This window comes from Somniosus microcephalus, chromosome 9, assembly GCF_052327205.1.
Source record: "Somniosus microcephalus isolate GS21.2 chromosome 9, FLI_Smic_1.0, whole genome shotgun sequence".
NCBI classification, from domain to species: Eukaryota; Metazoa; Chordata; class Chondrichthyes; order Squaliformes; family Somniosidae; genus Somniosus; species Somniosus microcephalus.
In genome coordinates this window covers 171,770,319-171,842,407 of record NC_140995.1, presented here as the reverse complement: position 1 = coordinate 171,842,407, position 72,089 = coordinate 171,770,319, and the positions used below count along the sequence as shown (strand labels likewise).

The following is a 72,089-nucleotide window of genomic DNA, read 5'->3' as shown; positions in this document are numbered from 1 at the left end:
TTGGGTGGAGCTAAAAAATAGCAAGGGGCAGGAAACATTGGTGGGAGTTGTTTATAGGCCCCCAAACAGTAGTTGGAATGTAGGGCAGCGTATAAATCAGGAAATTAGAGGCGCATGTAACAAGGGTAATACAGTAATCATGGGGGACCTTAATCTACATATAGACTGGGCAAACCAAATTTGCAGTAATAGTGTGGAGGATGAATTCATGGAATGTATACAAGATAGTTTTCTAGATCAGTGTGTTGAGGAACCAACTAGGGAACAGGCTATTTTAGATCTAGTATTGTGCAATGAGAAAGGGTTAATTAATAACCTTGTAGTAAAGGGGCCCTTAGGGAAGAGTGACCATAATATGATGGAATTTTATATTAATTTGAAAGTGATTTAGTTAAATCCGAAACTAGGGTCTTAAATCTAAACAAAGCAAACTACGTAGGTATGAGGGGCGAGTTGGCTGAAATAGATTGGGGAACTACATTAAAAGGTATGATGGTAGACAAGCAATGGCTAGCATTTAAAAATGAATACATAATTTACAACAAATATACATTCTTTTAAGGCACAAAAACCCCACAGTGGTCCAACCGTGGCTAACAAGAGAAGGTAAAGATAGTATTAGATCAAAGGAAGAGGCTTATAATGTTGCCAAAAAGAGCAGTAAGCCTAAGGATTGGAAGGATTTTAGAATTCAGCAAAGAAGGACCAAGAAATTGATAAAGAAAGGGAAAATAGAATATGAGATTAATTAGCGAGAGACATAAAAACAGACTGTAAAAGCTTCTATAGGTATGTAAAAATGAAAAGATTAGCAAAAGTAAATGTGGGTCCCTTACAGGCTGAGACAGGAGAAATTATAATGGGGAATAAGGAAATGGCAGAGAAATTAAACAAATACTTTGGCCTTGATTTTCCAAGCCCCAAGGAGGCGGGTTTGGAGGTGGGAGTGGTGGGAAAATTGCAGAATCGGGGGGCAGGAACCAATCCTGCCCCCAACCCGCCTCCATGCCAATGTCCCAGGAGGCGGGTATCCAACCTGTGCTGGGAGCCGCCTCCCCGAGGTGGGAAGGGGATTAGAGCCAATTAACTGCCTGTTAACAGGTAGTTAACAGGCAGTTTTTTGCCTAATCCCTATTTTTAGCCCTGAAGTGTGGGCTTCCCGAAGGCTCCAAACCACACCAAGTTAGCGAGGCGGACCGTCGGTCTGCAGGGGTTGGAGGGATTGAGATGTCCGTTGTGCAGGTGAATGATGGGTGCATGTGTGCAGAAGTAAGTGTGTGAGGTAAGTGTAAAGTGTTTTAATAAGTTTTACTTACCTTTACTTTCTTCTGCAGGCTTCCTTCCTTCAGTTCTCGGGAGTCCCTCAGCTCACCGGCACAGAAAGCAGAATGGCCGCTGAGCTGTCAAAAGCTGCAGCCTCTGCTTTCTGGTCTGGAGAGCTCTCTAACTGAGTTTGAGTAGAAGGACTCAAGTTAGAAGACAGATTGTCAGTGTTTGACAGCTTCACAGAGCTGCCAAACGCTGATTTTTCATCTGTCAAAAGCTCTTGACAGATGAAATGTCAATCGCTGACGTCACCAGTAACCAGGTGTCCTTTAACTGGCCTGCTGAGCCTGCTGGACGGGCTTAACAAGGTCAATCAAAGGAAAATAGCGTGGGTTGGCCACAAGTCGATGGAAGCGGGACTACAGCCCAATAAGTAGGAGTCCTGCCTCCAAAAGCTCCCCATTGACAAAATCGAGCCCTTTGTGTCTGTCTTCATGGAAGAAGATGCAAAAAACCTCCTGGAAATAGTGGAGAACCAAGGGTCTAGCATGGATTGAGGATTGGTTAATGGAGAGAAAACAGAGTAGGAATAAACTGATCCTCAGCTACTCACAATCTATATCAATGATTTGGATGAGGCAACCAAATGTAATATATCCAAGTTTGCTGATGATACCAAGCTGGGTGGGAATGTAAGTTGTGAGGAGGATGCAAAGAGGCTTCAAGGGGATATAGACAGGCTAAGTGAATGGGCAAGAACATGGCAAATGGAATATAATGTGGAGAAATGTGAAGTTATCCACTTTTGTAGGAAACATATAAAAGCAGAGTATTTTTTAAATGATGAGAGATTGGGAAATGTTGGTGTTCAGAGGGACCTGGGTGTCCTTGTACATGAATCACTGAAAGTTAACATGCAGGTACAGCAAGCAATTAGGAAAGCAAATGGTATGTTGGACTTTATTACAAGAGGATTTGGGCTAAAAGTTGAGTAGCGCCCCATTTACTTCGCCGGGGCGATGCGCCCCCATGCCAGATCTTGAGTGGTTGTGCCCCAAGAGGGAAGTGGGGTGCTACTGGAAGTGCCCCACATCCCTCTTGGGGCGTTGCACATCCATATCGCTGCATTACGTGCGGCAGTGCCAGCTGGGCCCCCGGGGATCGGGAGTGCCGGCAAAAGAACCCGGCCCTCGAAGAGAAGTGCTGGGCTCTTGGAACGCAGCTGGCACTCCGTGGTGGCGGGGGGGGGGCTTTCAAGAGGTCGGAGACGGGAGTGCAGGCAGCTGCTGGCAGGCACTGGCAGGCGGCCAGCAACAAAAATAGCCGCCCCGCACTTCGCCTTTAAATTGCGCCTCCCCGGCCGCAGATAGCCTCCCCTGACCCCGTTGGACATAGTGTTTGGCGGTAAGTCAGGGGGCGCTGCCGAAGATCGCAGCCGGGGCGCAAGCGGGGTGCTGTGCACGGCGATGATGTCATCGCCGGTGGCGCAGCACCGCAGCACCGAAGGGCGTTACTGGTTCGCGCCGCTGCTAACCTCCCGCTGAATTTCGCAGGAGGCATGGGCGGCGCCGCGCCCGGGCGCTAGTTGCTTTGCAATGGGGGGATTGTCTTATGAGGAGAGATTGAGTAGACTGGGCCTATATTCTCTGGAGTTTAGAAGAATGAGCGGTGATCTCATTGAAACATGCAAAATACTTACAGGGCTTGACGGGGTAGATGCAGGGAGGATGTTTCCCCTGGCTGGGGAGTCTGGAACCAGGGGTCACAGTCTCAGAATAAGGTGTCGGCCATTTAGGACTGAGATGAGGAGAAATGTCTTCACTCAGAGGGAGGTGAATCTTTGGAATTCTCTACCCTAGAGGGCTGTGGAGGCTCAGTCGTTGAGTATATTCAAGACATAGATCGATAGATTTTTGGATATTAAGGGAATCAAGGAAGTCGGGATAGTGCAGGAAAGTGGAGATGAGTTAGAAGATCAGCCATGATCTTATTGAATGGCGGAGCAGGCTCGAGGGGCCGAAAGGCCTACTCCTGCTTTTATTTCTGATGTTCTTTATGTTCTGTAATGACTGAATTTTCCAGGGTGGTAGCGGGCGAGACCGGCGGCGAGTCAGGTGGGAAAATTGTTATTTTTGACAGCGGGTCGGGAACCCGCTGTCATCTTGCTCCCATGCGCCTTTCCCCCAGGTGCCTCTGTTATCGTGGAGCCGACCCAACCGGCAGTGGCGGGAGACCCAACTGAGATCATTATCATGTAGTTGACAGGCACTTAAGTGCCATTTTACCCCCTACTTTTTAAATTTCTCTGCATGGCCATGGGATTCACGCAGCTCGGGAATCACGTCTGTCAACCTGAGGCGTGAGTTCCGTGGCCGTTGCTTCAGCTGATTGTAGTGATCAATAACATGTCATTCTGTGGTGGACACTAGGTGGAGCAGTAGAGCTGTGTAGAGCTGTATGTATAAGACTACACTACCCAGCTGTATATATATTAAGACTACATTACCCATGAGGCTAGGCTACCCACAAGGCAGCAGTCAAGATGGAAGCCTCTACAAGATGCTGTACAAGTCCACATGTGCTCAATAAAAGTAGCTAGCAAAAGCTAGCTGTGTTCATAATAAGAATGTCTATTTATTAATGAACATAACATGGTACCAGGGTGGTGATGATCTGCTGAAAATTGTGAAAAGCGACATGGAGAATTTGAAGCCACCAGAGCGTTTGAATCTTGAGGGAAATGTCGACTACAACTGGCGGATTTTTAAACAACAATTCGAACTCTACATTGCAGCCATCAGATTCGGTACAAAGCCAGACGCAAGGAAGATAGCGTTGCTGCTTACGGTTGCAGGCCCACAGGCGATAGAGGTATTTAATACATTTGTATTTAATCCAGCGGAGAACAGAGAAAAATTAGAAGATGTGCTAAAAAAATTTGATGCACATTGCTCTCCCAAAAAGAATGAGACGTATGAAAGATACATCTTCCGTTCTCAGACACAGCAACAAAATGAGACTTTTGATAGCTTTATAATTGATCTGAAACTGAAAGCACAGACATGTAATTTCTCTGAGCTCAAAGCATCCATGATTCGTGACCAGATTGTGTTTGGTATTCATGATAAAAAAGACAGGGAACGTCTGTTGAGAGAAACCGAACTAACATTGGAAAATGCTGTGACAATATGCAAAGCCAGTGAGCTAGCTCAAAAGCATGCGAAGACTTTCAGTGAAATCAATAATGATGCGATTGTAGTAAGTGCTGCTGTCGGTGCTGTGTCCTACAAGGGGAAGAAACGTGGGCAGAACAGAAATGAAAAGCAATCGGAGGATGAAATTTTCAATTGTAAACGCTGTGGTTACAAACACCAGTTAAGACAATGCCCAGCATTTGGAAAAATGTGCACAAAGTGTAATGGAAAGAATCACTTTGCCAAACAATGCTTTTCAAAAGTAAAAACAACAAAAGGGCAACAAGTTAATGTGATTGAGGACACTGATTTAAGTGAGACATTTTTTGTAGGAATGGTGTCATGTGACGATATCAAAAAAGATACAGAAAATGTGCAGCCCTCAGAAATAGACAATGCTGAACATAGAGTTAATGCAGTAAAAGAGGACAAATGGATGATCCCACTGCAGATAAATGGAGCATTAGTTACATTGAAACTGGACACTGGGGCAAAAGCAAACTTAATCAGTATGAGTGACATAAAAAATATGAAAGAAAAGCCCAAAATACAGAAAAAGTCAGTACTACTGAAGAGCTATAATGGACAGAAAATAGATGGCTTAGGTGTATGCAGACTTAAAGTGACAGTCAAAGACAAAGTGCATCATCTCATGTTTTCTGTTGTGGCTGAAAGACTTGATTCGATACTAGGTGATAAAGCTTGTGAAGACTTAGAACTGGTCAAGAGAGTCTACTGTATAAACTGTGCCATAAGCAGACCAGATGACTCAGGTGATGAAGCAGAGAGCCCATCAAGGATGAAAAGGCCAAAGGGTATCCATGTCTTCAAAAAGCCTAGTTTCTCCAAGAAGAAAGAAAAAGACTTTAAGGTCAAAGAAAAACACAAAGGAAAAACACAAGGAGAAAAAGTCCAAAGATATAACCGCAGCAGATGTTGTTAAGCAGTGGAAAGAGAAAAAGAAAAAGAAGAAGCCTGCACCAGAGCAGGAAGCAGTTCTGGTGGATACTCCTTCTTCCCTCAGGCCAATCTTTGGTGTTCCATTAGCCGAGGCTGCTGAGAGGACTATGCTGTATGATGGGATCCAGCTGCCAGCAGTTTTTCGAGAGTGCATTGACTACATTGAGAGTTATGGCATGAAGAGTGAAGGAAACACTGAAACCCTCTCCAAGCAAAGATCGCAAGGAGACCTCGATCTATACAAGAGCAGATTGATGACAATGCCGCAACTGCATCTTGTCATTCACCGCCAGAACAATCTCATGAAGACACATCAGACTTACCCGTGCTGAGAAGATCCACACGTGAAGTAAAAAAAAGCCTGATAGACTTAATCTTTGAGTACAATGTAAAGCTTTGAAAATGTGTTGACTGTTTTGAAAATGTTTATGTTTATAGAGCACTAACAAAAGTGTTACTGATATTATCTTTATTGTTTTCTTGAAAGTTGATTGATATTGATTTTGTTAAACTTCAAAGAAAGGAGGATGTAGTGATCAATAACATGTCATTCTGTGGTGGACACTAGGTGGAGCAGTAGAGCTGTGTAGAGCTGTATGTATAAGACTACACTGCCCAGCTGTATATATATTAAGACTACATTACCCATGAGGCTAGGCTACCCACAAGGCAGCAGTCAAGATGGAAGCCTCTACAAGATGCTGTACAAGTCCACATGTGCTCAATAAAAGTAGCTAGCAAAAGCTAGCTGTGTTCATAATAAGAATGTCTATTTATTAATGAACATAACACTGATTACTTGACAACATGGAAAACAAACCAAAATAAAAACATGTTGATTACATCAGCTAATAGATTGATGGAGATTCTGTACTACTTGAAAAAGAAATTCCTGAAAGGATGTAAGTGCTACCCTGGATGGTGAGGGAAATACATTTTTCACTGGCCATTCTCAGCTGTTGCCTTCCAACTCAACAGTAATTGAGGTGAATTGATCTGCACTATAAAAAATGACATATACCATTTCAATAAATTTTTGTGTTGTTTCTGGTCAGGTTTTTCTCACAGTATATTGTGATTGTCCAGTTACACATTAAATCAAATCATCAAACTTAACAATTTAATTCTCATCCCACATTCCACTGGTTCAATTTGCTTTCAGTCCCTGAATATGACTAATTTAATTTTTCAGTCTGAGACTTCAGGGTGAATTTCTGCAGAGGTTCTCTCACTTGTCCATTGCTAACTTCAACGGAAGAACTGCAGAAATCCCAGAAACACATTGTAAGCACCACTTACACTGTTTGTCAGGGATTCCGCAACTCTTCCACTGAACTTGTATAAGATTGTAAATCTACCCCTTTACAATTACATTTAAAATCTGCTTAATTTTATATATTACATAGAAACACACATCTTTTATTTGTACCAGTTACTAATACAAAAGTCTATAGATTTGTGACTAAAGTACCAATAACTTACCAATTAATGCACTTTTTAAATTATGTTCTTGATCATATTTGCAGATGGTGTCATGTTACTTAATAGTAATGTTATGTAAATATTTCTTTGTCACTCATATATAACTTTTACTATATTATTGTAGAGTAAAGATTCAATGCCCACTATTTTAGATTAAACTTAAAATCTAATGTGGCCATGGTCCCTTTAAGGATCCCGGCTGAAAACGTGTCATGAATGACGTCACCAGACCTGCTCCATCTCATTGGACCGGGTTACGCGCTGGGCGGGCTTAATAGACTCCATTAAGGTAAGTTCAATTTCTGTAGCGGGATGGAGTCAGCAGTGGGGTTGCGACACGCCATGGACACCGCCCGCACTGCTCCCGCCCAGGTAGGCAAAATTCCGACCTAAACAACAGTGTTCTGCCTCACAATATCATTTAGTGCCTTGTCCAAGCTGCTACATGTAATTTTTTTTTTCAGGCTGTATTCAAGGATTTCCTTAGTTAGCAGGGCAGTTATTTGTGATGTGAGGGTTTGACACACCAGGGAATATATTGGACCATGTGAAGAATAAGCAACAAGGCTGATCTCAATCTAAAGCAGATAAGCTACCGGAAAAAAAAGAGATGCTCAAGCTTTACTCCTGCTCCTATTTCTTATGTTATGTTCTTTACAGCTTTGAAGGAAAGTAGTTAAAGGAGGACCTGATAAAGGTACATAAATGATTAAATGGTATAGATAAGTTAACTTAGAATATTACTTCAAAGTAAGCCAGGAAACGAGACCAAAAGACATAAATTTAAATGAATGAAAAGTCATTTTAAAAGTGACATTAGGAATAACTTCACTAATCAAAGTTGTTTAGAGTAGTCTACCAGGTAGAGTAGTAAATGCAAAACCATTAGGACCATGCAACATGCTATAGCGGGAGAGCTAGAGAACCAGAGAACAGAGCTTTGTTGGGCTAAAGAATCTTCTCGACCTTGATGTTTCTTATGATCATTTGTAACTATTTACAATTCTCGCTGTTCAATGGAATGTCACTAGTACAAAATTATGAGTTCCTTTGTTTATTTTAGTCTGAAATTTTAAGGCCCAGAAATTAGGTTCGGGGGCTTGCCGCGCGTGCAAGCCCCCGATGTGCATTTACCCGGCGCGCCGACAGCTGAAGCCTGGGCCTGCTTGGAATTCCTGTCACTGGCCCGGTTCAGCTGTCGGCGCGCTGTGCTTGCCTGATCCTGCGGCGTAGTTAGTTCGATGTGCCAGCTGGGATCAGGTGAGCACTGTGCAGCCAATCAGGGGAAGGGAAACTTCATTCATGAGTTTGATAGTAAGAACTGTCAAACTCATGAAAACTACAGGCACCCAAAACACTACTTAAACTTTAAATAAAATTTAAAAAAACATCCCACTAATTAAATGAACCATAAATAACTTTTAAAACTATTTTAAACAATTAATCAAATTCTTGAAAAAAATAATTTTTTAAGAAATCGGGTCTAAAAATAAACTTACCTTACTGTAAAGTCCTTAAAAACAATAAAGCTGTGGAAAAAATGTTATAATTTTAAATAATAGACCACTTACCTTAAAGAATCAAGTCCTTACGTCTCCTTTTTTCATTTCTAAAAAGTTGAGGCCCTTACACACGGGCAAACCTGTCAAAAAGAAGGAAGTTCAACGCATGCGTGCAGAGTCCTGCGCGCACGCGTTGGACCTCTGAACCCCTTGGAGTAAATGCCGGTTTCCCGCGCATGCGCTGTGCATGCTGAAATCCGGCACTTCCAACGGGCCCACGCGTGAGTACCCCGTCCGTACTCACGTGTTGGGACCGGAATTACTGGCCCTAAGTAGATTTCTTCCACATCGCCACAATCTACAAATTAAAGCTGCTTACTCTGGTTTAGGTAATAAGTATTTTATTCAATGCCATGTTAAGGCTTTGCATTGATAAAGAATTCAAACCATATCCATTTGTTGGATGGTCAGTTCCCAGTTATTTTGAATTGGATCTTCCCAAATGTCCTGATTGATGTAGTCTGGATATCCAGGTGCTAAGAACTGTGTTGGTGCTTGAAACATTCTTGCTTCCCGACCTTGGAATTTTTCTTTGTTTTGGCAGCAGAGTTGACATTGGCAATAATCTGTGGCCACCCATTGTAACCTGATGTTCTCCTCTTGCTGGTCTATAGATAACAAGGAGCCAGGTTCTACCATCATCTGCGCGTACTCAGAGCAAATAAACTGAGGCTGTTCAAGGTACTGACAGACTATAACGGTATCTAGAGGAATAGAGTTGTGATCAAAGTCTTTGGGTCTGAATCTGCCTGGAGATTCAATGTTGACGTATTTTTTACAATATGTCTGTGCTACATACCTGTTTTGTAATAGCAAGGTGCTGGGATATTTTGAGAGTTCTGTGAATTCCCATTTGTTAATATTTGTTTGTTCAATAATTTGAGGTAAAAACACAACACCTTCTTCCTCTTTTCTATTCCAGGTTGTCAACACTGCAGGCAGATGTGGCCTAGGGACACAGACATACTTATATTTAAAGTATAAGTAAATGGAAAGTGTAACCAGAGCTAAAGTCCCTCCTGCTGCACAGATAATTACTGATTGGATTATTCTTGTACTTGGCTCTGTGGATTAAAACACAGTTAAATTAACAGTGGGTTAATGTGTGTTGAATATCATGAAAGTATCTCTATTAGAGCAGTGAAACATCCACCGCACTGTGCAGCTCACCTGCCAGGGTCACACACTGCTCCTTGCCTGGGTCACCAATCTTATCGTTGAATGGAACCTTTGTTTGAACCGAAACACAGTAGGTTGTTCCAAGGCTCAGGTGCTGGATCTCAAATGTTTTATTTTTTGTGATATAAGTCCTCTGGTCCTCCAAACCAATCTGGTAGTTAGGTAAAGAATTAATGAAAAATAATCCAAATACACATTCTATGAATGGAGTAGAGAATAAAACAAGAAAAATATCCTTACCTGATCATGTGCTTTGACTGACACTGTTATGATATATTTTACTTCAGAATATATTTCTTTCACTGATCGCAGGCTACCATTTTTCTTTTTTAAGGCTGTGTGTGGAGCAATCAATTTAACCAGGACTGACTCTTCCAAGGGGATTACCTCTGTCTCTGGAGGCCCAATGAGAGCTGCATCAAAAATAAGAATTAATTCTGTTGTTGTAAGATTGATTTGTGCTGTGGGCTGGTCAATGTGAATACCACAAACTTAAAAATAATCCTTCCATTTAATTATAACCCTCAATTAATATTTGGTCCTATCGAGTATTCAAATACACTCAGTGTACAGATGCAACTCTTAATGGAACACTACTTAGCCTGTTATTTGATACACAATTACACATGTAGAGAATCTGATGGCCTACATCCTAGGGTTCTAAAAGAAGTGGCTGCAGAGATAGTGGATGCATTGGTGGTGATCTTCCAAAATTTCCTAGATTCTAGAACGGTCCCAGCGGATTGGAAGGTCGCAAAAGTAACCCCACTATTCAAGAAAGGAGGGAGAGAGAAAACAGGGAACTACAGGCCAGTTAGCCTGACATCAGTCATCAGGAAAATGCTGGAATCCATTAACAAGGAAGTGTTAACAGGTTGGGAACCCGCCACAAACCCGCCTCCATGTAAGTTTCCAAAGTGTCGGGTTAACTGCTTGTTAAGTGCTTGTTAACTACTATTTTGACAGCCTTTTTCTATTTTCCCACATTTTCAATTGGTTTCACATCGTTCAGAGATCATGTCAGGTAAATATGTTGGGTGTTCCAACAAGCTGAATAGTTCACAGCTGCAACTGCAGTATAAAAGCTAACCTCTCATCTGTTCACTTTCAAATGTCAGAAGTTGTTGATTTCAGGTTTTAGAAGACACATTTGATCTGTATTTAAGTTTTAAGTGTGTGTTGTAAACTCTATATGCACTGTCACCTCCTTGGAATAACCTCTCTCCCCATTGACTGACTGCTTCTACCATCTCATCCTCAACTGCCATATATAACAGCAGAATGGGAACGATTTATACCCTCTCATTGTGGTCCTCTGAATCTGAGGGAGATCAGCCACAGCAGCAGAACCAGGCAAAGCAGCAGCAAGAGCGCCAACCTTCTCCTCAACCACCTGATGCTGCACAGGGCAGAGGCCATCAGCACAGGGCTGCACCGCACCCCAGGAGATACCCCCAGCACAGCGTTTACAGGCAGAGGATGAGTTTCCTCAACATGACTGAGCAGCAGTACCAAAGGAGGCTGAGACTTTCGCGAGAGGTAGTCGCGGACATCTGCACAATGCTCAATCAAGCCCTGCAGCCCAGAGGAGCGGGTGGACATGCCTTACCAGTGGCTGTCAAAGACACCACCGCCCTCAACTTCTTTGCGTCAGGGTCCTTCCAGGGATCAGCAGCAGACATTAGCGGCATCTCCCAGTCTGCCGCCCACAGATACATCACGCAGGTCACCGATGCCCTCTTTGCCAAGTCCGCCAATTACATCCACTTTTCCACTGCTGAAGCAAGTGTTACCGAGCAGGCACTAGGCTTTGTCAATCTGGCTGGCTTCCCATGGGTGCAGGGTGTCATCGATTGCACACATGAGGACCAAAGTGAGATTATTCAAGGGCACCGATGCTGCTGGAATAGATGGCAGGTGAGGTTGAGATGACAGAAGTAATCTGTCAATGTTGAGATAGGTTGTTCTAAGGAGGTGACAGTGGATAGAGAGATTACTCCAAACACTTCAAAAGTGCATAAAGCTCAAAAGTAGGTTCCAAATCATTAATGCTCCAGCTTCTAATATTGGGAAATAAACAGCTGTGAAATGGTAGGTTTTATACCACTTTTGCAGCTTTCACCTATTCACAGCAATCCACAGTCATTGAGAACCCAACACACTTACCTGACGCGATAGCCGCTCTCCAGGAACCTCGTTGAAAACCTGGTAAAATGGTAAGTACATGGGAAAATGGTTCTTACCTACCTTTTAATAAGCTTTTAACTATCTAAATTGGCTGACCCGCCGCTTGGTGTCGGGCCTGTTCAGGGATGACAGACCAGGCACTTGGGAAACTGACAAGGAGGTGGGTTTACAGCGGGATATCGACCTGCTGTCAATCTTTGTGATTTTGACAGCGGACCTGCCTCCAAACCCGCCCTCTGAGCGCTGGTAAAATTCCGGCCATTGTTTTGAAATCAGTTCAGCGCTGCAGATTGAAACTTGGTTTGAGGGCAGTTAGGCCGGATGGATGATAACCTCATTAGGCCACGCAGCATGTGACACAACGTTAGCCAATCAGCAGCAATGCAGCATACTCCACTGCTGACCAGACAACCGAGTTGAAACTTATCCTCTCCTGTTTTTACACAAGATTTGTAAAATGTTATTCTACATCCCAGAGAAGCATACAACAACATCATCAACATTTATTAATAAAGTAATGGAAGATTCCTTCTGACAGCGATGCAAATTCTTACCCAATTTTCTGCCCCTACCCACTGGAGTACTGTTGTGAAATCAAATAGACAGAAGAAATTCTGTCTGAATGCGCTGATTGAGTTGAGTACTAAAACAAAGAATTCTCAATGATAAGATCCTCTATTCATGTTTGATAGCCCATTACACCAAAGAATGGTATTGGGATAAAATGTTACATTATATTCAATTTACATTACATTAGTGAGAAAAATACTTACTGTCTGTCATTGGACAAAATATCTCACTTAGTGTCCAGTTTGAGAATCTGTTAAATGAAAATGCTTTTACTGTTGCAAAAAATTTTTCAAGAAGTGGATTTGTCTCTTGTGTAAGGTCACAGAAAGTTTCCTTGATGCCCCAACATTCTGTTTTGTTTGACCACTGCTTTCCATATCTGCAATAAAGGAATCAGCATCTATTATTCCGTCATCATTGACACCATGCGTAATTATACTGAAAATCATTAAAGCAAAGATCATCAAAGCCAATTGTTGCAGTTCTCCACCATAAAATCTTAACTATTTTACATACTGTCGGTGTTGCACAAAGTACGTGGTGAAGTTGTCTGTCCCATTTCCTGGGTTCCAGTGAAGAACACTTTGGAAGTTCTGGGAGATGAATTTTACATCTTGTGGTTCTTTTGATTCTTTCAGAGCTGCAATGAAGAGAGAGAATTTACAATCTCTATTTTAGATCAACATCAACAATTGCAGAACATGGCTTTTCAATTGTCTCGTGTCTTTCACATGATCAGTGGTAGTAGTTGAGGGATGAATATTGGCCAGGACAAATAAATGGAAAAGTAGACTTACGTTGTTGTGAGGGAAAGAGAGTTTAATCTAAAGATAATAATACTTGAATATTAATTGCAACAAACACCACAAAATGCTCCATTTTGAATCTGAAAATAAAATTCTGCCCCCATTCAAAAGAAGTGTCTTTAATAAGGACACCAGTAGCATGTGTGGTGTTTACTGCTCATGTGTGTCCTATACCAACATGAGTGTAAGTATGTTGAAAATAGCAATTAAAGGAAGTTAAAGATTTCAGAACATAAGAACATAAGAAATATCAGCAGGAGTAGGCCATTTGGCCCTTCGAGCCTGCTCCGCCATTCAATAAGATCATGGCTGATCTTCTATCTAATCTCCACTTTCCTGCACTATTCCCATATCCCTTGATTCCCTTAATATCCAAAAATCTATCGATCTCTGTCTTGAATATACTCAACAACTGAGCCTCCACAGCCCTCTGGAATAGAGAATTCCAAAGATTCACCACCCTCTGAGTGAAGAAATTTCTCCTCATCTCAGTCTTAAATGGCCGACCCCTTATTCTGAGACTGTGACCCCTGGTTCTAGACTCCCCAGCCAGGAGAAATAAACAGCTTCCTATTATTGCACTGCACTGTCGGAGGTGACGTCGTTCGGATGAGATGTTAAACCGAGGCCCGATCTGCCCTCTGAGGTGGATGTAAAAGATCCCATGGAACTATTTTGAAGAAGAGCAGGGGAGTGCTCCCCTGTAATCTGGCCAATATTTATCACGCAACCAACATCACTAAAATAAAATCATTATCTGGTCATTATCTCACTGCTTTTTGTGGGACGTTGCTGTGTGTAAATTGGCTGCCACGTTTTCTACATTACAACACTGACGACACCTCAAAAAACAGTACTTAATTGGCTGTGAAGCGCCTTGCGATGTCCTGAGGTGGTGAAAAACAATATATAAATGAAAATTTTTCTTTTCTTTCTACGCAAAAGTCCCTGATAGAGGGAGTCTCACTCCACTTCGCTCTGGCATCAGGTCCACCTCTGACTCCAGTTAACATTACAACTTCTTAGTGGTGGTGTGAACTAAAGCCACTTTACTCCAACACTGCAGTTGTAGTGTAAATTTTTTTGCAAAATTCGCTTATGGGATCTGGGCGTCCGTCGCTGACAAAGCTAGCATTTATTGTCCATCCCTGGTTGCCCTTGAGAAGGTGGTGGTGAGCCACCTTCTTGAACTGCTGCAGTCCGTGTGGTGAAGGTACTCCCACAGTGCTGTTAGGTTGGGAGTTCCAGGTTTTTGACCCAGCGACGATGAAGGATCGGCGTGTGACTTGGAGGGGAACTTTGAGATGGTGGTGTTCCCATGCGTCTGCTGCCCTTGTCCTTCTAGGTGGAAGAGGTCGCGGGTTTGGGAGGTGCTGCTGAAGAAGCCTTGGCTAGTTGCTGCAGTGCATCTTGTAGATGGTACACACTGCAGCCACGGTGCGCCGGTGGTGGAGGGAGTGAATGTTTAAGGTGGTGGATGGGGTGCCAATCAAATGGGCTGCTTTGTCCTGGATGGTGTCGAGCTTCTTGAGTGTTGTTAGAGCTGCACTCGTCCAGGCAAGTGGAGAGTATTCCATCACACTCCTGACTTGTGCCTTGTAGATGGTGGAAAGGCTTTGGGGAGTCAGGAGGTGAGACACTTGCCGCAGAATACCTAGCCTCTGACCTGCTCTTGTTGCCACAGTATTTATGTGGCTGGTCCAGTTAAGTTTCTGGTCAATGCTGACCCCCAGGATGTTGATGGTGGGGGATTCAGCGATGGTAATACCGTTGAATGTCAAGGGGAGGTGGTTAGACTCTCGCTTGTTGGAGATAGTCATTGCCTGGCACTTCTGTGGCGCGAATGTTACCTGCCACTTATCAGCCCAAGCCTGAACGTTATCCAGGTCTTGTTGCATGCGGGCATGGAATGCTTCATTATCTGAGGAGTTGTGAATGGCGCTGAACACTGTGCAGTCATCAGTGAACATCCCCATGTCTGACCTTATGTTGGAGGGAAGGTCATTGATGAAGCAGTTGAAGATGGTTGGGCCTAGGACACTGCCCTGAGGAACTCCTGCAGCGATGTCTTGGGGCTGTGATGATTTACCTTCAACCACCACAACCATCTTCCTTTATGGTAGGTATGACTCCAGCCAGTGGAGTGTTTTTCCCCCGATTCCCATTGACTTCAGTTTTACTAGGGCTCCTTGATGCCACACTCGGTCAAATGCTGCCTTGATGTCAAGGGCAGTCACTCTCACCTCACCTCTGGAATTCAGCTCATTTGTCCATGTTTGGACCAAGGCTGTGATGAGGTCGGAAGCCGAGTGGCCTTGGCGGAACCCAAACTGGGCATCAGTAAATGCAGTCAAAGTGTTACCTATTCAGAAGTGACTTTATGCAGTGGTAGTCCTGATTAGTCTAATATTAAATAGCCTGCACTCTCTTAGAGAGAAGCCATTTTTACTTACGCATTTTTAAAAGATATGGTCGCATATCTATATTTCTTACAATGTTTATTTCTCTATTTGTTTATTTGGTGCTGTACCAGTGAATGTAATGCTCACCATCAGGACGAGGACACAGTCTGGTGGGTGGAAACAGGGTGGTAGTGGCCAGAAAAGGGCTACTGGAGGATTTACCAACCTGTTTCCGCTGCTGCTCCAGCCGCCGCCATCTTGGAAAAGGCCTTCAAATGGGCAGCCGGATTGTCCGCCTATTTGTAGCGGTAGGCGTTTTTAATATAAAAATGGCATCCTGCGATCTGCATAGGATTCCGATTGCAATTTTGAGGAATCCAGGCAGTAATATCAAAAAATGACCCCAAATTCCCTTTTATTCAATTTTTGTGGGGCTAGGAATAGCAGGAGTGCTCCCCTGTGCGTCACAAGAATACTGTGGTTCACTGCCGCCCCAGACTCACCCCACCCCCACTTGCTCTGTGATCATTCCCCCTCCCCCTCCCTACCTGCCTGCCTGCTGGTTCAGCATCGGAGCGGGCCGGAATACCTCCACTGGCCAACTGGCGAGCTACAGCGGGTCATCCTTTTGCGATGTGCAGATCACCGGAGCCTTTAAATGGCTCGGGCCTCCTGCCGGTAAGAATGGGCAGGCACTCTGCCTGCTGCCTACCCGTTCTCTGCCGGCACTTAAAATCTGCCCCAATATCTCAGTTTAGACCCCTTTTGATTAAGTATTTGAGAAAGATATTCAGACAATCCCCATCCTTTTGCCTGAGGTCATAGAAAAGTGTATTGATTATCCACCTCCAGATCGGCAATAAATCATGAGTGCTGCCATTTAATAATATCCTCACGGCCAATCAAAAACTTCTGAGTTCATCGAAATAAAATTTCTTAAATCTTTATTAAAATACTGAACATACAATTTGTATTGTACAAAATACACAGTGTCATTATCAGACATTCCCCCTGTTTTTAGTATAACACACTTGAGAGGTTTTGCAAACTAAATCTTAGGTTTTATTCTGGCTGTTGTATCTGAAAATAAATAATTACTGGCTTTGGCATTGAGATTAATAACTATACCTACACAATTACTTGCTGGCACTTTCTAACCCGAACAATCACAGACTGGTTATCAATTGAAATACTCTAATGGGAAAGCTGAGATTAAACTGAAGGAGAAAAATAAAAACAATGTTGTCAGAAGGGGAATAAGATTTGTTACAGAAAAGCCATTGGAGATACACAAGATAGAATGCTAACATTTAAACAGCCATACCGTGCAGCTCCAAGTATTTTAAAAAATATTATAAAGGATTACTTACCTGCACCATTAAATTGAACCAACATTAGTAGGAGCCATGAAAGCAAGTTCCACTCTCGTACTGCCATCTTTACATTCTGGAGCAGGCATTGTGACTAACTATTTGAAAACCAAAAAATGCCACCTTTCACCAACTAAACAAAAAGCAAATTGTATTCATTTTGCTTGTTCGTGAAGTGCCCGAATCCTTCCTTTTTCATATTGTTATTACAAACAACACGGGGAAGTGGAACGCAATGTACTTCTGCTAAATACTTCACTGGCTTCCCATGTATTTACTGACGCAGAATGTTCACTGCAGAGAAACAGGCTTGAGGTGTGCTGCAGTACAAAAAAACTTCAATTTGGTCACGTACTATTTGACATTATCAATAATAGGACAGTGTAGGAGACTTAAAGAATTCATCACTATGGGCCATATTTTGAGGCCCGTACAAGGTGCGCACGAGTTAAAACCCGGAACTTGCGATCTGACAGATCCTCCTCATCCCCGGGAAAAGTGCATCTGCGGGCGGAGTGTTGCGCTATTTGCCCAAGTTCTGCCCAGCAAATGCCGGTGAAATTCTTACACCTGGTAAAAGCAGGCATAAGGCCTGCTTTTACCAGCGTAAGAGTTTTAAAAAACAGAAAAATGAAATGTTATCAATAATTTATACATTTAAAAACCTGTGAAATAAGGTAAGTTTATTTTAGTGCCTTTAAAACATGTACATTTATTTTTCAAAAAATAATTTTTGTTTTAAATATTTAATTAAATGCCATTTTGATTAATTTTAAATATGTGGTTTTTTTAAATTTATTTGAAGTGCAGAGGTATTTTTTGGGGTAGTCCCATTCATATTCATGCTTACGAACCGCCTGCGCATCTGGGATACGTGAGCCTCTACACATGTCTACGCGAGTCTCCGTGGATCCCGAGGCAGAAGGTAAGTTCGTAGATTTTTTGCCGGTCGGAGGCATCCACCAGTGGGAAGCCACCGACCACAAATTCACGCCCATGATGTTTACATTGCTGGAGTAGTAGACAGATATACATATAACAGAGTTGTCTAGCAAGTTCTAGAATCTGAAATAAAAACAGAAAATGCTGGAAATACTCAGCTGGTCAGGCACCATCTGTGGAAAGAGAAACAGAGTTAACGGTTGTTGAACTTTCGGAAGAACTGACCTAACAAGTCGATCGGGCCTGAAAATGAGCGCACACTATACACGCGTGTTTGCGTGTCGCAGGGACCTCATGAAGTTGGTGTTTGCAGCTGATTATCATGTCAGGCGTGCAGCCAGCACCTGTTTGGGGGTGGGGGGTTGGTAGCAATTCGGGCTTGATTGATGCCACTTAAAGGCAACCAGCACCTCTTAAAGGGGAGGTGCGCTCTGGCTGTAGACAGCAGAGAACGCTTGTAAGGAGGGAAATGGCTGATACCACTTTGGAGGCTCTGGTCCAGGCATTGGACAGGGGGAGGGAAATCCTCTTCCCCACCAGGGGGCAGAAAGCCATCCTGACAACACCACCACCAGTGGGAAAAGGAGTTTAATGCCAGGAGCTTAGTTCCCAAGGCATGCAATGTAGGAAAAAGTTCAATGACCTCACCAGAGTTGTCAAGGTAAGAATCCTAGCATTTACCTCAATTACTCCTCACACCTGCAGCCCCATTACTCACAACACTCCCCTCCCTCCAACAATCACTGCATCATACTTCACTCCAACTCCTTCCCCTCATACTCATACACACACTGCGCCTTCTACTCTCACCGTAATTGCAATCTTCATGTTCCAAAACCTCATATCTTCCGCACAAAATCTGCACTATTCGACCACGACAGGCACATTCTTTAAATCTCTAAACACCTTACAGGGATATCACCAGCACACTGCCATCTTTTTAGCAGGAGAAGGTCACCCACAACTTGCAGCAGGAGGCCGAGCCCGCCTGCACACCCTCTCCCTGTAGAAGAAAAAATGTTGGCCATCATGGGCAGGGGCCGTGGCAAGCGGCAACGCTGAAGGAGACATCACACAGGGTTTCTTCACTCCTTATTTTTCCCTTCTTACTTCTATCACACCCTACACACTCTGCAGTTGCTTTCAGTAGTCACTTCTCTCTCTCGCTCTCTCTCTGCTCTGCTTTCACAGTAAAAGCTAACTCTTTCATTTCAGGTGCTTAAAATGTGGATGTCCCCCTCCACCACTTCAGGAAGAGGAGGCCACCCTTCCTGAAGATGCAGCACGACAGTATCTGACCCTAGTAAGCACCAGCTCAGAGGCTGTCACCACGAGTACTTTACATGGTAGGCTAGAGGAGGTGCCTTCATGTGGTGAATCACCGGCCACAAGTGTGAAGGAGTTAGGTCAGGGGGATAGGATGAAACAGGTGCCAGCTTGCCGGAGGGCAAGATCACGTACCAACTCTGCTACAGAGGACTCAGATGCAGATTATTTAATGGTCTAATTGTGCAACTATCTGTCTCTTACTGTGTCCCAAATAAAAGGTGGCTTTTAAAAAAAAATATTTACATGTATTTGTTACAGTGTAAACTTATCCATGGTGATTTTGGTATATTTGATTCTGATGCTAGTGTTGACAAGGGCTTCCAGAGTGTCACATCACTCCTGTACTCTATTCTCGCACAGAGCCATGGGAGTAGTGAAGCGCAGTCTGAAGAGAGTGGCCGTGGCTCAATGGAGAAGCACCTGCTGTCCTCTCTCAGGAGGACCCACTCTGTCGGTGCCCTTGTTGGTGCCACACAGCAAACTGTGCCAGGCTACACCAGCCCACACTGAGATGCTGCCTTTTGCTTCCCTCAAGGCCGAGAGCTGCTTGAAGATGCCAACTAGGGTCACCTGACATGTCCTCAATGGAAGATCAGCAGCCTCCCCCTCCCAACCTGTAGCTACTGGGGACACACCGTAGGAGCACTAGGATAAGTAAAGAAGCACACAAGACAGGCACTAAGGGGTTGCACAAGGGTGATTCTTAATTATTCCAGTTAAATATTATACACAGAAGGAATTGAGTTGTTGGATTCATTGGTTTATGGATTTTGTGTTGGTGTTAATATCTGCGGTGAAGTGAAGGCAAGGCCATAATGTTAAACTGAAGGAAGGCAAGGTGGCAGCAAAGATGATGGTCATAAGGATTGTAGGACTGTAGGTGTAATGGGGATTGGAGGGCTAATTTATGTGAAGCGCTCTCGGATGAGTTGCTCTCTAAGAGCTCTGGCATCTAGTGGTGGTCGATGTTACTTTGCTCTTCCTCCTCTTTGTAATGTTCTTCTTTCTCCTCCTTCTCCACTTCTTTCAGCCCAGGTGGTGGTAATGGATGGACCCTCATTATCACAAAGTTATACATGATATGGCAAGTGACCTCAAATCTGGATACATTGTCAGAGTTGTACTGAAAAGCCCCTCCCAAATGATCCAGGCAGCGGATGCATTACTTGAGCATACTGACAGTCTGCTCAGTTACATTTCTGGTGATCGCATGACTCTCATTATGGGCCACCTCTGTGATTGTGCCCGGGTTCCTGACAGAAATCATGAGCCATGTCTGAAGGGAATAGCCCTTGTCGCCCAGTGACCTGATGGCCTGCTTGAAAGAGAGGCGGCACAGAAGACTGGCGCAGGACGAATGAATCATGATGCTGCCAGGAAACTGGGCACAGCCGCGCATGATGCGCTGCCTGGGGTCGCAAACATGCTGGACATTGAGGGACTAGAATCCCTGTCTATTGAGAAAGGTGCCAGGATGGTGATGGGGAGCCTGCAAGGCAATGTGGGTGCAGTCTATTGCACCTTGGACCCTGGACCCTGGGGAAGCCTGCAAGTAAAAGGAATAAGGCCAAAGCAGAGCTGGAAATTGGGCTTGGAGGTGGATCTGGAAAAGTTTGGGAAGCTGGTCCAGGAGAAAGTTTGGAGCGGAGTCGGTGCCAGCCTTGAAGCAGAGTGGGTCTGAAATGAAGCCAGGGTGTGCCTCTGAAACGCAACCATGAAAACGGACCGTTGAATATCTCAATCAATCTACTGAAATTTAATAACGGTGACATTGCTTGTAAACAAATTACGCTTCAGAGGAAATAATGTTGCAAATTTTGTTTTATTGTGTTACATTATTCGTACATGTAATATTTCCAAATGATTGATTGAAATATAGACCCTGATGAAAGGGCTCTGCACAGCGCATTAGAAGCACACAGCCAAAATAGTCATCTTTAAACATGATTTCAAAACAAGTACTCTGCTAAAAAGTTATTGTGCTTTTCAGAAAATTTAATTTAACTTAGGTTTCCAACTGTTGTCAGTGCATTTCCTTTGTTGGTAGCCACTAAGGATTTGTAAACAATTTTCCTGTTGATTTATTCTCTTGTTGATTTGATCATAAAGTTGTTAAAAGTACATTCAGAAAATCCACTTCCAAGCCGCCTTCCTATTTCAGCTTCATATCATCACTAGATATCTGGGCAGAAAACAGAACTAGTCATGTACAGTTCATCTTGTTACACTGGGCCATTCACTCTGTTAGAAGAAACCTATATCATGGAACAATTAAAAGCACCATTTGTTTCATCAAGCATATTTTACTAACAGATAGTGGGGGTAGAATTTCCGCAGGGGTTCCCCGATCTTCTGCCGTAACTTTGGTGGAAGATCAGCAGAAACCTTGGAGAAGTGGCACAAATGACGATTGATTCCATTTCTCCCTGACTATGTACAGTCCACAGACTGGATTCAAGAGGACTGGAACCATAGGGCTGGATTTTATCAATGGGAAGCTTTTGGAGGCGGGATAGCCGCTTGCCGGCTTTCAATCCCGCCTCCATCAGCTTCTGGCCAACCAGCGGGATTTTCCTCTGATTGACCTTGTTAGAAGAAACCTATATTAGTCGGTTCAGCAGGCCAATTAGGGGGAAGTCAGTGACAGAGCACGTCAACGTCTGACGTGTCATCTGTCAAGAACTTTTGAAAGAAGAAATGTCATCGTTTGACAGCTCTGTGAAGTGGTTGAACACTGACATTCTGTGTAGTTTGATGAATCCTTGTGTTCAGGACTCATCAAATCTTTCAACTTTGCAGAAATCACCTGGCTGTTGGTTCGGAGGATCCAGCAACCAGTCTGTGATATCTACAATGGAGATGTCGGGACTCCAGCTCCACAGCGGCTGAAGGCAGAAACAAAGGTAAGGGAACATTTTCTAACACTTTACACTCACATAGAAACATAGAAACATAGAAGATAGGAGCAGGAGTAGGCCATTCGGCCCCTCGAGCCTGCTCAGCCATTCAATGCGATCATGGCTGATCATCCAAGTTCAGTACCCAGTACCTGCTTTCTCCCCATACCCCTTGATTCCTTTAGCCTTAAGAAATATATCCAACTCCTTCTTGAACATATTTAATGAATTGGCCTCTACTGCCTTCTGTGGTAGAGAATTCCACAGGTTCACCACTCTCTGGGTGAAGAAATTCCTAATTTCTGTCCTAAAAGGCATATCCCTTATCCTTAGACTGTGACCCCTGGTTCTGGATTCCCCGACCATCGGGAACATCCTCCCTGCATCTAGTCTGTCCAGTCCTGCCAGAATTTTATAAGTTTCAATGAGATCCCCTCTCATTCTTCTAAACTCCAGCGAGTACAAGCCCAATCGACCCAATCTCTCCTCATACGTCATTCCTGCCATCCCAGGTATCAGCCTGGTGAATCTTCGCTGAACTCCTTCCATGGCAAGAATATCCTTCCTCAGATAAGGCGACCAAAACTGCACACAATACTCAAGATGTGGTCTCACCAAGGCCCTGTACAACTGTAGCAAGACATCCTTGTTCCTGTACTCAAACCCTCTCGCTATGAAGGCCAACATACCATTTGCCTTCTTAACCGCCTGCTGCACCTGCATGCTTACCTTCAGCGACTGGTGCACAAGGACACCCAGGTCTCGTTGCACTTCCCCTTCTCCCAATCTATTGCCATTCAGATAATAATCTGCCTTCCTGTTTTTTACACCAAAGTGGATAACCACACATTTATCCACGCTATATTGCATCTGCCATGCTTCTGCTCAATCACTCAACCTGTCCAAATCATCCTGTAGTTTCTTGGCATCCTCCTCACAGCACACACGTCCACCCAGCTTTCTGTCATCTGCAAATTTGGAGATATTACATCTAGTTCCCTTGTCTAAATCATTAATATATATTGTGAATAGCTGGGGTCCAAGGACCGATCCCTGCGGTACCCCACTAGTCACTGCCTGCCACTCGGAAAAAGACCCGTTTATTCCAACTCTTTGCTTTCTATCTGCCAACCAGTTCTCTATCCAAGTCAATACCTTGCCCCCAATCCCATGTGCCTTAACTTTACACGGTAATCTCTTATGTGGGACCTTATCGAAAGCCTTCTGAAAGTCCAAATACACCACATCCACTGGTTCTCCCTTATCTATTTTACCAGTTACATCCTCAGAAAATTCCAGTAGATTAGTCAAGCATGATTTACCTTTTGTAAATCCATGTTGACTTTGTCCGATCCTGTCACTGTTTTCCAAGTGATCTGCTATTACATCTTTTATAATGGACTCTAGCATTTTCCCCACTACCGATGTCAGGCTTACCGGTCTGTAATTCCCCGTTTTCTCTCTACCACCTTTTTTGAATAGTGGGGTAACATTAGCTACCCTCCAATCCATGGGTACTGTTCCAGATTCCATCGAATGTTGGAAGATGATCAGCAATGCATCTACTATTTCTAGGGCCACTTCCTTAAGTACCCTGGGATGTAGATTATCAGGCCCTGGGGATTTATCGGCCTTCAATCCCATCAATTTCCCTAACACCATTTCCCTACAAATACTGATTTCTTTCAGTTCCTCCCTTTCATCAGACCCTATGTTCCCCGACATCTCTGGGAGGTTATTTGTGTCCTCCTTTGTGAAGACAGAACGAAAATATGTATTTAATTGGTCTTCCATTTCTTTGTTCCCCATTATAAATTCCCCTGATTCTGACTGCAAGGGACCTACGCTTGACTTCACCAATCTTTTTCTCTTCACATATCTATAAATCTTTTACAGTCAGTTTTTATGTTCCCTGAAAGCTTACTCTCATATTCTATTTTCCCTTTCTTAATTCATCCCTTTGTCCTCCTTTGTTGAATCCTAAGCTGCTCCCAATCCTGTGGATTACTGCTTTTTCTGGCCAATTTATATGTCCTCTCCTTGGATCTTATGCTATCCTAATTTCCCTCGTTAGCCATGGTTGAGTCACCTTTTTTGTTTTATTTTTATGCCAAACTGGGATGAACAAATTCTGAAGTTCATCCATGCGGTCTTTGAATGTTTGCCATTGCCTATCCACCGTTAACCCTTTGAGTGACATTCCCCAATCAATCCTACCTAATTCGTGCCTCAAACTATCGAAGTTTCCTTTATTTAAATTCAGGACCCTAGTCTCTGAGTCAACTACTTCATTCTCCACCTTAATGAAGAATTCGATCATATTATGATCGCTCTGACCCAAGGGGTCTCGTACAACAAGATTGCTAATTAATTCTTTCTCATTACATAATACCCAGTCTAAGATGGCCTGATCTCTGGTTGGTTCCTCAACATATTGGTCCAGGAAACCATCCCGTAAACACTCCAGGAATTCCTCCTCCACAGTATTGTTACTAATTTGGTTAGCCCAATCTATATGTAGATTAAAGTCACCCATGATGACTGCTGTGCCCTTTTTGCACGCTTCTCTAATTTCCCTTTTAATGCCAACCCCAACCTCCGCATTACTGTTTGGAGGTTTATATACCACTCCCACTAACGTTTTCTACCCCTTGGTATTTCTCAGTTCTACCCATACAGATTCCACATCATCAGAGGTAATATCCTTCCTTACAATCACCTTACATACTTACCACTCCACACTTGCACCCATCACTCACCTCTACATTGCACTTTCAGACCCCTCCGACCCCCGCAGACCTCCTACTCATCTCCTACACCCTGGCGGGGTTCCCCGAGGTCGGGAAGCCTGCACATCAGAAGGAAAAATGGGAATAATCCTATTTTCTGCCTGTTAACTATCTGTTAACAGGCAGTTAATAGGCTTTAATCCCTTTCCTGCCTCGAGGAGATGGGACCCGGGGCAGGACGGCTTCCCGCCTCCTGGCAAGAGGGCACGGAGGCAGGTTGCCACCCACTCCCAAATTCTACAACCTTACCGGCAGTCCCGCCTCCATTCCTGCCTCCTCGGGGCTGACAAAATCCAGCCCATAATGTGCCAGAGAATATTTGATCACGGCCTATAATTATCCTGAAAATCTTCAATCCCATTCCTAACCAGATGTTCATTTGTATTTTACAAAGCAGTTACTCGCTATAGCTTTGTCAGGAGACTATTGCACATACTTACTGCTCCATTAAGAGGTATGGCTATTTGAATGAGATTCCTCAAGGTGTAGCCTATGGATATGATACCACTGCCTTATCACTAGTCACTGTTGGTTTAATGCAATTGTGACATTACTGGGCACATTTCCCCAATATTAGCCTGGTAGGACAGAAGCATTTATTGCAAAGTCATGTTGTTCATGATTCTTTGTCCATTCATTTTACATTCCAGGATTAAAGAGGAAATCTGCCATAAATGGCTTCAGGTTTAACGCAAGATGTACTTGTGTGGGGTCTTGGCACATAATAGATAAATACTCTATTTTTCATCTGAGTAGTGGCAAGGAAAGACTATATGATTATATGGTTAGAATATTTGAGTATAGACATTTAGGAACTTCTCTTTTGTAAGACATGAAGAAGTAGAAGCAGTATCTATTTCTTACAGCTCTGGTATCTACTGCTTTGGAAGGAAATACAAGGTATTTTCTAAGTTTTGGACTGTTCTTATTTGAAAACCCAGGTGAAGGGTCAAGTTAGCTAATCTCAATCAGGACCGGGCTGGGGGCACTAAAGTTGGCCTCAGTGTTCCTGGACTAGAGAGGAGAAAACAAATTAATCCAGGGTTCGTGCTCCCAATCACTAAACATTAAACTCCTTTTGTGAGTATTGAGTGTGGACAGCTTGGCTGTGATGATCCCTGTGATTGAACAGCCTGCCAACAATCAATGTCTCAGTGCACAGATGAAGAAAGGCCAAATTGGCAGGGTGGCAGATGGTTGCAGTGCCATCATCTGTGGGACCCTGTCCTAGCATGAGTCATGGCCTTCAGAAGAGGCAGGGGAGAAAACAGGAAAAAAGAAACGACTGTAGCTAAATGCTTTAAATGGAAAAATCGCTCCTGGCATTTCAAAAACTGATGTTAACTTTAAAGTATATTCTAGTCCATTCAGATCAATGTGCCTTACCTTCAAAAGTTGTCACACATCTTTTTCCACCATATTCACTGATCTTACAAAAAAAAGGGATCTTTATTCGCGCACGCACACAGTAGGTTGTTCTGGGTTTCAGATTCAGTATATTCAGGGTGATACTGGTTGCTGTGTGTAGTTCAGGTCTCTGTATAAAATAATGAATTGTTGGTTCTTTATTTTAAACAAAAACCAATATTTTCAGATGACGTACTTTTTATATTTGCCCAGATTCTTGCCCCTTCTTTTTGTGCCATTCAATTTTCTATCTTTCCTCTCATTTTGTTCCCAATCTGGTCATCACTCCCCAGTTTAGAGCGTGGGCAAGTAACCTGGTCCCAAATCTCTTGAAGCAACAATATTGGGATCAACGGGATGCACTGTCCCGTGTTGCCTCTCTCCCGGTCATCCTGTCACTCTCTCTTCACTGGCACTGATGGCATGGCTGAAGTCTGGAACTTCATGCATGTACCCCCTGGCTCTGCCATGCATTGACACAGCATGTTGGTCTCTAGCACGTTACACCACAATGCCAGAGGAACATAGGAACAGGAGTAGGCCATTCAGCCCCTTGAGCCTGTTCCGCCATTCAATTAGATCATGGCTGATCTGTATTTAACTCCATCTACCTGCCTTGGTTCCCTAACCCTTAGTACCCTTGCCTAACAAAAATCACTCTCACCTTAATGTCACCTTAGTTTCAGCATTAATTGGCACAGAATAGTTAAATTTGCTGAGAGAGATCACAAGGATACAGAATGCATGAGCTGAAAACACCACAAATATCTAACCAGGGGAGGAAAGTATTATCAGACGAGCATGAGGGAGATTTTACATTCAATCTGAACTGTAACATGCCTCACGAGAGACATTTTTGAAGTCACTAGGGTACCATGTAGAAAACAGACCCATTTTCCAAATTTGTCAACAAATCTGAGAATAGATATGCAAAACTAAAAAAAAGTTTTCTGTTTTTATGTATTTCTGTTTTTCCTCTTACTATCTATTACAAGTGGCAGTTTTACCTTTGTAATTTTTTCCCATTAAAATGGGCACCTTATTCTCCTAGACCTTATATTAGGCAACATACTTGTATACTGATAATAACATGTCATTCCCTGACCATGAGGATATGCTGGTAGCCTGATCCTAGGCCTATGCCAGTGCCTCTGACCAATAGGTCCTGTGAGAAAACCCTTTGCTTTCACACAGTGAAAGTCACCATGTGGAGAATCACAAAGCGTGACTCTACGTTCAGCAGCTTCATGGCAGAGGTATTGCACCGCTAGAATGCCAGTACTATGGTGGCTCATTTAACAGAACTAATGGAGCATTAACGAATGCAGCTTTAATCTTACATGGTCCACTGGATTGCCTGTAATTTCTACTAGGTATTCAATGCCACTATATATTTTCTCCAAGGTAATCCAGGAGCCATTTTTTCTTCTGAATGGTGTCCGTGGAGCGAGCAGTTTCACCAGTATTGATCGTGCCTGGGATGTGAGTTTAATCTTCGGAGGACCAATGGCCGCTAAAGTTAAAAAAAAATTGTTATAAGAGGAAAACTGGTATTGTATTGACATGAATGCTTCAGATATATCTTAAATGATTCAATACACAGCACCTTACATGTTGTGGTTTTTGTACAAACTAATGGCTTGTAGATGGATGAGTTCTGTATTGGTTTATTGTAATTACTGTACTTTATCCCCTATATTTGTGAGTAAAAAAAACCTGATAAACGATACTGCTAAACATCTCCTGGCCAGCCTCCCACCTTGCACCCTCCATAAACTTAAGCTCATCCAAAACCCCGCTCCCCGTATCCTAACTCGCACCATGTCCCGTTCACCCAACACCCCTGTGCTCACTGACCTACATTGGCTCCCGGTCTGGCAATGCCTCGATTTTAAAATACTCATCCTTGTTTTCAAGTCCCTCCAAGGCCCCCATCTTTCCTATCTTTGTAACCACCTCCAGCCCCGAGATCTCTGTACTCCTCCAATTCTGGCCTCTAGTGCATTTCCGATTTTCATCGCTCCACCATTGGTGGCTGTGTCTTCAGCTGCCTAGGCCCTCAGCTCTGGAATTCCATCCCTAAACCTCTCCGCCTCTCTAACTCTCCCTCCTCCTTTAAGACACTCCTTAAAACCTACCTCTTTGACCAAGCTTTTGGTAATCTGCCCTAATATCTCCTTATGTAGCTTGATGTCAAATTTTGTTTGATAACGCTCCTGTGAAGCACCTTGGGATGTTTGACTATGTTAAAGGTGCTATATAAATGCAAGTTAATTTTATTGTATAATACATATACTAGTTATACAGCTTCCTGGTAATTAATTATGAATTATTTCTCAAGGAATTTGTAGCGATACTATCACAATATTAAAGGATAATATACCTCTTAGGAAAGGTGCTGTTAATGGTATGTAATTACCCATAGAATGTCAACAAAAGAAAGAAAAGAAAGGCTTACATTTATATAGCACCTTTCACGACCTCAGGACATCCCAAAGCACTTTACAGCCAACTAAGTACTTTTTGAAGTGCAGTCACTGTTGTAATGTAGGAAACGCGACAGCCAATTTTGCACACAGCAAGCTCCCACAAACAGCAATGTGATTATAACCAGATAGTAATTTTCCCTTTAATTTTTTTTGAGTGCGGCCCATTCACAGTTTTGCGCAACGTGAAAATTTACACTGAAAAGGCCAGGCCCGGGCTGCATGTGACCCGGCAGAGAGGTGCGGGCCCACACGGCTGCACACCTCATAGGGAACGTTGCCAGATTATCTGTTTTAGTGATGTTGATTGAGGGATAAATATTGGTCAGGACACCGGGGAGAACTTCCCTGCTCTTTTTCTAACTAGTGCCATAGGATCTTTTATGTCCAGCTGAGAGGGCCTTGGTTTAACGTCTCATCCAAAAGACAGCACCTCCAACAATGCAGCGCTCCCTCAGCAATGCATTGGATTGTCAACCTAGATTTTTGTGTATCATAGAAACATAGAAGATAGGAGCAGGAGCAGGCCATTCAGCCCCTCGAGCCTGCTCCGCCATTCAATGCGATCATGGCTGATCATCCAAATTCAGTACCCGGTCCCTGCTTTCTCCCCATACCCCTTGATCCCTTTAGCCTTAAGAAATATATCCAACTCTGTAACATTTGCATATTGAATTATCATTGGCCCGCAGGCATCTGTAAGGAATACCTATTATATTCACATGTGATCACATGCTGAGTTGTCATTGGCCTGCAGGCATCTGTAAGGACTGCTATTGTTTAGAAGACTCAGGGGTCCTGACTCCATTTTGTCCACACGGTGCTGTATGAGAGATCACAGACCTGATGCTTCATTAAAAGAGTTTAAACTGTAATACTCCGTTGTCCTGCAATTTATTATTTTTGTACAAAGTGTGCAAAACAAGACAGTCAGAACAGGGATTTGAAATGGACATCGTTGGAGCTCCCTTACCCCGAATGAATTGGGGATCTTTGAACTTACATAGAGAATGGTGCAAGTTCAAGCAACACGTGGAGTTAATGTTCTTGGGTCCGTTGAAAAGCAAAGGGGAGGAAGAAAGATGCAGCTACCTACTCTTGTGGATCGGAGAAAAAGGGAGAGACATTTTTAACACATGGTCTCTCACCGCAGATAAAGCAAAGGTACTGAAAAGTTATTTTGACCGTTTTGAATCATATGTGATGCCCAAGACAAATATGATATTCGCTAGGTACAAGTTTCAGGAGAAAGTACAAGGAGCTAGTGAGTCGTTTGAACAGTTCGTGACTGCGTTAAAACTGCTGGTAAAAGACTGTGTATCTGCAGATAAAGATGAGATGGTCAGAGACCGCATCGTGTTTGGAATACATTCAGCTAAAGTGAGAGAGAAACTTTTGAATGTTGGGTCCGGGCTAACGCTGGACAAAGCTATGGACATAGCTAGATCGCACGAGATAGCCCAAGCACAGTTGAAAACCATAACTGGTGCCACGAGCAGCTCGAGTGAACAGACAGTGCACGCAGTTAATAGATACACACCAAAGAACACCGCCCAGAGAGCGTGTTTCAGAACAGAAAGAACAGCGAGAGTTCTAAAAATGGGCGACACAGACATAAAACGCTTCAAAAACTGTGGATATTGTGGAAACAACTGGCATGGAGAAAAGAAGTACTGCCCTGCCAAAGGAAGGCAATGTACTAAATGTGATAAACGGAACCACTTTGCTAAAGTTTGCAAGACTGTTTTCGGAAAAGCAGTACACACAGTGAGTGACAGCCAAATGCCAGATAGAGAGCCAAATGCAGAGGAACTGTTTATTGATTCTGTGTCACAGAAAAAACAGATTTCAGAGACTGAGCAAGCCTATGCCGATATTGAGATGGGAAAACAGGGCAAAGAGCTTAAGTTTAAACTAGACACTGGATCTCAGGTTAATGTAATTCCTCTGAGTGAGTATCACAGCTTGAAGGATGAGTGTGAGCTACAGCCCACCTCACGCAGACTGACCAGCTATGGGGGTGAGCAGCTCATTGTAAAAGGCACATGCGTGATGAAATGCAAGTACAAAGAAAGCGACATGATGTTGAACTTTTACATTGTTGACACTCAAGCACCTCCAGTGCTAGGTCTAAAGGCATGTTTAGACATGGACCTCATCAAGCTAGTGCTATCATTGACAGCACCAGTTGATAAGCAGACAGTCATGGAGGAGTTTGCTGACGTTTTCAAAGGAATTGGAATATTCCCAGGTGAATGTACTATTCACCTTGACCCAGCAGCAACCCCTGTGGTTTGCCCACCGAGAAGGATACCCCTTGCTCTACGTAGTCGCCTGAAGGAGGAGCTGCAGAGCATGGAGAATACAGAAATCATCATCCGGGAAACAGAACCGACAGAGTGGGTCAACGCGTTAGTAGTGGTTGAGAAACCACGTACAGGCAAGCTCAGAGTCTGTCTCGACCCCAGAGATTTGAACAAGACTATCAAACGCCCTCACTACTCTCTACCAACGCTAGATGACATCACACCCAAGCTAATGGGAGCACGTTACTTCAGTGTAATGGACGCACGATCAGGATACTGGACTATCAAGCTCACGGAAGAGTCATCTAAGCTAACAACGTTCAACACACCATTTGGACGCTACCGATTTCTGCATTTACCATTTGGTCTTATCTCAGCTCAGGATGAATTCCAGCGGAAGATCGACGAAACCTATGAAGGCCTTGACGGAGTAGCCGCAATCGTAGATGACATCCTCATCTATGGCAGGAATAGAGAGGAACATGACAGGAACCTCCGTGCGATGCTACAAAGATCACAGGAGAAAGGTATCCGGCTCAACCCCGAGAAAAGCATAATCGGATCCACCGAGATCAGTTATTTCGGGCGTCGCCTCTCAACTGATGGCATTAAGCCGGATCCAGAGAAAATCGCCGCCATCAAGAAGATGGAGCCGCCAAAGAACCGCGCAGAGCTAGAGACAGTACTAGGCATGGTTAACTACTTAGCCAAGTTTGCCCCGAGCCTCTCTGAAATCAACGCACCCATGCGTCAGTTGCTCAAACAATCCAATGAGTTCCTGTGGGACAAACAGCATGACACAGCATTTCAGAAAATGAAAGACCTAATCACCAGAGAACCAGGACCAATTCTTGCCTACTTCGACCCCAACAAAGAGCTCAGACTACAAGTGGAGGCGTCACAGTATGGACTAGGCGCAGTATTACTGCAAGAAGGAAAGCCCATCGGCTACGCTTCCAGATCTCTCTCAGACAGTGAAATCAACTATGCTCAAATCGAGAAAGAGCTATATGCAATTCTATTTGGATGTAAGCGTTTCCACCAGTACGTCTATGGCCGACAAGTCATTGTGGAATCCGACCACAAGCCCCTCGAGTCAATCATGAGGAAACCACTAGCCGCAGCCCCACCAAGGCTACAGAGAATGATCCTTCAGCTACAGAAGTGTGACTTCACAATCATTCACCGTCCAGGCAAAGACATTCCTGTCGCAGACACGCTCTCCAGAAAGTCTCTTAGCTACCAGGACAGCAGCCTCAGTGAAGGCATGGATGTGCAGGTGCACATGGTGTACAACAGCTTACCTGTGAGTGACTCAAAACTGAAGGAGATCCGAGTAGAAACAGAGAAAGATGCACAACTCACACAGCTGAGCAAAGTCATACATGAAAGATGGCCTGAGGAAAGGAGGAAATGCCCTCAGAGCATATCTGAATTTTGGAACCACAGAGACGAACTGTCACAAATCAACGGAATCGTCTTCAAAGGGGAGAAAATCATCATTCCTACCAGTCTCAGGGAAGAGATGTTGACAAAACTTCATGCTGGACATATGGGCATGGAAAAATGCAAACAAAGAGCACGTGACATTATGTTTTGGCCCGGAATGTGCAAACACATTGAGGACGTTGTCGGAAAATGTTCCATTTGTCTAGAACGCCGCCCATCAAATGTCAAAGAGCCCATGATACCTCACCGTATCCCAGACAGGCCCTGGCAGGTCGTCAGCTGCAAGCAAGTGCATGCAAAATGTGTACAGAGACAGCAACACCAAAAGAGATACTATGACAGGTCAGCTAGACTACTGCCGCCGCTGCACAATGGAGAATCCGTCAGAATCCAGGAGCATGACTACTGGAAGCCAGCAGTCGTCATCCAGCCAGCTGACATTGAGTGATCGTATCACGTCCGCACCCCAGAAGGACAGATGTACCGCCACAATCGCAGGCACCTCCTGAACACCAAGGATCAACACCGTCATTCCGACGAGAGGATCAGTTCAACAGAGTGTGATGAACAGAGCAATACACAAAACACATCATACTTACCTGAACCTAAACCTGAACCGGAATTGTTGACCAATTCAGGAGCATGCTCAGTTCCATACCACACAAGGTCGGGACGAGAGGTCAAGCCTAGAGTTATCCTTGACTTGTGAACTGTCAAAGGGTGTAGGCGGATCGCTGCCCTAAATCTAAACTGTACATCGTTATTGAAACTTTGAGATGTTTTCAGTGCTAGTTAAAAGCTGAGTTTACTTATATGTTTATGCTACCGAGAACATTATGTAGAAGAAAGGTTTAAAAGTAATGCATAACATTTTTCTTTTAAAAGAAAGGGGATGTAACATTTGCATATTGAATTATCATTGGCCCGCAGGCATCTGTAAGGAATACCTATTATATTCACATGTGATCACATGCTGAGTTGTCATTGGCCTGCAGGCATCTGTAAGGGCTGCTATTGTTTAGAAGACCCAGGGGTCCTGATTCCATTTTGTCCACACGGTGCCGTATGAGAGATCACAGACCTGATGCTTCATTAAAAGAGTTTAAACTAATACTCCGTTGTCCTGCAATTTATTATTTTTGTACAAAGTGTGCAAAACAAGACAAACTCCTTCTTGAATATATTTAATGAATTGGCCTCTACTGCCTTCTGTGGTAGAAAATTCCACAGGTTCACCACTCTCTGGGTGAAGAAATTTCTCCTCATTTCTGTCCTAAATGGCCTACCCTTTATCCTTAGACTGTGACCCCTGGTTCTGGACTCCCCCGCCATCGGGAACATCCTTCCTGCATCTTGTCTATCCAGTCCTGTCAGAATTTTATAAGTTTCAATGAGATCCCCTCTCATTCTTCTAAACTCCAGCGAGTACAAGCCCAATCGACCCAATCTCTCCTCATACGTCATTCCTGCCATCTTTATCTTTTATTAATTTTTTTTATTGTTTTACAATCCTTCCAAAATCTCTTACATTGAATTCTCCATTTATCTAGTTGGTATTATAGAGGCTGGCACAAAACAGATTGAGGTACATAGATCAAAGAGAACTCCTTGAAACAGCTATTTATTACCATAATAAGTGTCTGTTAAGTATGTGTATTGTATTGAACAATTAACACAAAGACTTAAACGTATAACTCAAACAGGCCTTTACTGGTTGGAGGTAGGGACTGCACGTAGGTCTTTACTTCATGCCCACAGGCGGGAACTGAGGGGAGATCAGTACCCACAGTACTATTTATACCCCTATGGCCAGGAGTGGTACTGCGTATCACTACGCCCTACAAGTAGTGCAGTCCTGTCCATAGGTTCAAGTAGCACACATATTACATACACAACATTCCTCCCTTCTTAGCTTTACAGTCATCTCCCCATTTAACATAACGTAATAACATATATACATATATAACTTCAGGTTTACATAACAGAATAACATAGATACATAGATAACTTCATGTCAAAACAGATCACAGATTCAGTCTCTGCGGGAAACAGTTCACAGATTCAATCTCTGTGGTGTAGTCGGTTCACGTTGCTGGAGTGACTCATTCAATAGTCCTTCCATGGATTTAACAGTTTGAACTTCCGAACTGAATTGGCTCCGTTCGGAGGGACCACGTGTGTGATCTGGTAGAGGTAATAATGGTTCAGATGGGTCATCTTCTGTTTCGACTTTTCCTTTTCTGCTTCTTGGAGACTCTCTGGGCTCCATTGTCAGCTGCCACAGCTGCCAGCTGCATGCGCAGTTCCTCCTTCTCTTCCTCCTGTTTCCGTCGTAGAGCCAGCTTCTCCCGATGTTCCGTAGACTTTTGGTGCTCCTCCATGATTTCTGCACTTTGGGAGTCGAAGTTACAAGCTGGGCAGGACAGGACATCGCAATATTCGGTGTCGTCCACCAGGTCATGGTAATATTCGGTGTGGTCCTGAGCTAGACCAGTGAGAGGGTCGTCTATTTCCTCCATACCCAGCTGGACGTTAGCCAGCTCTTGTTCCAAATCCAGGCATCTTTCCTGAAGAGACTTCTTCATGTGTACCTCTGCATCCAGCTTTTTCTGGGCTTTCAGCAAGTCGTTTACTAATGACCTCATTTGAGATTTTACTACTTCAACTTCTTTTGGAGATTGATTGATCGGACTATTCAATCCCTCTACCGGAGCAGCTGTTTCAGCGGTCTGTTGTTCTACGTTGACGTGAGTCAGCGTACTTTTGGCATCCAAGGGCTGCTCTGTTGCAGTCATCTCAGTCTGTGTTGCCACCTCAGCTCTTCCAATAACCTTTGAGAGCTCCGAACCCCTTTCGTTTGAATATTGAAGTTCGTGTTCAAGTTTTTCCCATTTCAGAGTCCTGTCCTTCAGCATATGCAGGAGTTGGCTGACCGTTAACTCCTCTGACATCAGACGTTTTGTGTGCTCCTGCTCCATTTTCTCCATCAGCTGCTTCTGTTGTCTTTCCAGATTCTCCAACTCTATATCAAAGAACTCTTTCGTTGCATTCAACTCTTGCTCAAAACGGCGAAGCATTTGTTCTAATTGCTGTTGTAGTTTGAAATGGAGTTGAGTTCGAGCCCGGTGTCCCTCAGAAATGGGCACATCAGTAGACTTGCCAGACTCAGAATCCACAGTTAAACTATGTTGTTGTTGCTCAGTGGAATTCTGTGCTGAAACTTTGTCTTTTGCACCTGAGTTGGGCTTACCATCATCCGTTCCAGAGTCTGGGCCGACTATCTTCACCGAGTTCTCACTCGTTATTGTTTGTAGGAAATGCCAGTCCATATTCATTTTCCTAATCCACTCCCGTCCTAGTAGTGGAGGACCTCCTTCAGATATCACATATAAGTCCATTATTTGACTGTCTTCGCCCTTGTGGACCACTGCAACCTCTATTTTCCCGATGGGGTACACTCTTTGCCCCGTGTATGTTTTCAATATAATCCCCGTATCCTGTAGGGGAATATGTTGGAATAACTTTCCGTAATCTTTCTTATTTATGACCGTCAATGCCGATCCAGTGTCCAATTCCAGTTTTACTTGGACTCCTTCTATCTGAAGAGTGACCCAAATTGTCTGGAGGTCTGCACCCTTACCAGCGTTGAGTACTCTTAAGCTAGCCAGTTCATTACAGCTTAAGCTAGCCAGTTCATTACTGCTAGCGTCTGAATCGGACTCCTGTTCGGTCACCTTGTGTACCTTTGCGTATTTTCCTTGCGGTGACTTCTTGTTGCTGGTCTTCTTCCCTGACCTGCATACTCTAGCTATATGTCCAAGCCTACCACAAGTTCTACATTCTTGGTTTTTAAACCAACACTGGTTCTGATCATGCGTTGTCTTTCCACAACGATAACATTTGCCAGAACTCACACCCAATTTGTGTGCACTGAGCTCCGGTGACCGTAGCTGCATTACTGCCGTGCCTCTCGCTGCGGCTTCGTGTGCTGCTGCCATAGTGACCGCCTTCTCAAGCGTCAGCTCATTCTCCTCGAGCAGTCGCTTTTGTGTATCCTGTTTAAATAAACCACACACAAATTTGTCTCGTAGTGCATCTGTCAGTCCCGTTCCAAACTGGCAATATTTCGCTAATTTACGCAATTCCAGCAAATATTCAGCATTGCTTTCATGCTGTAGCTGCCTTCTGTCATAAAATTTAAATCGTTCCGCTAGCATCAGCGGCGTGGGGTTTAGATGATCTTTCAGGACAGTAACAATCTCATCGAACGTCTTATCCGCCGGTTCATCTGGTGATAACAGGTGTTTCAATTGCCCGTATGTCTTCGCACCCATTAAATTTAATAATGTTAGAGCTTTATCTTGGTCACGAATTTTATTGGCCTTACAATAATTTTTTACTCTTTCAACATATATGGCCCAATCTTCGAGGTCACTATCAAAGGTGCTAATATTCCCGTGTTTAGGCATTGTAGATTTGCAATTTCTCAGATTTTCTTTTCTTTACTTGTTATCAAAGATGGCGGCTTCCCGCTCTTGCCGTCGTCCTCCGCCCACAAAATGGCGGTTTTCCCGCGCTTGGCGGTCTTCACCCGTCCCCCGACGCCGTCTCCCTTCAGCCCCCGAGTGCGGCCCTTATCAGCGGATGCGATCGCTGGATCGTGAAGTGGCTCCCGACCGAAGCGGCTCTCGCACCTTGAGCTTCTGCAGCCACCGCGCCTTTCAGTCCGAGTGCGGCCCTTATCTTTGGTCCCGATCGCTGGCCCGCGCTGCGCCTCGCACTTGAAGCGGCTCCCGGCCTCTGGCTCACCCGCTCACGCGGCTCTTGCTCGCTCCCTCCCGGGCTCTGGCTTACCCACGAGGTTATGGAGGCTTCAGGGTCCTAATGCCTGTCGCTTCCAGTCGCTGGAAGCTGTCAGGATTTCTGCTGCCCTTCAGTTTTGAGTGGGGTGTTGAGGATTGAAGCCTCTCTTCAACGTCCTGTCTTTGGACGAAGCCGCCGTGGAATAACTGCCGCAGGGTTCGAACCGACTCGTCGCCAGTGTTAAGTATGTGTATTGTATTGAACAATTAACACAAAGACTTAAACGTATAACTCAAACAGGCCTTTACTGGTTGGAGGTAGGGACTGCACGTAGGTCTTTACTTCATGCCCACAGGCGGGAACTGAGGGGAGATCAGTACCCACAGTACTATTTATACCCCTATGGCCAGGAGTGGTACTGCGTATCACTACGCCCTACAAGTAGTGCAGTCCTGTCCATAGGTTCAAGTAGCACACATATTACATACACAACAGTGTCAAGTGTGTTTGTCCCACAAGATCATAAGATAGATACAGGTGAGGAAGCCCATTTGACTCATCTAATTCATCCATCAGAAATACTCAGGATAAAGGACAGACACGTTAAAACACAATTACTTACTTTCCCAAAAGGGAATAAACCTTTCACTAAGCACCCAGTTTGAGTGACCATTTGGTGTAAGGGCTTGGACTCTTGCAAAGTGTGGCTCCATTAAGTCTTTTGTCTCTTGTGTGAGGTCACAGAATGCCTGGCTAATTTTCCAGCATTCCGTTTTATTATTCCACTGCTTCTCTCTATACCTACAATGGATAATTTTGTTTTGGTTACATTAAGTGCTTGGGAAGCAATAAAAGTATCACACATAGCAACTGAATCATTAGCAGATTGACAGATTACAAAGTTGGATTGAAATCTATTACAAGATCACAAGATAAATACAGATAATGAACACTATTCATCCAAGCTTAGCTCATCCACCCAGAGAACCCTTACACTGTCCCCACATCAGGGCATCCAGCTATTTCTTTAAATTACTCTAGGGACTTTTCCTCTGCTACCCAATGTTGAAGTTCATTCTATGTGCCCTTCATATGCAGAACTTTCTGACATCAGTCCTAAATTTACCTTTTATTAGTTTGAACCTGTGTCTTCTTGTCCCACTGTGATGGTTTAGTTTGAAGTAGTGTTCAGCATATACCTTTTCCATACAGTTTACTATCTTATATACCTCTTGGTCAAAAAACAAACGTCTCCAGTCTTTCCTCAAAACTCACTTCACTAATGTTAAGGATCTGTCTTTTGGAAGACACGGTACACCAAGTCTCAGGGTTTTCCGCAGTCTGATTGGGGTATCACTTCCTCAAAAAAATTTAGGAGGCTGGTCAGTAAGGATCTTAACCTTCTGAATCCTTCTGGCTGCTCTTTATTAGGTTATTACCATGCAAGCAATCCTCAAGTTTACTCCTGATAATTTAAATCAGTATTTTACCTGGTGCTGAACTAAGACTAATGGGGGGGAAAAATTCAGTATCGCCCCTTTTGGGGCGCCGTTATCAGCCGTGCGCAAAGTTTAGCACCTGGCGCTAATTATCGGCTCTGACGGCAAACTTGGCTTTTATCGCCCCTGGAGGTGATTGGAGCGCTAAATCAGGCACTTCACACCTGTCTTAAGGCGCAAAGGCCGAGGAGCGAGGCGCTACCTCAGAGCGCTGGCGAAGCAAGGAAGGGCAAATCAAAATGAACCTGCATAGTACTGCTCAGTACCCAAAACTCCTTCACACAGCATTGAATCTCTCCAGAAGTCTCTCTCTCTCAGAATGCGTGTCACCAACAAAAACAGACAGGAAGCGGTCGCCTTTAAATAGCGCTCCCCCAGTCCCTTTCTGACTGCAAAACACTCCCCTCAACCTGTCGTTGCTAGCGGCAGGCAGTAAGGCAGGGGGTGCCACTCAATATCTGGTCTGGGGCGTTACCGGAGCGTTGCGCACTCGACTGACGTCACGATCTGCCGGCGCAGGAGATCGTGACGGTAGTGTTTAATGCCGCCGCAAAATGTCTAGTTAATTTCGCGAGCGGCGCAAACATCGCCGTGCCCAGGCGCTAGTTGCTTTGCGCCCCATTAGCGCCCTCTTAAGGCGCTAACATGTGGCGCAAACAACTGAATTTTTCCCCCATGGGGTTTTAGTTGCCTGAGTCTATTTTTCTACCCCCTTTTGAAAAGGGATACCATGTTACCCTGCTTCCAATATACTGGACCTCTCCAGTATTTCTTAACTCCTTTAAAACTTCATGGGCTAAAAATTCGGTATCGCCGCGCCAGGTCTTTAGTGCCCGAAATTTTGCGCTCGCCCGGATTCCCGTAGCGCCCGCCTGAAATTCAGTTGCGCCGCCCCAAGACGGAGGCGGGCGCTATTGCAGGGTTTGGCTGCCTCGTTTGAGGCGATGAAAGTCAGTTTCAGGCGTCCAGCTGCCGCTGCGGCACCCGATGCGGTGCGGCAGGCTGGGGTACTGCAGGCCTCCTCCTTCTCTTAAGGAGGAGCTGCCTGCAGCCGTGAGATCGCCGCTGGATTCCCCCAGCAAATGAGCCCGGCACCACGGAGAAGTGCCGGGCTCGCGGGAGTCAGACACCAATGCCGCGGGGGGGTGGTGCAGGAGTCCGGGGAGGGAGGTGCGGCCAGGCGGCCGCCGGGAAAGCGGCCGGCCGCCCCTCCACCTTTATGCGCCGGCCTCTCGGAGCTGCAAGGCACTGTTTTTCAAACGCTGTTTGCGGCCGCTACGGGCGAGGCGGCCGCAACTGAATTTGGCCATCGGCACGGAATAGCATTGGAACCGGGGCGCTGCGCACACCGATGACGTCATCGGTGCCGGCGCAGCGCTACCGGCTAATGCCGATGTTAGGGACCAACTGAATTTCGGGCGCTAAAAAACTTCCGGCGCAAACCACTCTATAGCCAATAAGTGGGCGCAAACGCGACTGAATTTCTAGGCCCATGTATCTCATCCCCAGTATCTCTTATTACTATCCATCCCTGCAGATTTCTTTTTGAGCCCTTAATAGCCAATTTAGAGTATAGTTGTTAATTATCCCTTGGTTATAACTTTTTAGGGATAAATGAATCATTTAATATGTAACTATCTTAAGTGAATTTCTGGCTAGTATCTTTTAGGGTTCTGATCACTTCCTTAATTGCCTTCTTGATGTAACAGTCTTTTACTGTTATGTTTTATATCTGCCACTGTCCTTCCTTCCAGGTCACTCTTTATCACTCTGACCACTCTTTTAGCATGTTTCAGCAAAAGGAACTTACATTTTGTATTGCACCATGTAAACTGTACTCTTACTGGTGTGGCTGCCTTTCTGCCATTGTAAAACATTGTAGAAATCAATGGAATTGAAATTCACTTGCTCTGGCTCTGGAATATGATCTGAAAATAGGACAAGGACTATGTTTAATAGTGAGAAGGTTTGGCAGCACAACAAGACTATTGTCCTAATGTAAGATTTACAACATTCTTTTCTCTTTCTTGTTGAATTAATCTGTTAACTTTCCTCAGCATTTCATTTCCATAGAAATATTTTGTTAGCAAGTGTGCTTTGCAACTTTTTGGCTGCTGCTCTCCATCCACTGGCGCTAGGCATTGTCAGATCAGACTTACTCCGGGACTGCCCCAGATCATTTAAATGGTCCAGGGCAACAAATCCTAGCAATCCTGGGGCTGGGCAGGAACAATGCATTTTGAGTGCTGAAGAAAACTGGCCCTTATGACTGCAGGTAAATTTTTGTTATGTTGTTTTATATATAATTTACATTGTTCATAGCCCAAGTTACACTGTCACTTTTAACATAACTTTTTGCTGTAATTGTAACAGTTCAGAAAGCGCAAGTTAAAAGTGAAAATGATATGGAACACTTTACCCTGGGAGACAATATTCAGTAACATGTATAAAGATTGCCAGATATTAAATAATAGAAATTTCTTATTAATATTTCATTCAAGTTATGACAATAGAATTAAATGTTATGACTACAACATTATTCAATTAACAGGCACTTACTAAACTTGTTAAAAGAACCAAGATTTGGTTTTGAGAACAAGCATGAAGGAAGATTTCATGCAAATCATAAATCAAGTTTACAATTTGGTCACACATTCCGCCATAATGGGCACAGTCAATGTTTGCAGGAAAAGGGTCACATGCACATATTATGACAGGTTCATTGTTACATTCATGCATTACGGTTTATTTATTTGTATACTTTTGACCTGATCCTTCAGGCTTCTGTTGGTCCAATGAAAGGTAGAAAAATATTAGACTAAAATTGTACAACCACTGGATTTCACAACCAGCAGTATGAATGCAGCAAATAAGAAAAGAAAGACTTGCATTCATATAGCGCCTTTCACAACCACTGGACGTCCCAAAGCGCTTTACAGCCAATGAAGTACTTTTTTTTTTAAGTGTAGTCACTGTTGTAATGTAGGAAACGTGTTCGTCAATTTGCGCTCAGCAAGCTCACACAAACAGCAATGAGTTCATGACCAGATAATCTGTTTTAGTGATGTTGATTGAGGGATAAATATCGCCTAGGACACCTGGGATAACTCCCTCCCCTGCTCTTCTTCAACATAGTGCCATAGATTCCTTTACATCTACCTGAGAGGGCCGACGGGGCCTCGGTTTAACGTCTCATCTGAAAGACGGCACCTCCGACGGTGCAGCACTCCCTCAGCACTGCACTGAGGGGGTCAGCCTAAATTTTTGTGCTCAAGTCCCTGGATGCTGAAGTCTAAGATGCAGTTAAGTGTTATTACTATTACAGGCCTTTGAAGATTTCAAGAATCCTTTAGTTTCCAGTAAGATAACTGCTTTTTAATTATGAAATGCATTTTAGATTAAATGTAGCAACAATATTACAAAGCTAGGAAAAGGGGAAAATATATCATATGAGAGAAAGAAAGTTAATGCAATAATAATATATATTTATAACCAATAAAATAAATAAATATTTCTGCAAAATTAACTAACCTAAAATATAATTATATAGTTATTTTTATATATTTGCCCAAATATCAATAACAGTAATAACAATTTACATGTCTATAGTGCTCCTCGTGTTGAGAGAAACATCAGTGTGCTTTAAAGGGCAATAGATATTGAGTAGGAAAAAGAAAAGGGAAAGAGGGGTTAGGATGGAGCTGATGTACAGTTAAAGAAGAAGGGGATAATTTTCATGTGGGTTCCCTTGCTTGTTCATCATAAATTTGGTAGAAGAGCCATGGAAACCCCAGAAAAATGCTGCTTTTCCAGCATTTTTCCAAATCTTCCACTGAATTTGCAGTGGACAGTCAGGAGAACCCTTGTGGAAATTCAGCCCCATGGTATTTGGGCGGTTTTGAAGGTGGGAATGGAAATGCTAAGGTGGATGTGCTCAGAGAGGAAGCTCCAGGGACTGGAATATAATGGCTGAACGAACAGCCGCTGAGGATGGAGTGGAGGGAACAGGGGATGAGAAGTAGGCTGGTGTTGGAGAGTATGAGCAGAGACATGTAGGAGATTGCAAAGGCAGGGAGGGACAAGCTGTGGTGGGAACTGAAAGTGAGGAAAAGCATCTAGGAACATAGGAACAGGAGTAGGCCATTCAGCCCCTCAAGCTTGTTCCGCCATTCAATGAGATCATGGCTGATCTGTGACCTAACTCCATATACCTGCCTTTGCCCTATATCCCTTAATACCTTTGGTTAACAAAAATCTATCAATCTCAGATTTAAAATTAATAATTGATCTCGCATCAATTTACGTTTGCGGAAGAGAGTTCCAAACTTCTACCACCCTTTTCATGTAGAAGTGATTCCTAACTTTACTCGTGAAAGGCCTGGCTCTAATAAACTATGCCCCCTAGTCCTAGACTCCCCAACCAGCGGAAATAGTTTCACTCGATCTACCCCATCAGCAATGTTCCCCTAATTTTTTGGGGGGTGCACGGTCCCTTTAACGGCTTGCACGGCCCATTCAAAATTCTGCGTGAAATCTCCCATTTAAAAGCTAGTGACCAGCTTGCGCAGGGCCTTCAGACAACTGCACAGCTGCGCAGCTTAGAGGGAACGTTGCCTATCAGTTCCCCTTAATATCTTGGAAACTTTAATCAAATCATGTTTAACCTTCTAACTTCCAGGGAATACAACCCTTGTTTGTGTAATCTCTCCTCGTAATGTAACCCTTGGAGTGCAGGTATCATGCTGGTAAATCTGCACTGCATTCCCTCCAAGGTCAATATATCCTTCCTAAGGTGTGGTGCCCAGAACTCAACACAGTATTCTCGGTGTGGTCTAACCAGAGCTTTGTATAGCAGTAGCATTTATTCTATCCCCCTTGTAAAGACCAGCATTCCATTAGCCTTTTTCATTATTTTCTGTACCTGTCCATGACATTTTAATGATCTATGTTCATGGACCCCCAAGTATCTTTGGACCTACACTGTTTCGAGATTTTCACCATTTAGAAAGTACTTTGTTCTATCCTTTTTAGGTCCAAAGTGGTTGACCTCATCTTTGCCTACACTGAAATCCATTTGCCACAGTTTTGCCCATTCTCTTAATCTATTAATAGCTCTTTGTAATTTTATGCTTCCATCTACACTGCTAACAATTCTGCTTATCTTTGTGTCATCAGCAAATTTGGATATGTGGCTTTCTATCCCATCATCTAAGTCGTTAATAAATACGATAAATAGTTAAGGCCCCAACACAGATCCTTGTGGACACCACTAGTCACATCAACTTTAGCTAACAGTCTCTTATGAAGGACTTTATCAAATGTCTTCTGGAAGTCCATATAAATAACAACCATATACATTTCCCTGTCACCTCTTAGTCACCTCTTCAAAAAATTCAATCACGTTCGTCAAGCAGGACCTACCCTTCACAAATCCATGCTGGCTCTCCCTGATGAGCTGAAATTTTTCAAGGTGTTTAGTCACTCTATCCTTTATTATAGACTCTAATAATTTCCCAACAACAGATGTTAGGCTAACTGGTCTATAATCCCTGGTTTCCCTCTCTCACCTTTCTTGAAGTCAATTCTCTGGAACATGGGCATCCAGTGGAGTCCAGCAAGGACTTAGGTTATGGCTGTATGGCCTTGGCCTTTAGTTTATCAAAAGCGGAGGAAGAAAGACCAGCAAGGAGCTTGTTAGAGAAATCCACCGCCGAAGTGCTAAAAGTGTGTATTAGGATTTCTGTGGCAGAGAGCGAGGGATAGGAGCAGAGGCGGGTGATATTTCAGAGGTGAAGAAAGAGGTCTATGAACTAATCAGATGTGGAGAAGGAAGATGAGCTTTGAATGAGTACTATGCCCTGGTTCTATACCTCTGATCTCAGCCCGAGGTAGCATCTGAGTAGATAGATTGAGTCAAGGCTAGAAAGTGTGTTGCTATTTGTGGGAGTCGAAGAGGATGATTTAGATTTTACCAGCATTAAGGTGAATGAAATTATGATTAATGAAGGTTTTAATATTGGATAGGCAGTTAGAGAGAATGGCAACAGTCATGGGTTTGATGAAGGATGTGGCAGAAAGTGTTACGTCCGTGTATAAGAAGACACAGACTGCGGAGAACGGCACAATAGGTGTTTACTCAACGTGGCTCAGACTGCAACTGATCTGTACAGATTATTACTCAGCATTATATACAGGTGTGGTCACTGCCGGTACTACAGTATACATGAGCTGTAAAAAGTAGCTCCCCCCTTAAAGGTACATACATTACAATTCCTCCCCTTTTAGATTAACAGTACCATAACACTCATTTAACAATTAAATATCAAACTAATTACAATTAACACTTTTAACATGCAACATTAGCTGAAAATAGTCTATTTATAAATTCAGTCTTTGGGGAGGCTTCCTGATCCTTTCTGGATAGCGCCTTTCCCGAGTGTCTTGCTCTTGGTGCGGAGGCGATTCTGGCCCCCTGTCGTCGGTTGGTTCATCAGCTTCCAATGCTACTGTTTCTGGGGTAGATGCTACCTGTACGTCGGGTTCATCACCAGGTATGTATGGGCGAGGCATGGGGTTGACTTGTTCCTGTGACTCTAGGATCTGGTCAGCATGGCGTCTCACGATGCTCTCCCCAACGTCCACTGTGTACATTACTGGGCCCTGCCGTGTGCATATCGTTCCTGGCTGCTATTTTTCTGTTCGGTAGTCGCGGGCCAAGACTGGTTGCCCTACATTGAAGCTCCTTGTTGGCTTCTCATGGATGTGCTGGAATTGCTTACTCTCAACATCTCTTCGTACGTTTGGTCTGAGCAAATCCAGGCAAGATCTTAACCTTCGGTTAAAGAACATCATGGCTGGGGCCTGGTTGGTGACTGCCTAGGCGAACAGGAAATTGTCCACCTTGTGCTGCAGCGGAATGTTGTCATTGTACATAGCCTTTATTGCCTTCTTAAAGGTTTGTACGAACCACTCAGCCAATCCATTTGTGGCTGGATGATATGGGGCGGATGTGTAATGCCTTGCCCCATTCTTTTTCAAGAACCTCCGGAACTCTTCGGACACAAACTGTGGTCCGTTGTCGGAGCAAATCTGTTCTGGCAAGCCATTCCTGGCAAAAATGGTCCGTAGGACTGCAATAGTTTTCTCCATGGTGGTGGAGGACATTTTGATGACCTCAGGCCATTTCGAGTGCACATTCCCGAATATTAAAAACATTGAGTCCATGAATGGACCAGCAAAATCAATATGCACCCGTTGCCATGGAGATGAGGGCCACTCCCATGGGTGTAGAGGGGCCTGTGGTGGTGCATTTTGGACTTTCTGGCATCCTGAGCAGCTCTTGGTCAGGTCCTCGATTTGTTTATCGATTCCCGGCCACCACGCATAAGCCCTGGCTAGGCTTTTCATTTTTACCCCTCCCAGATGACCCTCATGAAGCTCATTGAGCACTCTATTCCTTAACTTGGGTGGAATTACCACTCGGGATCCACACATCAAGGTCCCCCGGCACACTGACAGCTGTTCTCTCCTTGTCGAGAATGCTGGCAACAGTGAGTCGCCATTTGCTGGCCATGCCTTCACCGTCAAATCATATACCCGAGACAGTGTCGGGTCATTTCAGGTTTCCTTTTCGATACAAGCGTTAGTTACCGGTAGGTATTCAACTATAGTCGAATGGAATATTTCGACAGGATCCACTGCTGGTGCTTCCTCCGCAGTAGGCAGTGACAGGCGTGATAGCCCATCAGCATTTCCATGCTGTTTCGTGCCCTTATATTCAATCTCATAGTGGTGCGCCCCTAGAAAAAGTGACCATCTTTGTAGTCGTTGCGCAGTCATCACCGGAACGCCCTTCTTCAGATTAAAAATGGAAACAAGAGGCTGGTGATCAGTCAGCAAGGTGAATTTCTGCCCGTGCAGATAGTGATTGAACTTTTTCACTCCCCACACTAGGCTGAGGGCCTCCCTGTCAATCTGGGCGTAGTTACGCACGGCTGAGGTTAGTGATCGTGACGCAAAGGCTATTGGCCTCTCTGAGCCATCCGAGAATTTGTGCGACAGCACCGCTCCAATGCCGTAGGGTGACGCATCACATGCCAACCGAATTGGTAATGCTGGGTTGTAATGGGCCAATACCTCTTTCGATGTGATTAGTGTTTTGCTCTTCTGGAAAGCTCGTCTACATTCGTCACTCCACTTCCATGGCACCCCAGTTTGCAGTAGGGTGTTCAGTGGGTGTAGTATTGTAGACAAATTTGGCAAGAACTTATGGTAGTAGTTTACCAGCCCAAGGAACGACCTCAGTTGTGACACATTTTCCAGTGCTGGAGCCTTGACTACTGCCTCAATCTTCTCTGGGGACTTATGTAACCCCTCTTTATCGATAACGTGGCCACAATACGAGATTTGTTTTCTAAAAAACTCGCATTTGGGGCGGTTAGCTCGGAGCCCATATTCCTGCAATCAAGTGAGCACCTGCTCCAGGTTGGCAAGGTGATCACTGTCATTTTCGCCCGTGGCCAGGATGTCGTCCAAATAACACTGGGTCCCTGGGATCCCTTGCAGGACTTGTTCCATTGCCCTCTGCCAAATAGCCGGAGCTGATGCTACCCCGAATACCAGCCAGTTGTATTGGTAGAGACCTTTATGGGTGTTGATTGTGAGGTATTTTTTTGATGCTTCTTCTACCTCCATTTGCAGATACGCCTGGGCCAGATCAATCTTAGTGAAGTGCTTCCCTCCAGATAGCGAGGCGAAAATATCTTCAATCCGCGGAAGTGGATATTGTACGGTGTGAAGGACCGGGTTCACTGTTACCTTAAAGTCCCCACAGATGCGAACCTTCTTTGGTTCCCCAGGCGTGCTGCTCAACGACTTTTTCATCACAGGGACGATGGGTGTAGCCCACTCGCTCCAGTCTACCTTGGACAGTACACCTGAACGTTCCAAACTCTCCAGCTCTGCTTCGACGGCTGGGCGGATCGCATAAGGTACCGATCTGGCCTTAAAAAATTTTGGGCTTGCGTTTTCTTCAATTTTAATCGTCGCTGTCATGCCTTTTAGTGTTCCGAGTCCTTGCTGGAACACTTCATTCGCGTCAGTTAGGATCTTTGACAGTCGCCCAGGTGTGACGTCGTCATCCTTTTTGTCAGCCACAGTCAGTGTCTGTATGGAATGCCAATCCAGTTGTATTTTCCGGATCCATTCACGTCCCAGTAATGGTGGTCCTCCATCTTACAATACATACAGGTCTAGTTTTGGTGTTTCCTTACCGTTATATATAACGGTCACCCTTATTTTTCCTTTGGGGTAGACTTTTTGCCCCGTATACGTCTTCAAAATAATTTTTGTGTCTCTCAAGGGTATGTGTGAGAATAGCCGCTCATAGTCCCATCGGTTTATGACTGTTAGGGCTGATCCTGTGTCCAATTCCATCTTTACCTGGACTCCTGCTATCTTGAGAGTGACCCAAATGGTTCGGTGATCCACCGTTGTGATCACATTATGTAGTTTCAGACAACTCAGTTCCCTGCTTTCGGAGTCGTTATCACTCTTTTGTTCGTCTGAACTATTCTCCGTCATCTTATGTACCTTCTGGTACTTTCCTTTGGTAGGTTTCTTATTGCTGGTTTTCTTTCCTGACCTGCAGACTCGTGCTATGTGTCCTACTTTTCCACACTGTCTGCACACTTTGTCTTTGAACCAGCAATCATTCTGGTCGTGTGTTGTTCTGCCGCAGCGATAGCACTTCTCTGTTCCATATGACATTTCGTTTGTGCCATATTCTTGCGGTCTCTGTTGTATCTCCGCAGCGCCCTGTGCTGCTGCTTCATATGATACCGCAATGCTGAAAGCCTTTTCTAGCGTAAGGTCCTTTTCAGATAAAAGCCGTTTCTGGGTTCCTTCACTTTGAAGCCCACACACAAACTTGTCCCTTAAGGCATCTGTCAGTCCCGCTCCAAACTGGCAGTGTTTCGATAGTTTGCACAGTTCTTTTAAATAATCAGCATTGCTTTCATCCTTATGCTGGTTCCGTTTGTGAAACTTGAATCTTTCTGCTATCAGCAGCAGTTTAGGGTTTAAATGTTCCTTTAGTATCATTACTATGTCTTCAAAACTCTTTTCCCATTGCTTCGTTGGGGTTACTAGGTTTCGTAATAAACCATACATCTTTGCACCCATTAAATGTAACAATACCGACGCTTTCTTGTCATCTGACACCCCATTTGCCTTGCAGTACACCTCTATTCGTTCGACATATATAGTCCAATCTTCGACTTCATTGTCAAATGCGGTGATACTGCCACTCTTCGGCATTTTGGGTGTGGTTTAAAATGGCGTCTCCCAATGGCTTAAAATGGCATCTCCTGTGCTTTCCTTCCTCCCCCGCTGCTGCCGACGCCGCTCCCGGCGGTTCTCGTGGCAATGGCAGCGCCCTGTAGGTTTCGCGCACTTCTCCTGCGCTGCTGCCAACGCCGCTCTCGGCGGTCCTCGTGGCAATGGCGGCACCTCGCGGGTTTCTGCACATCTCTCTCTCCTTCTCTCCGACGCTGCTCGGCCCCTGAACACCGGCTGCACCCTGTGCGCTCTGCCCTCTCTCTCACTCCCCCGTCGACGCTGCTCGGCCCTTTGCTGTGCCGCTTGGTCGGGCTCTAGCCCGCCGCTGTCCGGGAAGGGTCTGCGCACTACCTGTTGCCAGCCCGTTTCGCTGGACCACCTCGACTGGAAAGCCAAGCCTGGCTCTCGACAGCCTCCCCCGCAATTCTTGAGTCTCTGCTGGATGACTGGGCGGTTGCCCGTGGTTGACGCCCGAGTCTCTGGCCTTGACCTCCAATCCACTGATCTCCAGGAACGAATCCCCGGGAGGTGATGCAGAGTTGCAGGTAGGTTCGAACCTGCCTCGTCGCCAATGTTATGTCCGCGTATAAGAAGACACAGACTGCGGAGAACGGTACAATAGGTGCTTACTCAATGTGGCTCAGACTGCAACTGATCTGTACAGATTACTACTCAGCGTTATATACAGGTGTGGTCACTGCCGATACTACAGTATACATGAGCTGTAAAAAGTAGTTCCCCCCTTAAAGGTACATACATTACAGAAATTAGTGCTAAATATCATCAGTGTACATGTGGAACCTGGTCCCACGCTTGCAGAAGATGTCTCCAAGGAGTAGCATGTAAATAATAAAGAGGAGAGGTCAAGGATGGGATGACTGTGTGGCATGAGAGGAGAAGCCATATAAGATAAACTGATTAGTAAGAATGGAACCAGAGAGAGCAGTGTCACTGAGTTGGACTGTACAGAGGCATTCAAGGAGGAAGGAACAGTCAATGGTGTCAAATGTCAAGAAGGATGAGAAAACATAGGAAACCATAGTTACAGTCACACAGGATGTTATTGGTGACTCTGACCAGCACTATCACAAAACTAACACACCGAAAAATTCAGCAATTCTAAAAAAAAACACTCATCAATAAACTTCTTGATCCAATCTTCCAATAGCTCCCAAGTGGTTAGAATATGGAACTCACTGCCACAAGGAGTAGTTGAGGTGACTAGCATAGATGCATTTAAGGGGAAGCTAGATAATACATGAGGGAGAAATGAATAGAAGGATATGTTGATGCGGTTATATGAAGACGGGTGGGAGGAGGCTATTGTGGAGCATAAACACCTGTTTCTGTGTTGTAAATACTGTGTAATATTGGCCCAGAAATTCGGGTCGGGGGCTTCCCGCGGGTACAAGCCCCCGACCTGCACTTACCTACCACGCCAGCCATTGAGCTGTGGGCCCGCGTGCGATTCCGATCCTGGGCCTCCTCCAATGCCGGCGCACATTGCTTGCGTATCCCAGGGGCACAGTTAGTTTGATGCGTCCCCTGGGATCACGTGGGCCATGGAGAGCCAATGGTAGCAGGGAATGCTTCATTCACAAGTTTGACAGAAAGACCTGTCAAACCTATAAATACTATAAGCCCCAAAACATCACTAAATCTTCAAATACTGTACATTTTCTTTAAAAATCACATTTTTAAAATAACTATAAATTACATGAAATAACTATTTTAAACAATAATTTAAACTTTTGAAAAATTAATTACATTTTCTAATGGGGCTAAAAATAAACTTACCTTTCTTTAAAGTATTTAAAAATAATAAACCTGTGGAACAAATGTTTTAATTTTAATTAATTCATCACTTACCTTGTAAAAAGCAGGCCTTGCGCCTGCTTTTTAAAAGTGTAACTCCTGGAGGCTTACCTTCCCGGGAAAACCTACAAAAAAAACGTAAGTTCGATGCGCACGCGCCGCCTCTCCTGCGCACACATTCCACCTCTGAACCCCTTCTTTCAGGGGAACGGAAGTGCCGGTTTCCCGCGCATGCGCAGTGCATGCACGAAACCGGCACTTCCATTGGGCTTACGGGTGAGTACCCCATGCGTACTCACCCGTGGAGACCCAAATTTCTGGGCCATTATGTAATGGCCCAGAAATTCGGGTCGGGGGCTTCCCGCGGGTGCAAGCCCCCGACCTGCACTAACCTTGCGCGCCGGCAGTTGAGCTCTGGGCTCCCGTGGAATTCTGCTCCAGGGCCTGCTCCAACTCCCGCGTGCTGTGCTTGTGTGTCCCAGGGGCGTAGTTAGTGCGATGCGTCCCCTGGGATCACGTGAGCCATGAGCAGCCAATCAGAGGAAGGAAAAATCCATTCATAAGGTTGACAGGAAGACCTGTCTAAACTTATGAATATATGGGCCCCAAAATAACAGTAAACCTTCAAGTAAATTTTTTTTTAAATCACACTTTTTAAATAAACTATAAATTACATTAAATAACTATTTTAAACAATAATTTAAATTTTTGAAAAAAATAATTTTATAAAAAAACAGGGCTAAAAATAAACTTACCTTGCTTTAAAGTATTTAAAAATAATAAACCAGTGGAAAAAATGTTTTAATTTTAATTAATTGACCACTTACCTTTTAAAATGCAGGCCTTACGCTTGGTTTTTACATTTCTAAAATCTAAAGACTTACCCTCACGGAAAAACCTGTAAAAAAAACGTAAGTTCAAAGCACACGCGCAGACTCCCGCGCGCACGCGTTCGACCTCTGAACCCCTTTGTTCAGAGGAACGGAAGTGCCGGTTTCCCGCGCATGCACAGTGCATGCAAGAAACCAGCACTTCCATCGGGTCCACGCGTGAGTACCCCGTGCGTACTCACGCGTTGGGACCCGAATTTCTGGGCCATGTAATATCCTGTCCTCGATTCATACAAAATCAAAAAGTAGAGCGGAGTATCATCAAAATCAAATTCTTGACAATACGCTCACACTATGCCGCTAGCAGACCTGGCCACACCCACCCACATCCTTGCAATACAGGGCTTAGCCCAGCTAAGGCCAGGAGTGAAGAACAAGTGTAGCAGAATAAAAGCATGGGCATGTCGATGATTCTGTTCCTCCCGTCTACTGCTGTCGACTGTGCTTGTCCCTTTCTACAGTGGCTCTCCATGGCGCCGCAACTCTGATTTAACTGTAGCATTCGCTAGAGGAAAAGGTACAGTTGACAGCGATACCTGGATTAAGAGACAAAACACTATGAGCAGTGATGGAGTGACAGAGGACGATAGAAAGAGAGAGTAATGAGGCACAGGAAGAGAGTAATGTTGTGTGAAAAACTCTGAAAGAGTGAGAGCAAGAGAGAAAGGCCAAGAGCAGCAGACAAAGAGAGAAAAACACGGAGACAAAAGGAAAGAGTAGCACGGAAGCAAGAGTGGGGGTCTGTGGGAGAACTCAGAGCAGCTCCTTCAGGGGGAATCTAAACCTTTCAGTGTGGCCGCCCATACTCAGCACCTTCAAAACAAACAGGGGTAAAGTCTCCCCCAACCCCCAAAAGTGTTCCACAAGCAACACCAGTTCAACCTTAGCCTCACAGGCCTGAAGCCTGCCTCCAAGAGATCATAGTTCCCAGGCCCAACTTGATGGATAAGTAAAGCCCTCAAGCGACAACTACAAGGTCAACATGAGGAACAAAGTGGGGACATCTGATCAGTCCAGGTAACTCACCTGGAACACCATTCTCCATGTCTCAAGCTACCAGTGAGCAATGCCATGAGAGGCCTACTAGTATTTTAATTAAACTTTTTCGGGCAACTGTAGCTATTTTTAATCATCCAGATTTTAGGGTGGATTGTTCGAGTCCTCACCAGTGGAAAGGAACCTGGTCAGGGAATGTTCCAATCTGTGCTTGCAGAGGGTGAGGACTTGTAAAAGACACCCTTTTATTTAGTCAGGATCCAGAGCAACAAATTTTATTCAAATCATTTGCTTTCATTATATTATGACCTGCACATAGTCCTTCACACAGCCAGGACTGCTTCACTGAGCAGTTTGTGTATTTCACATGGTTTTGATAACTAAGCTGCCCTTTGTGGTTATGTTGAAAATGGTCAATGGAATCTTGTAGCCCAGTTATACTAATACCACAACTACGGTAACATTGACCAAACTCAGGATACCTCAAGGAGATACCTACAGATTGCTTTACATTCATTTTAACAGCACCTCACTGGAGAGTTCCCGTAGGTTAGATATTTCTACAGAACATGTATAAACATGACCCATAATTTACTTACCAGAAACTTGTGAACAAAATAGCTGTAGGAAACACAATAACACCAAAGGTTGAATTGGAAATCTTGCCATCTTGTTATCACTGCTAATGGCTCTGTAATCATGTATGGGCTTTTATCAGATTGAAAAGCAGAAATGAAACTGCCTTACTTGAAAGATAATTATTTTTTAAATTCCCCTTTGGTGGCAGAGATCCGGAAGGGTGGAACTTCTGTCCGCCCCTCCGAAGCTGCACCAGCCTCGACCAATTTTCCTGCACCAGAGCTCATTAAATATACTTGGTGGGCTCCCGGCGGGATTTCCACCATCTAGTGGGAGCTCGCACGTACAAAGGAGGAGAATCCCGATGGGGCTGCAGTGGGGGTGCAGCTGCAGCACCAAATGATCCAGCAAAGGACCTTAAATGGGCAGAAATACCCTGAAGATTATGGGAGATGTCCCACTGAAGGCCTCAGCCAAGACTGGGCCCCTCAACAGGTAAGTGTGTCTGGGGCCGAGTGGAAGGAGAGGAGGCTGCTTCATTGTCCTCTCCCTTCCTAGGGCCCACTGCCACTGGTGAGTGCCTTGACGGGCCATTCAAGAATGCTAAGAGAGGCACAGAGGGTAGCTGTGGGTGTATTCAAGAAGGATTTAAGCCTGAGATGGTAGTATGAGAGTAGGAAGGCATAGAAGTAGTGATGTTAGGTTTTTGGAACGTCTTAAAGGAGGAGAGAGAGTTGGAGAGGCGGAGAGGTTTAGGAAGGGAATTCCGGAGCTTAGAGCCTAGGTGGCTGAAGGCAAAATGGTGGGGCGAAGGAAGTGGGAGATGCACAAGAGGCCAGAGTTGGAGGAACATGAAGTTCTTGGAGGGTTGTAGAAACTGATTTTTGCCTCATGAGCTGGCACAGGTTTCTACTGATCAGCAATGGTTTGGTACCAATAATGATTCTACTTTCATTAGTTGATGTGGTTCTGGAACACAGTTGATTTTCTTTCTCATACAGGTCTACTACAAGCACCTATTTTTGTCATGCCAGGATCATTCCTAATATTCATTTTATGTCACATATTGCGATGTTTTGACCATTTTCCACAGAAAGGATTTTTAAAAAAGTTACCTTTACATGTTGGAATTTTAAAGCAAAGGGTATTCACACAAGTTAAAAAAAAGGCACTGAGACAATAGGTGGTTAAAATGCCAATGAGCTAGGTTTAATGTTGCTTCTCAAGAGACCGTAAATAATAAGCAATTCATTAGCCTGTCTTGATGAACATCTCAGACCCATTTTAATCTTAAACGCCCGGCAGGGTGTACGGTTATAAATCTCAGAAATCGGCTTGCTGCTTCATTCCGGGAACTCTCAACTGCCATTTTAACTCCAGGACTGACTCGTGTGTGAAAGGTACCAGCCGGACACAGGTGGGTGCCTCGTCAATAAAAGCATTAATGATGTCATTGGGACCCCAATTCTATTTTATTAAATAGAAGTCCCGTCTAGCAGCCAACCTTAGAAACTGACTGACATGACTGGAAGAATTATTTAACGGGCCACTCATCGTTAGACATTTGGATCTGTGTGCTTTTGTGATTAATGGATTGCCAAGGTATTTCTGAGCTTGGAGTTTGCTTCTTTCTGAGTTGTTTGCCTTACTCACCCTGACTAAGCATTTTCAGCTTGTCATGGGTGCCACTTCCGTTTCTTTGTCAGCTGTGGCTCAGTGGATAGCACTCTCTAGGTGGGAGGGACTAGGAGGGAGCAGGTGCTGTTGGGTGCTTGATTACTGCAGGAAGTTGGAGTCAGTTTGTAAAAAGTTGTTGGTGTTTTTTTTTTCAGGTTTTAGGGCCTTTTTGGTCCTTTAACAGCAGCCAGATGGCTGCTGAGGAGCCTGGCATGCCGGGCCCCTCAGAGGACAATGTTCCCAGGATGGATTTAATCAGGGGAGAAAATGTTGGGGGAAGGGAGAAAAAAAGGCCCAAAGATTTACCAGGACCCCAGGAGGTTTGGAAAAGAAAACACAGTGGTGGTTCAGTGCGAAGATAAGGAGATACGAGCTTGGGATATTATCCAGGCAGTACATGAGGACTGCAGCAAGGGGAGCTGCTTTGCCTGCCGACCAAAGCTGAATGTTGGGTTCGAGGTAACGGTCAGTGGCCGAGAGGAGGTGGAAAGACTTTACAGAGTTTGAAGGTCAGAGATAAGTTCTTGGAGGTATCTCTGCTATATTCTGAAGAGGTGGTGGTCTCATTCTTAAACCTGCCAGTTTATATTGAGGACGATGTGCTAATAAAAAGTTGGAGTTGTAGGACATTAAAATTTGCTCAGCAATAAAGAGGAGTTAGGCAGAGCTGGTGAATGGAAGGAACGTGGGTAGCAGATGGAACCCATTATGTAAAGTTGCGGTTCCCAGAGTGGGTGAAGTAATTGGCGTATAGCATGAAATTCGAGACAATGTAAGGAGTGCAGTACTTCTGGGAACTGCATGATAACCAGGTGAAGGTTTGTTACTATTGTCTTCGATACGACCATCTTGTAAAATCTGTCCAGACTTGTACTGTGAAAACTGCGGCGAGTCTGGAGATATTGCTCGGAGCTGCAAGGCGGACAGCTGTGAGGTACGTCACAAAGGCCCCACTCGCTGTGAGTGTGAGGCAGAAGGAAGCCCCTTGAGTGACAAGGAGATGGGAGAAGGAGAAGGAGCAGGAGGTGTGAGTGGAGCGGCTGGAGGAGTGGAGCAGGCAGAGGATGCAGCTGGTGAATGGAAGGAGAAAAAAGCGCAGGAAAAGGCAGAACATTGCAGAGCAGAGAACAGGATGGAGATGGTGGAAAACACACCAAGTACGGTGGAAAAGGACAAAGACATCAGCGGGCGGCATGGGTTGAGGGCAGAGTCGAGCCATAATACGGCTCAGCTCTCCCTAAAAAATCTGGTGTCCGCGGGGGGCGAGCAGGCGGTAGCGGGGAAAGTGTAAGTACTCCAAAGAAAGACGGGGAGTCGGATATCCCAGGGAGCAGGAGGAGGCAAGACAAGGGGAGGGTGCAAGAGGCAGGAGCCTTAAAGGGGCAGCAGGACAGGGGCGGGGAGACAAAGACGCCAGAAGGAAGCAAGATAGGTGCAGATGCGCCATTGTCCCAGAAAGAGAAAAAATGGGGAGCAAGGGTCAGCGGTGGAGATGAGGCCGAAGGGAGTGGCACTGTTGGAGGAACCATGATAGCAGGAAAACTCTCTAAGGGAGATTATGTATCTGACGGGAAGCAGGGACAGGAGGTTACAGAAGAGCTCGAGAGTGAGGAGTCAGAGGGGGGCAGAGACATGGAAGTGGGGGGTGGGGTGGCATCGTGTGGAAAGGGAAAGGTTAGTGAGGGGCGGAAAGAGGGAGAAGGGGCACCTCCTCGGCCCAAACCTAATGTAAGAAAGGGGCTGAAACAGCAGGGAAAGTTCAAACAGGAGGTGGAAAAGAGTCGGAGGCTGCAGGAGAAAACAACAGCTGCCCGAAAAGTTGGGAAGGAGCATGAGAGGAGGGAAAGGCTGGAGATTAAATGATGGGGGGATTGTCAGGCACACTTGCCTTATGCGGAGCCATTATTACTGATCAATTTTTAAAGTACAATAGACTCTTGGCCTGAACACTTCCCTCTGCAACTGGACCCTGGACTTCCTAACAAACAGACCCCAGTCTGTCAAATTAGGTAACCACACCTCCCCCCCCTGACCCTGAACACGGGGGCCCCACAAGGATGTGTGCTGAGCCCCCTCCTCTACTCCCTCTTCACCCACGACTGTGTGGCTGTTCATGGTTCCAACACCATCATCAAGTTTGCGGATGATACCACGGTAGTAGGCCAGATCACCAACAATGATGAGTCAGCCTACAGGGAGGAGGTCCAGCATCTCGTGAAGTGGTGCGCCGATAACAACCTGGCTCTTAACATCAAGAAAACCAAAGAAATCATTGTGGACTTCAGGAAGTCTAAAGACGGAAGTCACACCCCCATCCACATCCATGGGGCTGTGGTGGAAAGGGTGGACAGCTTTAAGTTCCTCGGCGTCCACATCACGGAAGACCTCTCCTGGTCCCTCAATACCTCCTCTCTGGTGAAGAAGGCCCAGCAGCGCCTATATTTCCTAAGGAGGCTGAAGGGATGTAACCTGTCACCCCTGATCCTCTCTAACTTTTACCGCTGCACAATAGAGAGCATCCTGATGAACTGTGTCACGGTATGGTATGGCAGCTGTAGCTACTATGACCGGAAAGCCCTGCAGCAGGTAGTCAAAACTGCCCAACGCATTACCGGCACCCGGCTACCGACCATTGAGCACATATACCAGAAACGCTGTTTACGGAGGTCACGGACCATCATCAAAGACCCTACCCACCCCAGCCACAGTCTGTTTGCCCTCCTGTCATCTGGGAGACGCTACAGATGCATTCGCACCCGAACGACCAGATTTAGGAACAGCTTCTTTCCCAGGGCTGTCATCCTACTGAACTCCACAAATAAACTCTAAAGCCTGCACATCTGCCAATGCACTTTATTATGGTTATGTTTATGTTAATGTATTACAAGCCAAATGAATGTTGAATGTTTAAATGTCTTAATCTAAATGTACATTTCGTTGTACTGCACTTGTGCACTAACAATGACAATAAAGTTGATTATGATTATTATGATTATGATTAGTATATGTTATGGGAGACAAATTAAACTTCAGGTTTTGATGTTAATATGTGGTGGAGGAATGGTTGTGCAGAGTGGCGGAATGGATTTGTATGATACAATGGAATGATCACGATGTAAATGATTTTAATGTTCAATAAATAATATATTTTTAAAAAGTGGGTAGCACTCTCGCCTATGAGTCAGAAGATTGTGGGTTGTAGGGGGTGGCGTGCGCCCAGTCAGCTTCACCTCTGGCTGTCTCTGAGTGGTTCGAATCGTTCCCACACCCCTGGGTTCTAGACACCGGACTTAGGTACAGGCGGCGATACAGAAAATCGAGTAGACAAGTGGTTTGGTGCAAGAAAACCAAAATTTTATTAAAGCAGAATAAAACACAATCTTATGAGAATTCTTCTTCTTCTTAGGCAGTCCCTCGGAACCGAGGATAACTTGCTTCCACATTAAAAATGAGTTCGCAGGTGACTGATGAGTCCAATACGGGACCTACAGTCTCTGTCACAGGTGGGGCAGACGGTGGTTGAAGGGGCGGGTGGGTGGGGTGCTTGCGTTGACGTGCGCTCCTTACGCTGCCTGCGCTTGGCTTCCGCTTGCTCCCGGCGAAGAGACTCGAGGTGTTCGGCGCCTTCCCGGATGCTTCTCCTCCACTTTGTGCGGTCTTGGGCCAGGGATTCCCAGGTGTCGGTGGGGATGTTACACTTTTTCAAGGAGGCTTTGAGGGTGTCCTTGAAGCGTTTCCTCTGCCCACCTGGGGCTCTCTTGCCGTGCCGGAGCTCCGAGTAGAGCGCTTGTTTTGGGAGTCTCGTATCGGGCATGCGGACAATGTGACCCATCCATTGGAGCTGATTGAGCGTGGTCAGAGCTTCGATGCTGGGGATGTTGGCCTGAGCAAGAACACTGACGTTGGTGCGCCTATCCTGCCAATGGATTTGCGGGATCTTGCGGAGGCAGCGTTGGTGGTACCTCTCCAGTGCTTTGAGGTGCCTGCTGTACATGGTCCATGTCTCTGAGGCATACAGCAGGGCGGGTATCACTGCTGCCCTGTAGACCATGAGCTTAGTGCTGGGTTTGAGGTCCTGGTCTTCAAACACTCTCTTCCTCAGGCGACCAAAGGCTGCACTGGCACACTGAAGGCGGTGTTGGACTTCGTCGTCGACGTCTGCCCTTGTTGACAGTAGGCTCCCGAGGTATGGAAAGTGGTCCACGTTGTCCAAGGCCTTGTCGTGGATTTTGATAATCGGGGGGCAGCACTGTGTGGCGGGGGCAGGTTGGTAGAGGACCTTTGTCTTACGGATGTTTAGTGTAAGGCCCATGCTCTCGTATGCTTCGGTGAAGGTGTTTACAATGGTTTGGAGTTCGACCTCTGAGTGAGCGCAGACGCAAGCATCGTTTGCATACTGTAATTCGATGACAGAGGATGGGCCGACCTTGGATCTGGACTGGAGGCGACGGAGGTTGAACAGTTTCCCGTTTGTTCTGTAAATTAGCTCCACTCCAGTGGGGAACTTACTGAGGGTGAGATGGAGCATTGCAGCAAGGAAGATTGAGAAGAGCGTTGGTGCGATGACACAGCCTTGCTTGACCCCGGTTTGTACGTGAATTGGGTCTGTGGTGGAACCGTTGGTCAGGATCACGGCTTGCATGTCATCATGAAGCAGACGGAGGATAGTGACAAACTTTTGAGGGCAGCCGAATTTGAGGAAGGCACTCCATAATCCCTCACGATTGACAGTGTCGAAGGCCTTTGTGAGATCAAAGAAGGCCATGTACAGTGGTTGGTGCTGTTCCCTGCATTTCTCTTGTAATTGACGAGCGGTGAAGATCATGTCCATTGTGCCGCTCAGTGGGCGGAATCCGCATTGCGACTCTGGGAGGAGCTCTTCGGCCACTGGGAGAAGGCGATTGAGGAGGGTTCTTGCGATGACTTTCCCTGTGTCAAATAGCAGGGAACCTCCTCTGTAATTACTGCAATTGGACTTGTCACCTTTCTTGAAGATGGTCACAATTACGGCATCTCTGAGATCCCCTGGCATGCTCTCCTCCTTCCAGATAAGAGAAATGAGTTCATGAATTCGCACCAGTAGTGCTTCTCCGCCATGCTTTAGTGCCTCGGCGGGGATTCCATCTGCTCCTGAGGCTTTGTTGTTCTTCAGTTGTCGGGTGGCCTTTTCAACCTCATGCCGGGCTGGGGTTGTGCTGAGATGGTGGCGGGTAGCATGCTGTGAGATGGAGTTGAGGACACTCATGTCGAAGACAGAGTCGTGGTTAAGGAGATCTTTGAAGTGCTCCTTCCAGCGGGCACTGACTGCTTCCCTGTCCTTGATGAGTACCTCTCCGTTCTTGGCCCACAGTGGGGAAGGGCCTTGGGTACTTGGGGCGTAGCTGGTCTTGACTGCACGAAAGAATCCACGCACGTCGTGGTTGTCGGCTAGTTGCTGGATCTCCTGCGCTTTCTCCACCCACCATCTGTTCTTTAGGTCGCGAGTTTTTTGTTGGACCTCGGCCTTCAGGCTTCTGTAGAGCTGCTTTCGTGCTCTCGAGTTCTGTTGCTGTTTCCAGATCAGAAATGCCTTGCGCTTGCGGCTTATTAGCTCCTGGATCTCCTGGTCATTCTCGTCAAACCAGTCTTGGTGTTTCCTGGTTGAGTGACCGAGCGTCTCTTCACAGGTGCTGATTATGGAGGCCTTGAGTGCAGACCAGACGCTGTGGGCACTCTGTGTCTCTGCATCTTATGAGAATTACTGGTACGAATACAGGCATAAACAGTTACACTTATATGGGAATGGGGAACACACAGCACATCGAGGGAAACAAATACATTAAAAATCCTAATGGCCTCGATTTTAGGCCCATTCTAGCTTGATCTGTTTCAAGGCGAATGAATGTATATTCGGTGTTAACTTTGGCTGTCTCCTGTCGGTTTTGGTCACGAGGTTGCAGAAGCCATTTTGGGCACCCTGTCTTTTTCATAACTTGTCTAATACAGGGTCCCTTTAACCGTAACTTTGGGGAATGTGGGAATTTTGAGAACCCTACACTCCCCCCTGTTGATACTAAACTCGCTTTAAGTATCATCCTGATAAGGTGAGCAAAATTTCCGACCCTCCATAGTCAATCTTCCCCTGTAATTACCTATCGAAGATACCCACGACACATGCATTTCCCATTCTGTAAAAATGTAGTGTACATAAGCATACATAGAATAATTACAGTCGTTTACACACATCCAATCATGGAGGGGATCCAACACCCCTGTACCACTTGGTGCACATACATCTTTATTAAAACAACATGCTGAACATCTTTATTAAAAACAATAAAAGAACATAAAAAAAACAACAATCTTTAGTCAATAACACAAACAGCAAATTCAAACAGGTGTACCTCCCTCCACCTTAACATAATGTTCCTTCCAGGCCCTTTGGTTTTGAAATTCTAGTATTTGATCTTTTCCCTTGCATTGAGTGCATACTAGGTACAATACTATCCCCAACTGGCAAACCACGAGAATGTGGGAAGCCAGTCTGATCCACGAAGGGACCTCTATATTATTGAAAATGTCCCACCAGGGTGGAACTACAATGTCCAATATCTTAGCCCCTATTTCTACTGTTTTCTGATGCAGAGTGTAAAAATGTTTCTGTGAAACTATAACTGCTTTGAGTATTTTGGTAAGGTGTTCTGGGAGAAGGGAAATTTTAGAGCCGAAATGCGCTACACACTTCTGTAACTTGGTAAAATTCTCTTTTACAGTTAGGTGAACAGTGGAGGGTTCAGGAATGGGGACAATTCGTTCCTGGGCCACTTGAACTTTTGCCTCGGGTTTAAAGCAGAAACTGCTGTCACTAACCGGACACCAGCTATGCTGTCCATGCTGGTAGTGGGGCGCTCCTGTGGTGACACAATATGTCCCACCTCCTATATATGCTACCTGCGGGGGAACATGGCCTTGTGCCATTGCCTCCATGGTACACTTTATAGGTTTCGCGCCAGCAGCTCTGAACCCGCACTGTGGTTTTGAATAGGCATTCAAGTGCTGGGGACACAGGATTATGTGTGCTCCCCGGCTCCGGCACCCTGAGAGGTCAGTACCTGTCATAGTGTGCTCCCACTTTATGACATAAGGTGGGACCGCTGTGAAATGAATGTGTGCACCCCCTTGGATGACTCCAATGTTCTCAACCCTGTATACCGGCGCAGGTCAGGCTGTCCTGCCCATGACCGGCATCCTAACTACTATATCCATGATGGTGTGGTTGGACCGTCCACAATCCACTGGGACTGGATAGGCCTCCGAAGCTAGCCGGAGTTGGCACGGGCTTAATGCATTCTCAAATGGATGGAGGGCTGCGAGGTGCTTGTTGCTGTTCCAGGAGGGAACTAAACCCTGTTTTAAATCCTCCAGATTACTGCGGCCCTCGCCCAGCAACCACGCCCCGTACAGCATGCACACCTTGTTCTGCACAGCCTGATCTGAAGCATTTCTGTCCTCCCTTATGAGGGCGTTCACAGTCTTTGCATGCTTCTCCAGGTCGGCTATAATTTCTTTTAAATGGACCGTCATGGCCTGGTCCTCATGTAACTCCGAGCCCACTACCTTGTTCTCATCCATTAGGATTTTCTTTAACTGAATTTTTAAACCGTTTATCTGGGTCTGTAGCTCTATGTCATCCAAACTGTTGATGACAGAGGACCCAGTATTAAACGCAGTAAAAACATCATTCCATGCTCCCCTTCTTTTCCTCCCTGCATTACCCAAAAACTCATGGTGTGTGGTGTACAGTTCGGTTTTGTCGACATTGACGAAATCGAACTCATAAAATTTTCTGCACATCTCCATTAATAGGGTCTGGTATAGCTGCTCTGTTTCTTTGGAGCACCACTCCGGTAAGTGTACCTCGGTGAGATTTAAAATCACTGAGGCTACCGCGTAGTGTACCCCTTGGTACAGCCCCTGATCCATAGGCACTAGTACCAGCCCATTCCCTGGTCCCTTGGTGGTGGCGGGGCACCCTTCCCTGTGTGTCCTCGCTGCCTGGGTCGTGGGTAGGGGCTTTCGGGGGCGGGTTACAAGCTCAGTGGCATTGACTGGGATCGGGGAGTATGGGACCGCGCACGCCTTCAGGCTGGTATCCCACTTCATCCCCTCCCCGGCGTCTTGCCACTGCCGGTGGAAAATGATGGATATGCCTGTGGGGCAGACCCTCTCTGACCCCCACATACACACATAAATCTCCTGATCCGGTTCCCACCACTTGTCCCAGCACACACTTAATCCCCCGTGAGTCCCTGTAATTGTCCGATGGGTATTGTTCCCCAATCGTTCCCACTCGACTGCGGGGTTTTTCATATCCTTGCTCAGTTTTCTGAGCCACCACCACCTATCCAAAGGAATGTGTCCCTTGCATGTTAAACATACACGTTTCCCTACAGTGACGCTAACCCTTGCGGTAACGACCTGTACCCTGGGGCACAGGAGGGAGGCCTCCCTGTTAAGTCCGTGAATGATTGAGACACGGACCAGCAGGAGTGAAAACAAACAAGTCTTTACTGGTGGAAGTCAATAGTGAAAACTGAAAAACAGAGGCTCGCTAGCACCTTTTATACAGGGGTGGTGACTGCCGGTACTGCAGTCTGAGACCAGTTATTCTCTTAAAGGTACATACACAACAATTCCTCCCCTTTTAGATAAACAGTACATAACATTCATTTAACAACTAAATGATAACTAATTACAATCACAATTACTGTTGCAAGACACATTGGTTAAGTTTAAGCAATTATAAGTTCAGTCTTTGAGGAGGCTTCCTGATTCTGTCTGGATAACGCCTCTTTGGGGTATCAGGTTCTTCTGGCAATGTTGAGTCGGGATCAATGTCGTTGTTTGGTTCATCTGCTTCCAATGTTACCGGTTCTGCGGTAGCTGCAATTGGAACGTCGATTTCACTACCAGGTGTATCAGATCGTGGTGTGGAGTTGACGTTTTCCAGTGACTCTAGAATCTGGTCAACATGGCGTCTTACAATGCTCTCCCCAACGTCCACGGTATACATGAGAGGTCCTTGTCGTGTACAAATCGTTCCTGGCTGCCATTTCTCAGTGCGGTAGTCCCGGGCCAAGACTGGTTGACCTATCTTAAAACTCCTGGTTGGCCTTTCATGCATATTCTGAAACTGCCTGTTCTCCACATCTCTTCGGACGTTTGGCTTAACCAAATCCAAGCGGCATCGTAGTCTTCGATTGAAGAACATCATGGCTGGAGTTTGGTTGGTAACCGCATGTGTCGCATTCCGGTAGGCAAACAAGAAGTTGTCCACCTTGTGTTGTAGGGGTATATCTTCATTACACATTGCCTTGATAGCCTTCTTGAATGTTTGGACAAACCCCTCGGCCAATCCACTAGAGGCTGGATGATATGGGGCAGATGTTTAATGCTTAACACCATTGTTCTTTAAGAACCTCCGGAACTCTTCAGACACAAACTGTGGTCCATTGTCAGAGCAAATCTGTTCAGGCAGCCCATTCCTGGCGAATATGGTTCGTAAAACTGTGATAGTTTTTTCCGTGGTGGTTGAGGACATTTTTATTACCTCTGGCCACTTTGAATGTGCATCCACCGCAATTAAAAACATCGAGTCCATGAAGGGACCAGCAAAATCAATGTGCACCCTTTGCCATGGAGATGAGGGCCACTCCCATGGATGCAGAGGAGCTTGTGGTGGGGCGTTTTGGACCTTCTGGCATCCTGCACAGCTCTTGGTCATCTCTTCGATTTCTCTATCGATTCCCGGCCACCACACAAACGCTCTGGCTAAGTTCTTCATTTTTACCCCACCCAGATGACCCTCATGAATCTCATTGAGCACTCTATCCGTCAACTTAGGTGGAATTACTACTCTGGATCCACACATCAAAGTTCCTCTGCACACTGACAGCTGTTCTCTTCTCGGCGAGAATGCTGGCAGCAGTGGTTCGCCATGTGCTGGCCATCCCTTCACCGTTAAATCATAGACCCGTGATAGTGTCGGGTCATTCCGCGTTTCCTTTTCTATGTTTGCATTCGTCACAGGGAGACATTCGACTTTGGTCGAGTGGAATAACTCCATTGGATCCACTGCAAGGTCTTCTTCTTCCACCGTTGGCAATGGTAGGTGTGACAATCCATCAGCATTTCCACGCTGTTTAGTTCCTTTGTACTCAATGTCATATTGGTGTGCCGCTAGGAAAAGGGACCATCTCTGCAGCCGTTGTGCTGTCATTATCGGTACGCCCTTCTGAGGGTTGAAAATGGAGACAAGAGGTTGATGATCGGTTAGTAGAGTAAATTTTTGACTGTGCAGATAGTGATTGAACTTCTTCACCCCCCACACTAGGCTGAGGGCCTCTCTGTCAATCTGGGCGTAGTTACGCTCGGCAGAAGTTAACGAGCGTGACGCAAAAGCTATCGGCCTCTCTAAACCATCAAGGAATTTATGTGACAGTACCGCCCCAATGCCGTAGGGAGACGCATCACACGCCAGTCTGATCGGCAGTGCTGGGTTGTAGCGAGCCAATACTTCCCTTGAAGTGATTAAGTCCTTACTCTTCTGAAAAGCACGCTTACAATCATCGCTCCATTTCCATGCTACCCCCATTCGTAGCAGGGCGTTCAGCGGGTGCAGAATTGTCGACAAATTCGGCAAAAACTTATGATAGTAATTCACCAATCCGAGGAATGACCTCAGTTGCGACACATTTTCAGGCGCTGGGGCCTTAACAACTGCTTCAATTTTGTCAGGGGACTTATGTAACCCTTCTTCATCAATCACGTGGCTACAATACGATATCTGTTTCTTAAAAAATTCGCACTTGGGGCGGTTGGCTCACAGCCCATGTTCCCGTAGTCTAGTGAGCACCTGTTCTAGGTTGTTAAGGTGTTCACTGTCATCTTCACCTGTTACAAGGATGTCGTCCAAGTAACACTGAGTCCCCGGAATCCCTTGCAGGACTTGTTCCATCGCTCTTTGCCATATCGCCGGAGCCGATGCTACTCCGAATACCAATCGCCGATACTGGTAAAGACCTTTGTGAGTGTTTATCGTGAGATACTTCCTAGAGGACTCTTCAACCTCCATCTGCAAATATGCTTGTGCTAGGTCAATTTTTGTAAAACGCTTCCCTCCAGACAGTGAGGCGAAGATGTCTTTTATCCTTGGAAGAGGATATTGTACTGTGTGAAGGACTGGGTTCACCGTCACCTTGAAATCCCCACAGATGCGAATCTTCCTTGGCTCTCCGGACTTATTGCTTAACGTTTTCTTCATGACAGGAACGATGGGTGTCGCCCACTCGCTCCAGTCGACCTTAGACAACACGCCCGCCTTCTCCAGATTCTCCAGCTCTGCCTCGACGGCTGGGCGAATTGCATATGGTACCGGTCTTGCTTTGAAAAACTTGGGAACTGCATTCTCTTCTATTTTTATCGAGGCAGTTACGCCTTTAAGCGTGCCCAGTTCTTGTTGAAATACCTCTTTGGCGTTAGCTAAGATTGTTGACAATCGTCCAGGAGTGACGTCCTCATCTTTTTTACTGTCCACCGTCATTGCATGAATGGAATGCCAATCTAAGTTTATCTTCCTGATCCATTCCCGTCCCAATAACGGTGGTCCACCATTTGGCAGTATGTAGAGATACAATTTCCGTATTTTCTTGCCATTGTATTCGACAGGCACCCTTATTTTTCCTCTGGGGTATACTTTTTGCCCCGTATACGTCGTCAAGACGATGGATGTCTCTCTCAAGGGTATGTGTGAAAATAGCCGCTCGTAGTCTCGTCGATTCATGACGGTTAGCGCTGATCCTGTATCCAATTCCATTTTAACTTGGGACCCTGCTATCGTGAGGGTGACCCAAATGGTTCGGTGATCCTCTTTTGCGATTACATTGTGAAGTTTGAGACAGCTTAGTCTCCTGTTCCCGGATTCACTATCGCTCATCTGGTCTTCGGAACTACTGTCCGCCATCTTTTGTACTTTCTTGTATGGTTCCTTAGTAGCCTTTTTGTTGTCGCTGGTCTTCTTCCCAGACCTGCAAACTCGTGCAATGTGTCCAATCTTCCCGCATTGTCTGCATATTTTGTCTTTGGACCAGCAGTCCTTCTGGTCATGGTTAGTTCTGCCGCAGCGATAACATTTTGCAAATCCCCGTGTCATTTCGTGGGTGCCGTATTCCTGTGGTTTTTGTTGAATTTCTGCAGCTCCCCTGGCTGCTGCTTCATACGATACTGCCACGCTGAAAGCCTTATCTAGCGTCAGCTCTTTTTCTGAGAGTAACTTCTTCTGTGTTCCTTCACTCAGGAGTCCACAGACAAATTTGTCCCGTAGGGTATCTGCCAGTCCTGCTCCGAACTGGCAGTGCTTTGATAGCTTGCGTAGTTCCATAAGATACTCAGCATTGCTCTCATCTTTGTGCTGAGTTCTCCTGTGGAATTTAAATCTTTCTGCTATCAACAGCGGTGCAGGGCTTAAGTGTTCCTGTAGGACAGCAACAATTTCATTAAAACTCTTCGCCTTCGGTTTGGCTGGAGTAATCAGGTCCCGCAATAGGCCATACGTTCTAGCGCCCATTAAGTTTAGCAATATCGATGCCTTTTTCCCCTCCGCTATTTCGTTTGCCTCGAAATATACCTCGACTCTTTCCACATACGTGGTCCAGTCCTCTAATGTATTATCAAAAGCAGTGATACAGCCAGTCTTCGGCATCTTGCAAATCTAAAATGGCACCTCCCGCGCTTTGCCTTCTTCCCCGATTTAACAAAATGGCGCCTCCCGCGCTTTGCCTTCTTCCCCGCTGTTGTTAGCGCTGCTTTCCACGATTTCTTGCGTGTTAAATATTGATTCTTTTTCTTTTATTATTTTCCCGTCGTGGAGCGGACCCTCTGGGACACTTCCCTCCCTCTTCTTAGGTCCGAACGCTGCCCGGCTTCGAAGCACCGGCCACGCCCTGTGTGCTCCACCCTCTCTCTCTCTCTTTGCTTCCCGACTCGCTGCCCGGCCCTGTTGCAGAGCCACCCGATCGAGGTCTAGCCCGCCGCAGCCCAGGAAGGATCAGTGCACTACCTGCCACCAGCCCGACTAGCTGGGAAACCACAGACTGGTGAACCGAACCTGGCTCTTGACAGTCTCTCCTGCAAGTTTTCAAACCGATGATTGACGGTCGACGCCCGATTCTCGAGTTTCTTTGGACTCTATTTTTTTTTCTTTCTTCTGGCTTCGACCTTCAACAACGTCGTCTGAGGTGCTGCCGAGTTGCAGGTAAGTTCATTTCTTACTCGTCGCCAGTGTTAAGTCCGTGAATGATTGAGACACGGACCAGCAGGAGTGAAAACAAACAAGTCTTTACTGGTGGAAGTCAATAGTGAAAACTGAAAAACAGAGGCTCGCTAGCGCCTTTTATAGAGGGGTGGTGACTGCCGGTACTGCAGTCTGAGACCAGTTATTCTCTTAAAGGTACATACACAACACTCCCCATATGTGAACCCGGTCTGGCTGGAGTACTGAGATGAATTGGACCCCAGCCACCCGGGCCACTTTCCCTCGTGGACATAGACAGCGGTCTCCTCCACGTCCTGTTCGCCACTTCCATCGGTTACTATAGGTGCTCTCTCTCCCGAGCACCCATAGATGTGGGATTCCTCCACGTCACCTCGCCTTCCAATGCTCATTCCTATCAGGGCGAGTAGGAGTATGCCCCCCTTCATCCTGAAACTCTTTCTGCAAAAGATAGAAGAGCATATAGCCAGGTCCCCAAGAGATTCTCTGGCTTGTGTGAAGCATAGTCGGGCCTCGCGACCTCGACTCAAATACACACACTCTTAGCAGGTGATTACCTAATTAAAACTACCCATCATCTTATTTAACTTACACTAAACACACTAAACTTAATAATACCTAAACTTAAATTTACCTAAACTATATACATCTGCCGCCCGTCTCCGGGCAGCCAGGCTAATCCCTGTTTGGACTGCGGCAGCTCCCTTCGGTGTGGCCGCACTGTCCTGCACTTCCGGCCCCTTGCAGCTGCTGGCTGGGGACCTCTGTCTTTGGACTTACCCCTGACTCGGGAGGCTGCCCCTTTAAAATGGGGAGCCGGTGACCAGGGTTTTCTTGACTGGGGTGTCCGTCGGGACCTTCTAGGGACTTTGGCGGGCGGGGTTTTCTTGGCTGATGGGCCTTTAACCCGAACCGCTGTCCCCTCCGGTGCGGTCTGTGGGCTTACCACTGCCGCTGGCCGGGGATCTTCTTCCTCAGGCTTTACCTCTCCCGAACCTGGGCTAGGGGCAGGTAACTCTTCGCAGCCTGTTGCTGCAGGCTGAGAGTCTCCGCCCCCAGGTCCCAAACCTGGGTCTGGGGCGGGGTCTTCGCCCTTGGGTCCCTCCTCCTCTAAACCTGGGTCAGGGGCGGGGTCTTTGCCCTTGGGTCCCTCCTCCTCTAGATCCCAGAAGAGCGGAGGAGTGTCCCAATCGGTGGGCGGGATGGCCCCTCCCCTTAAACAAGCCACAGCACCTGCCTGTGCAGTCTGTGAACTTGTTCCCGCTACAGGCTGAGGATCTCTATCCTCAGACCTTACCCCAACTGACTGTTTTCTCGTCTGGGGTTTAAACAGTTTACACTGATTAATATGGAACCATTTGGTGCGCTGAGGCATCTTAATGGCGTATACCATGGGGCTTGCCTTGTCTACAATGCTGTAGGGCCCCCTGTATAGCGGTTCTAAACTTCCAACCCGAGCATAGTTCCTCACCATGACCTGATCTCCTACCTCCCACTCATGGTGTTTTCGGGGTTCGAGCAGCAATCGGTTGCTCCGATGCTGCTTTCCCATGTTCCCAGCCGCCTGCCCGTGGACCTGCTTAAGGTGCTCGAAGAGGTTTCGGGCGAAACTGTCCCGGTTTACCTCTCTGAGCTGACCTTCTGTGAGCACCGGGGCTAGTACATGGGTGGGGGTCCGCATAACCCTGCCAGTCATCAGCTCGTGCGGGGAGTACCCCGTGCTTTTCGACTGGCTGGCCTGGATCCCCATGAGGACCAGCTGTAGGACCTCTGCCCATTTTTGAGGCGAGTCCACCGTCTCCTTCCTTAACCTTTCTTTTAAGGTCCTATTCATTCTCTCCACAATCCCTGATGACTGCGGGTTGTGGGCAACGTGCCACTTCCCCTCGATGTCTAGCAGCATAAGGGTATTCTGCATTACCTGCCCGGTAAAGTGACTCCCTTGATCGGACTCCACATACTGCGGTAGCCCCCATCACAAGAACACTTCCCGGACCAGGATCCTGGCCGTACCCAGAGCTGTGGCTGTTCTGCAGTGGAAGGCTTCTACCCATTTGGTGAACACATCCACCAAGACTAGGCAGTTCTTGTAGCCTCCCTGGGCGGTGGGTAGGGGCCCGATGTAGTCGACCTGTATTGACTGCCATGGTCACTCCACCCTCCTGATGTGTCCCATGGGTACCTTCCTTTTATGGGGGTCAGGGTTATTAGCAGCGCACACCAGACAGCCGGCGCAGAACTTGCGGACATCTTCCCTGAGTCCTGGCCACCATCCCACTTGTTCCACCTGCTGCCAGGTGGTCTCAGGCCCGGGATGCCCTGCTCCTGGACCATCATGGGCCAGTTGAAGGAAATCCCTCCGGTGCTGTTGCGGCACAACCCACTGTTCCCCCCTGAACAGCATGCCTTCTTTTACGGAGAGGGCTGCTGCGCCGTAAGGGCGCTCTACCCTTTTCCCCTCAATCACAGCGTTGAGGACGGCTTTGAGGACGGGGTCTTAGGCTTGGACCATCTTAAGGTCCGGGGCTAAAGCTACCCCTGCACTCCCTTGTGTCCCGTCCCTACCTCTGACTGCTGACATGGGTCTGGACCCATATGGGTCCCAGAAAGTGCCTGTGCAGGCACCCTCCTTAGCCAACATGTCAGCCTGCTGGTTACCCTGACTACGGGGTTCTGTGGAGGAATGGGCCTTCACCTTGTGAATGAAGACCTCCTCTTTCTCCCCCACTGCCGCTAGGATTTTCTCCAGGAGGGGTTTTACTGTGAGGGGTCTCCCGTCGGCGGAGGTGTATCCGCGGTGGGACCAGATGGCCAGGTACTCCGTACACGAATTGTACGTAAACATGCTGTCCGAGCAAATCGTGTATGGGTTGGGGAAGATTTCGGGGTGTGTAACGACGTACACTACCGCGGACAGTTCAGCCTGCTGGGCGCTCATGGTGCTGGGGAGCTTAATCGCCAGGGCAATGTTTGCCGCTGGGTCATAAACTCCGCACCCCGTGAGTCGCTCGCCAGCAGATACCGTGCTTGAGCCGTCTACATAGATCTCGCGGCCCGTGGGGTGTATCCCGGCCCGTAAACCTATATTCACTTCCCAAACCCCTTCTATGGAACACTGGTGGGCTGCAAGCTTTGGCTCGCAGAAACCCTTCACTTTAAGATCCATCTGTGAGAGGAGCAGGGTCCAGTGGGCAATGCAGGCACTGCTCACCATTCCATCCTTGATCCTCCCATCCAGAAGCATCTGGGTGGGTGTGTGATGGGTGAGGAGGGTGATGGGAGAGGTGCCTGTGAAGATCAGCGATCTTTTCACAGCCCAATGTGTGGCCAAGAGGTGCCGCTCACAGTTGGAGTAGCTCCTCTCCACCTCCGTGAGTATCCTGGAGGAGTAGACCACCAGCCTTAACCTGCCGTGCCGCTCTTGGAGCAGCACAGCACTCATAAGAACATAAGAAATAGGAGCAGGAGTAGGCTCTCATCCCCGGGATTAACCGAGTGAACCTTCTTTGTACTGACTCGAGAGCAAGTATGTCTTTTCTTAAGTGTGGACACCAAAACTGCACGCAGTATTCCAGGTGCGGTCTCACCAATACCTTGTAC

General features: G+C 45.8%; 2 protein-coding genes across 2 annotated transcripts; both read right to left on the bottom strand.

The window, feature by feature from the left end:
• Positions 1-8,795: 8,795 nt before the first annotated feature.
• Positions 8,796-17,045, bottom strand: LOC147112837 (interleukin-20 receptor subunit alpha-like). Its single transcript, XM_085996243.1, has 6 exons — positions 16,979-17,045; positions 12,917-13,040; positions 12,604-12,779; positions 9,884-10,056; positions 9,635-9,794; positions 8,796-9,528 (listed from the first exon to the last, which is right to left on the bottom strand). Exons 1-6 carry the CDS (start codon positions 17,043-17,045, stop codon positions 8,846-8,848), a joined length of 1,383 nt encoding a protein of 460 aa, XP_085852369.1. The 3' UTR covers positions 8,796-8,845.
• Positions 17,046-21,065: 4,020 nt separating this feature from the next.
• LOC147112836 (interleukin-22 receptor subunit alpha-2-like) lies at positions 21,066-40,915 on the bottom strand. Its single transcript, XM_085996242.1, has 5 exons — positions 40,696-40,915; positions 38,009-38,187; positions 27,683-27,855; positions 26,322-26,472; positions 21,066-21,431 (listed from the first exon to the last, which is right to left on the bottom strand). The coding sequence occupies exons 1-5, from the start codon at positions 40,710-40,712 to the stop codon at positions 21,424-21,426; spliced, it is 528 nt and encodes a 175-aa protein (XP_085852368.1). The 5' UTR covers positions 40,713-40,915; the 3' UTR covers positions 21,066-21,423.
• Between the last annotated feature and the right edge of the window lie 31,174 nt (positions 40,916-72,089).

Bases quoted from the DNA above. Each gene is read 5' to 3' on its own strand.
- LOC147112837 (XM_085996243.1), bottom strand. From the start codon at position 17,045: ATGGCAGTACGAGAGTGGAACTTGCTTTCATGGCTCCTACTAATGTTG. The intron at 12,780-12,916 runs GTATGTAAAATA...CCTTTATTGCAG, and splicing joins TACTTTGTGCAACACCGACA to ATATGGAAAGCAGTGGTCAA. The intron at 10,057-12,603 runs GTAAGTATTTTT...TTTTTGATGCAG, and splicing joins ATTTTGTCCAATGACAGACA to CTCTCATTGGGCCTCCAGAG.
- LOC147112836 (XM_085996242.1), bottom strand. The intron at 27,856-38,008 runs GTAAGTAATTGT...TTTTAACTTTAG, and splicing joins GTTTATTCCCTTTTGGGAAA to CGGCCATTGGTCCTCCGAAG. The intron at 26,473-27,682 runs GTAAGATTAAAG...TATTTTATACAG, and splicing joins CAGGCAATCCAGTGGACCAT to AGACCTGAACTACACACAGC.